At 37.6% G+C, this 72,089-nt stretch overlaps 3 protein-coding genes and 1 pseudogene across 4 annotated transcripts; 2 read left to right on the top strand and 2 right to left on the bottom strand.

Moving 5' to 3' along the window:
* The first annotated feature begins 839 nt into the window (after nt 1-839).
* Nucleotides 840-3,998, top strand: LOC142627061 (large ribosomal RNA subunit accumulation protein YCED homolog 2, chloroplastic). Its single transcript, XM_075800858.1, has 7 exons — nt 840-1,030; nt 1,642-1,824; nt 3,114-3,203; nt 3,334-3,422; nt 3,505-3,586; nt 3,668-3,713; nt 3,793-3,998. Exons 1-7 carry the CDS (start codon nt 899-901, stop codon nt 3,879-3,881), a joined length of 711 nt encoding a protein of 236 aa, XP_075656973.1. The 5' UTR covers nt 840-898; the 3' UTR covers nt 3,882-3,998.
* A 13,941-nt stretch (nt 3,999-17,939) lies between these two features.
* LOC142627576 (protein COFACTOR ASSEMBLY OF COMPLEX C SUBUNIT B CCB3, chloroplastic) lies at nt 17,940-19,588 on the top strand. Its single transcript, XM_075801449.1, has 3 exons — nt 17,940-18,093; nt 18,219-18,262; nt 18,946-19,588. Exons 1-3 carry the CDS (start codon nt 18,051-18,053, stop codon nt 19,483-19,485), a joined length of 627 nt encoding a protein of 208 aa, XP_075657564.1. The 5' UTR covers nt 17,940-18,050; the 3' UTR covers nt 19,486-19,588.
* An 18,917-nt stretch (nt 19,589-38,505) lies between these two features.
* On the bottom strand, nt 38,506-47,274 carry LOC142626738 (large ribosomal RNA subunit accumulation protein YCED homolog 1, chloroplastic). 2 transcript variants are annotated; one of them, XM_075800448.1, is made up of 3 exons: nt 47,155-47,274; nt 44,415-45,177; nt 38,506-38,946 (listed from the first exon to the last, which is right to left on the bottom strand). In XM_075800448.1, exons 2-3 carry the CDS (start codon nt 44,975-44,977, stop codon nt 38,544-38,546), a joined length of 966 nt encoding a protein of 321 aa, XP_075656563.1. In that variant the 5' UTR covers nt 44,978-45,177; nt 47,155-47,274; the 3' UTR covers nt 38,506-38,543. The 2 variants fall into 2 exon arrangements, with proteins under 2 accessions (XP_075656563.1, XP_075656562.1); XM_075800447.1 differs by having other exon boundaries at nt 47,050-47,190.
* An 8,434-nt stretch (nt 47,275-55,708) lies between these two features.
* On the bottom strand, nt 55,709-64,650 carry LOC142628805 (110 kDa U5 small nuclear ribonucleoprotein component CLO-like; annotated as a pseudogene).
* Between the last annotated feature and the right edge of the window lie 7,439 nt (nt 64,651-72,089).

Below are 72,089 nucleotides of genomic sequence, written 5' to 3'. Positions count from 1 at the left end.
GCACTGTGATCCAAAGAAAATTAGTAATGTTGTTGTAACCTGGGGATTAGATACTAATTTACAAATCTATATAGAAAGATCAATGCATCAACGTTATTTTTTCTCTATAGTCTTTCACTGATATTCTAAAACCCCATTTTCAAAATCTTAAATCATGAAAAATAGCAACCTCTAAGAGCATTCATATCTAGGAAGTACGGACACTTTATTTGGGGTGTCGTATCTATGTCAAATACTTGCACACTTGAGACACTTTTGCATGCGTGTCTTCTTAAAAAAAAAAATTGCAAAACATGACCAAGATATAAGAACCAAGGAATCGAATACCCTTTCACAAGACAAAGGGAGGATTCATGCTTTGAATAGTAATAATGAATTTGAAAATTAATAAATATCTATATTCTTGGTTTGTATTCTGATCCCTAAATATCATTTAATAGTCATGAATTTGCTTTATTATCCATTGTTAATCTCAATTTGATATATATTTAACATTATATGAAAAATAAATGTTTAATGATACATAAATAATATATTTAATAATTATTTAATAGACGTGTGTGAGTGCACCAACAGCACCACCCCACACTTATGCGTTGCAGAAATTAAGTCAGGTGTTAAGGTAGGAAGATAAAAAGGTGTTGGGAACAAATGTTAGTTAAAGAATTTTATTTTTCCAAAAACAATAAACTTAAAAAGAGTAACATTTATATTTTTAAAAACAAGTTTGAAAAAAATTATAATTTAGTAAAAGAAAAATGTCAACCATAGACCAAAAGCAAGATACGGAGGAAGGGAGAAAAAAATCCCACTTTATATGCCAATTATATGAAGATAAGGTTGTAGTCTCCAACTTATCACACACTTGGTTTTTAGAGAGAGAGAGAGAGAGAGAGAAATGGCAGAAGCTGGCCATCTGGTATCAGCAAGAAACGTCAGCCCAATTCCCAGTTCCTATCTAACTAAGGCAAAATCCTTCAAGTTTCAGTGCAGAATCAGAGCCGCTTCAAAAAGAAATGACTTCTCACTGGTATTGTGAACCCCCATTTGGGAGTTGATTTTACTTTTTCTTCTTCGAATGTACTCTCTGCAATCTGTTAAGATCTTGTATTTCTTCCCAGATAACCCATCTATGTGTGTGTTTTACAAGAATTTTTTACTATTACTACGTTGAAAGGCCAAATTTAACACCAAACAAGCAATTATTTTAGTATTAAATGCCAAAACATGGCTTCCCACTGGCTCACTTAAATATTAAAGCCAAACTACGTACAATCATGCTTGAGATGCCTTGCCTTGGAAACATTCTACACCTTTTCTTTAGCTGAATTTAGATGATCAAATAACTACGGAATCTATAAGTTTGGTCTCTCTTTTTTTTTTTTTTTAATTATTATTATTATCATTAGTAAAGATTAACTTATAGATTCTTATAGGTAAAGATAAACTTTTAGAATCTAGCATAAACTTTTAATACCTATGCATGCACAGCAAACACTCTGGTAGCTTTAGCTTATACCGTTCTTTTTGAATAACTATCTATTATAATGATAGGCAGCATTGATTGGTTCCTCTCATGATTATGAGTCATGACTAATGTTATTTGTACTGGATGTTTACAATTCGATATATCAAAAACAGATTAAAAAAAAAAGTATTAGGAATCCACGCCGAATGATCAAAATATCAACATCCGATGGGAGATGGCAGGGGGAATGGACCTGCGACTACCTTCTGTCTCTGAAGGACCTGCGGTTGCAAGATTTGGTGGAAGATGATCATAAAAAAGATGCACAAGTTTTTATCAACCTTACCATCCACAAGGTGACTCACACTCCTCTTTTTGACTTTTTTATTTTATTTTTAACAACTACTTTTTGGTTATGGATCATCTTAATGTAAGTTAGCTTGGCTGGATGGAGGAGGGGTAGAGGGAGAGAGATTAAGTTAAATTACCTTGTTTGGATGTTTTTAAGAGAGGAGAAGAGGGGTTCTAACTACTTTATTTCCTCATTTTTAAGGTCCATTTAAATTGAGGTGAGAGAGAGAGTAGAGTAGAGTAGATTTGACTCAAAATTAGCTCATTTTCAGCCAATTCTACCCTACTCCCCTCTACTTTCCCTCCTTCCCCCTCCATCCAAACAGACATTTAATTCCTCCAAATTGGAGAGATTTGGAAGGAGAGTAAAGCATAAAAATACTTGACCAAATGAATTACCAAATTTATCTTTACCATATTAACAAAATTACAAACTATGAAAAGACTAATTATTCCTCTCCTCCCTTAATTTTAAAAACATTTAAATAAGCTGAAAGATAACCATTCTCCTCTCCTCTACTCCCCTCTACTTTCCTCTACTCTCCTCTCCCTCCAAACTTCCAAACATAGCATAAGTGCTCCACATTTTTTAGAAAACAAGTCCTGCAGTATATATCCATTAGATAAGCTCTTAGGATAAACCTCTCTTTTTCTTTTCTTTTTTTCTTTTTTTTTCCCCTTGTAATAATTAATGCTTCTATGTTTATATGATGCCATTATTAACAAATACACCCTATCAAAAAAAAAAATATATCATTCACAACTACACTTTCTTTTTTCTACTTAATTTGAGAAAAGTATCTTCTTTTCTATTTTTTTTTTTTAAAAAAAAAAAAAAAATGAAGAGTACCAGTGAACCTTTCCTAGACCTTGCAGGAGTGGAATTTGGTGAGTTGGGCAAAACCTTTTTATCTTTGTTCATTTTTCGTACTATTATTATAATAGTTACTAAAACAAAAGAGATGGGGGAAATGACTGCTAATAAAATTATGATCCTTCAAGTAAATTATACATGGCAATAACAATTTCGAAGTTCAAAGCATAGTGTAGACACCCCCCTCTCACACATAGCATTATTAATAAGTTAGGGTCTTTAATGTGTTGTATGTTAAAATATCAATGGACTTTACCTGCTTTCCTTTTCTTTTTTTTTGGGGGGTGGGTGTTCAGCAACATCTACTTGTTAATACCCACACCAAAATTTTACTCAAATTTCTCGTTTGGGAGACGGGAATAAGTCCTATATTATGACAGTATGTATGAGTATCTAATTATTTCCCCTTTGTTTTGCTAGCACGCGAGCTTTGGTCTCTCAGTGGATGGAAGGATTCTTACATCCTTCACAAGAAAATGTAGTATCTGTGCCTCACCATACTGCAGAGAGGTAGTTATTCATTTTTCAAGAAAGATGATTTCAGTTTAATTTGGACAAATCTGTTTCCAGAAGGAACAATAAGCTATGAAATATTATGCAGCATTTGCATGACTAATTACTTTCGTACATGATGTAATAGATTGACACGACCTTCAATGTATGGGTTCTTCCTTCAAGCAGAGACAATGATGCAAATCAATTACCTGAAATCGGGGGCGATGATCCATCTTTAAGTCTCTAAACTCTCTCTCTCTTTCACTCTATCTATCTCTTTTACCTTACAAATGAACTTAACATGGTTGCCTTAGCAGGTGATATATGTTAAACCTGGATATGAAGCTGACCTTGATTCACTAGTACAAGACACAATCCGTCTTACCACCTCAGTAAAAGTACAACTTACTAACCAAGTTTTTTTTATTAGACGAATATCATTAGAAACCTTTGATAAATTCTTAAAATCTATGCTGCAGGATACTTGTTCGGAGTTGTGTGAGAAATCAAATCCTACATTGCAATGTAATCTTGTTTTCTTTTTGACAACATTAAACTAGCAATTAATGCAAGCAAGGCAATCACAAATGTACTGCCTTTGCAGATATTGGTGGACAAGATGCAGGTTCTAGCGATAAGAGGTGGTCTAGACTCTTGGAACTAAGGAATGCATATCGCGGTTTGCATCCATAGAGATCACCTTTAGACAATTTTATCATGTTTTAGAAGTGTATAATGCGAAGAATATTAGAGCAAGAGGGCTTCATATGCTAATGTTAAGTTGTAGTTTTTCAAGTTCTTTGTTGGCTTTATTCCGTGCCAATTTCTTTGTATTTTCATGCACATTTTTTTTATATATATTTTGTGAGTTTTATTTGTAATTTGATTGGGCTTAGAAATCACATGAAGAGTAGCTGTAAGTGCCACTTTGCGAGATGACTTGCAAGATACTCAGTCATGCGAATGGAGCATGTGAGGAACACGTGAGAAGATTCAAAATTCTATTAAGCAATTCGCGAGACAACTTGTCCTGCGAGTGGCTTGTCCTGTGTTTTCAACATATTCCAATGGCTTTGGTACGCTTTTCTCGGCGACATGTGCATGTGTGCGTTTGCATAAGGCAAATGGGTGTGTAAGACACGTGCAATACTATGGTTGAAGTGTGAGTGTGAGTATTTACACCTATATTCATTTTAAGGAGTTGGCACCAACCATTGGAATTCTAATGAGTAATTAGTCTCTTAAGTTTAATCAATTTTTTTTTTCATTATTTTAACTTAGAAAACCCTAAAGCTCCTAAGTTTAATTTGGAAATGAAATAAACATCTTGAATTAGAAATAAAAGATTTGGAAGTTTGTTTCCGTTTGGGGAATGTGTTAGGCACCCCATGACACCCATCCAAAAGGATAATACGTTATTTCAAATTTAATGTTAAATTTCACCATTTAAAATAACGACTAACATATTTGGCATTGGCTTTAAAAAAGAAAGAAAGGTATGCATGTACATCTAAGGCAAAGATAAAGACTATCCTAAGATGACATGTAAAGATGACATGCAATCCATCCTAGAATGACATGTGAGAAATAATGTAAAGGAATGACATGTAAACTACTCTATAATGATGTGTAAAAAGTACATGCAATATATCCTAGAATGACATGTGCAATCTAAATTATAATGGCATGTAAATGACCTATATAACATGTGTCAATGCCCGGTCCTCGAACGGCAGGAAAATCATCGGGCCTTCGTTCAACCACCCGCCGTGGCGATACTCCCGCGTGCACGGGGCCCGTTGGAGGCCCCTCTCGATAATTGTGTGGTTTGACTCTAGGAGTCTCGCGTAGAGCTTCGAGTGCCCTCACTCAGTGGAGGAAGGTTGGTCTACCTTTGAAGTTATGGCGGGAATCTTGGCCAAATTTTAGGTGATTACCAAAGGTAAGTGAAGTCACCACCAATCATTGGGCTTTTTTCTAAGGTGTGATTAGTCATCTGTTTCTAGTTGATTGTATTACCGATCCAAGGCTAAGAAAAATGTCATTTTTCCTAATCTAATGTGGATGGTAAAAAATCTTGATTCTTGAGTCCAAAAGTTTGGTTACGTGTGGGGAAGGTGTTAGGCACCCCACAACGCCTAACTAAGGACAGTCCTTTATTTTGATAAAACCTTAATTTTCGGAGATTGGCAGTAAAAAAAATGATTTTGGCATTGACTTTCGGGGCTTTGCATGCATATGGGGGCTTTGAGGTTTGGTTTTTGAATGGGTGTAGTCCTAATCGATGCTTTCCTAAGGCATTCAGGCAAATACTAGATTTCCACGGTGAAAATCCGGCAACATGTCACCTTACTTTCGCGGCGGAAATTAGGCATCGCTTTGCCTTAGATGACATGGACTGTGAAAATCACATCGGGAAGGGTGAGCAGGTATATATATATACATACATCATGCACAATGCTAGCATACAGAGTAGGAAAGTAAATGCCTGCATCCCTAGAGCATGGCCCAAAATATAGGTGTAGGAAAGTAAATAGGGGTCGCCGAAAAGGACAGGTATGCTATCTTCATTCTTTTTTCATTTAGATTCTTGTTATATGCATGTGCTAATGGATAGCTTCTGATTCTGAATGCAGGGGCCTGACAAGATCTGGGGTCGGGGTGCCTGGTCCACTTTTCTTCGACTGCTGTCTAATCCTAGGACCCACCAATGAGATGCAAACTTCTTGGGAAAGCAGGGGTTTGAGGACTTTTTAAGGATCCCTCTGTACACCATGAGGCATGGAATTGGGGAGGCTTTGGTGCAGCGGTTTCATGCCAAGACAGGCACCTTTCACCTTTCATCTCCCTCTTGACTGGACGGCCATCCTGGGCATTAGATTCGGTGGGTAGCCAATCCCGATTGATGACATGAGCTTTGAGATAGCTTGTGAGCTCTTGGGCATCCCTCTCCCATTGGTTGAGGACACGAGAGCATACTTTGGGCCCACCACGTCGCCACAGATCTGCACCTAGTGGCTGTAGGGTAGCATCCCCTAAGATGTAGCACCGACTGAAATTCATCTTTGGTGGTTCTTCCTGTATTTCCTCGGTAGTTGCTTCTTTGACAACAACTAGTCAGTACTATCATGCTAGCTGATGTGGGCCACGAGAGCAATCTTTGATGTTGGAAGATATGACTGGGGGTCTGTCATTTATAGCTTTTTCATCGCTTACCTGAGGAGCCTGAGCGGAATGATGACTCTTCAGCCCCCGCTAAAGATAAGTGTCTCTGATATTGTCATCCGCCTCTTAAGCCGCACCTCTAGGCCCCCGGATAAATCTCCTCCTCTCCAGAAAAATCAGCCTCTATATCGAAAAGGAGATCCTTAGTTGGCCTCTCTCCTCTAGGGGTCCCTCTCTCTGTAGCCAACGCGCGTCATGAGGAAGCCCCACAGGAAATAGGGCGGGACTCAGAGGATACATTAACTGTCTTGACCGAGCGCCGTCTCTTGGATCGGGTCTCCATAGGGACCCCGCCGGTGGGCCTGATGTCATCACCCCTGTGGTCGAAATTGCTCTGCAAAACTCGAGCCGCCTGCTCACCCGTAGAAACAGTCTCATCGCTCGAAGAAGAGTCCCCATGGGATGTAGCATGAATGGGGGCCCTCCCTCAGTCTCCTCTGGAACCCGTCCTCCGTGACATAATCTGCAAAACAACCAAAAATTCAGACACAAGTGGTAAGCCCATGAAACAAATGGAAATAAAGATGAACTAACACTGTTTCCTAAACATGTTGTGTAGGTTCATGACAAACATATGTTATCACATGAAAACAAACTTTTACAAGGGTTCTATAGTGGGTTATCACGGCCATGCCGTAAGCTCACATCTTATTTGGAGATTATTGCGGCCGCTTCGTACGTCTCTATAGTGGGTTATTGCGGTCGCGTAGTAAGCTCGCATCTTATTTGGAGGTTATCGCGACAGTGTCGTACGCCTCGCCATCACACTTATCAAGTTCCTAAAGAAGTTTCGAGTTCCTGATCTACAGTGGGTTATCACAGCCGCGCCATAAGCTCGCATCTTATTTAGAGGTTATTGCAACAATGTCGTACACCTCGCCATCATAGTTATCAAGTTCCTAAAGAAATTTCGAGTTCCTGATCTACAGTGGGTTATCACGACTGCGTCGTAAGCTCGCATCTTATTTGGAGGTTATCACGACAATGTCGTATGCCTCACCATCAGAATTATCAAGTTCCTAAAGAAATTCTGAGTTCCTGATCTACAGTGGGTTATCGCGGCCGCACCGTAAGCTCGCATCTAATTTGGAGGTTATTGTGACTGTGTAGTACGCCTCGCCATCACAGTTATCAAGTTCCTAAAGAAGTTCTGATCTCCTGATCTACAGTGGGTTATCACAACTGCGCTATAAGCTCGCATCTTATTTGGAGGTTATCGTGATAGTGTCGTACGCCTCGCCATCAGAATTATCAAGTTCCTAAAGAAGTTTCGAATTCCTGATCTACAGTGGGTTATCGCGACTGCATAGTAAGCTCGCATCTTATTTGGAGGTTATTGTGACGGTGTCATACGCCTCACCATCACAGTTATCAAGTTCCTAAAGAAGTTTCGAGTTCCTGATCTACAGTGGGTTATTGTGGCCGCGCCATAAGCTCGCATCTTATTTGGAGGTTATCGCGATAGTGTCGTATGCCTCACCATCACAGTTATCAAGTTCCTAAAGAAGTTCAAAATTCCTGATCTACAGTGGGTTATCGCGGCCGCACCATATCTCGCATTTTCTTTTCAGCATTTAAGTTTCCGCATATTTACACACCCATATAACACAGACAAAAAGCAATAATAATAATAATAATAATAATAATAATAATAATAATAATAATACAAAAAAAAAACATATTTATTTTCCTAAGATAGCATGGCATAAATCATGGCAAAAAATATATATATGCTTATGAAAATTCCAAAAATAAAATATGCATTAGCATGCATTTTTAGTAGTATTGCCACTAACATCTTGTAGAAAAGAAGAAGAGAAGGAGAAAAATAGACACTGACCTTAAGTGCAGAAAGACTAAAGCAGCAGATTGAAACTGAAAAGCCGAACCCGCCAAGTTCGCAAGTTGCTCCGAAGAACCCCTTTTTTAGAAGTGAGAAGTCGAGAAAGGAGTGAAATGAGCTAAAAGGAGGTTTATATAGTGTTTTGGGCGACCTGGGCTGCCCCATGCATCTTCTAGGGTTTCCGGGTCAGCCTGGTGCATCCTGAAGGGCCGTCAAGCAGTGTTGACCCGGGAAAAAAAAAAGCCTTTTTTCTCACCCAAAGCTCGGAGACAAGACCAGAAATGTTTTAGTAGCAATTGCAACAGATCGGTCCAATCAGGTAAAAATCCGATCTCAACTCGTGAGTAGTCTCCATACGCAATTTGGGGGCGACATAATCTAAAATCACGTTCTTTATCCGACACCTCTCATTACACTCAAGATGTCAGATAAAGAAGGGGAAGCTATTAATACTGTATTTTGTCCACCAACGATTTGCGTTCCAGACCCCTAAAAACCCAAAAGTATTAGTCTCTTCATGGGGCCATGAAAACATCCAGAATGACGTGGCGCAACCCGTTCGGACACCGAAGCACCCAAAGTGCATTTTCGGCTAAAATGATCAAAATGCCCCTGGTCAACCCTTGGTTGAACGAAAGTCAAACAAAGCCAAAATCCCCTCAAAATATCAATTTTCATAGTTTTACATCAAACCTGAGCTTCTTAGAGACTTTTGGCAAGTTTGACCCAGAGTTGACCCTTAGCTGGCCTAAAAACCCTAATTTTGATCCGGCCGTCAGAACGGGTTGAAACCAATACCATTGCAAAGATTATAAAATTCTCAGTCCAATGACTATTCATGGGTCAAAATCGAAGTTAGAACGGCTGAGATATCATGAAAACCGAGTTAACACACCGATCGATGCACCACTAACTTCCCAGTGCCATAACTTTTGATCTGACCGTTGGATTTTCGAGGTCCATACCTTTTTAGAAACGAGAAGTCAAGATCTTTTCAAGGATGTTAAGATCAACCCGATCAGAGACCATTTCAAGGTGGCCGCCCTTGAAGGGCCGCTAGCGGCCCTATAAGGGCCACTGCCTCAAAAAACGCACTGGGGCTATAAAAGGCCCTAGGCACCCCCCAGACACAAAAAAAAAAAAAAAAAAAAAAAAAAAAAGATTTTTCTGAGTTTTGTTCTTTGCCTAGACGCTGTCTGCATGTTTTTCTCTGTTCCAAATACAAAAAACACATCAAAGCCTCTTGGTTCTTCCTTCTTCACCAAAAATACTAGGTATTGTTCATATACCTAATCTTCTTCTCCTTGGTTCTACACTTTGGATTTGGGGTTTAGGGGTGTAGATATAGATTTTTAGCTACTATTCACACCCCTAACCCTCTAAATCTTTTTCTAGCATTTATCTTGCTCTTTTTGCCTTAATAACATGATTTGTTGCTTTATCTAGCATGTGTTCTTGCTTTATCTTGCTTTTAGCATGCTTTTTAGCTTATTTCCATATGCTTCCATGTTTGTTCATGTGCTAGTTGCCTTTTCTACATGTTTTATGCTTTATGCCATGCTTTAGATGCTTAGAACTTTTCTTTTCCGTGGTTTGTGGTTTAGATCTATATGCTCACGTGCTTGATATCATGTCTATGGTTATGCCTTACTTAGATCTACATGTGTCTATGCCTATATGTCTAGATTTATGTTTTCACATGCTTGTTTGCTTGGATTGTGTTCTTCCATGCTTAGATGTATATTCACATGCTCACATGCGCATTTCCATGCTTATATGTGTAGATCAGTGTGTTTACATGCTTATATCGATGTTCTCTACATGCTTTATGCCATCATCTATGTCCTTACGTGCTCCATGCCATGTTTATGTGCTTAGGCCTACACCTTGTTTGTTATGCCATGTGCTATTGTAACCCTTTTGTTCCTTTTATCACATTTTCTTGTGTTTTGGCTAATGGTTAGGACCTAATCTAGACCCTATGGTCTTTGTCATCGTCCATACACCAAGGCTCGCATCAAAGGGTTTGGATCATCCTATTTGCATGTCTATGCTTGCCTGCTTCTATGCTTTATGCTTGTGCTAGCCTTTCTTGTTCTAGGCTTTGACATGTTTGGCGCCCTCCGCGGGCTTGACCTTGTGTGGTTACTTCCGACGCCCATGAGACCTTGTTTGAATGTAACCATTTAGGAGGCATCTCCGGATGCCGGATTGCTCCGTGCGTACCCTTCCCTTTCACTCCATATGATGCTATACTTACCATGCTTGTTTATGCCACCCGTTGGCTTTCTATGCATCTTTACATGCTTACTTACATGTCCATGCATGAGTATAGCTTGCTAGTGTGTCATCCATGCTTCAACACTGAAGTTATGGACATTCAATCCAAACCTACATTTGTCTCTCACGGACACCACCTTTTGTTTGCTTTCTTGCTTGTTTTCATTCTTGTTTGTTTGCTTGTTTTTTTGTTTCTTTGCTCGCCATATCTATCATGCTTATCTGCTTTATGCCTCTTTCATATGCTCTTTGCATCTTTTCTTTCCATTGCTTGTCTGCTGGCTTCTTATCTTTGCCTTTGCATGTACATACATGGAGCAAGGACGCATGGAGCTAGTGCATGGTCTCCAAGGTGCAACAAAAAGGGTGCGGATGCAAGCATGTAATATGTGCCAAGTGGCTATGTTTAGTTCGTTTAGGGGTCTAGCCTCTCCCATTTGGTTATGTACTCTTTTAAACCCCCTTCCTTCCTCCCTTATTTCTCTCTTAGATGGGTTGTATTAGGTATATCATGCCATGTATCATTCTTCCTCATCTCTAGAGTATGGCGACCCCTGTTTACTTTCCAGCACCTATATTTTGGGCCATGCTCTAAGGATGTAGGAAACTTTCTTACTCTGTGTGCTTGCATTGTGCATGATATATGTATATATATACCTGCTCCCCCCCCCCCCTTTCGATGTGATTGTCATAGTCCATGTCATCTAAGGCAAAGTGATGCCTAATTTCAACCGTGAAAGTAAGGTGACATGTCGCTAGATTTTTGCCGTGGAAATCTAGTACTTTGCCCGAATGCCTTAGGAAAACATAGATTGGGACCACACCCATTCAAAAGCCAAACCTCAAAGCCCCCCATGCATGCAAAGGCCCGAAAACCAATGCCAAAATCATGTTTTTTTTACTACCAATCTCCGAAAATTAAGGTTTTATCAAAACAAAGGATTGTCCTTGGACAGACGTTGTGGGGTGCCTAACACCTTCCCCACACATAACCAAACTTCCGGACTTAAGAATCAAGATTTTTTGCCATCCACATTAGATTAGGAAATATGAAATTTTTCTTAGCCTAGGATTGCTAATAAAATCAACTAGAAACAGGTGACCAATCACACCTTAGAAAAACCCAATGATTGGTGGCGACTTCACTTACCTTTAGTAATCACCTAAAATTTGGCCAAGATTCCTGCCATACCTCCAAAGGTAGACCTACCTTCCTCCACCAAGAGAGAGAGAGAGCACCCAATGCTCCATGCGAAACCGCAAGCACCGCAATCATCATTCGAGAGGGGCCTCCAACGAGCTCCGTGCATGCGGGAGCGTCGCCACGGTGGGTGGTCAGCCGAAGGCCCGTCGGTTCTTTCCGTTCTAGGCTAGGCGTCGACAAAGAGTTCTAGATCAATTTATTTTCATGCAATTTTATCTTTGTAGAATGTAACAAGGATTCATAGAAGTGTATGTATTAGATTATATTTAAGACCAAAGTCATGTAATATTTAGTTACTTCACAAAGGTATCCAATTTCAGTTTATCTATACAAATGCACTTTTTAATTCTTTTGGTTTTCTTATTTTTCCAATTAAATAAGTGGTGACTCTATTGTGAAACTCTTGACCTAGAAGGGGTGATAACATTAGTAAAACCTCCACTCTTAAGAGGCAATTACAAGACTCCACCCATTCATGTGGCTTATGCGAAAACCTTTTAACTTGAAGGCTAGGCTGGTGGTGCAGTCTTTCACAAGATGAGGGAGAGAGACATAATTAAAGGGAGATAGAGTTAGGTCTAAGCATTTGTGCTTACTTATCAAAAAGAAAAGCATTTGCATTTGGCTTAGTTGGTTTATTATTACTTATACTATTGAAATTTGAGAAACCAATAATTGCATCAAACAAAGTTTCTCTCCAAATTAGTTTTTAGAGAAACCCTTCAAACAACTCATATATCTTTATATTGAGTGTGAATTTTGAAAATCTAACCATTGGTTGCATGTTCTTATTATATCCTTTATACTTACAAAATTTCAAGAAGATCGATGATCAATTACTATGTCATCAAACTATTGTTAAAATTTCAAGTTTTTGTGATCTAAAATTGTGTATAAAAATTGGTTTACTAATCAAATAGTAAATAACATTCGATTTGATATGCATGTTAAGAACATAAAGAATATGAATTTCAACGGTTAGATTTTCAAAATTCACACCCAAAAAAGATGTGGTGTAAAACCGAAGTTTTATACATTCAATCACAATATACCACATCATCTTATTACATAATAAGAAATAAACACAACCACACCCAACCAATTCTAATACCCATTTGAAAATCCAACCAAATTGAAAGTTTATTGAGATGCTATTAGGTGTGATAGGATGTATTCAATTTTAAGTAAAAAGTTTATGCAACAATCTCTTATTAGATGGTGTAAAAAATGGGTATTACTCCCCATCCTTACTGTATTTGAATTTTTTTTTAATGTTTATTAAAACAAATTTGTTATTATTTTATGAATTTTACTAACGTGTGCCCTAAAGGCACACAATAATATACCATTTTTGGAAAAAGTTTTATCAAGAATTGAAAATGTTTTACAACTTTTTCAATTTCCCATAAGATGTTTCCAAAAATGGATAGCTTAATGTGTGCCCTTAAGGCCTCGTTTGGGAGGAGGGAATGTAATAGAATGGAAAGGAATGAAAAGAATAATTTTAGAATATTCTTCCCTTCCCTTGTTTGGGAGTTTTAATGGAGGGAATGGAAAGTTCATTCCCTTATTTGAGAGTTTAAGTAGGAGGGAATGTAATGGATAGGAGGGAACACTCATTCCTCTATTCCTTTAAAACCTCAAATTTTCATTCCCCCCAAAATTGGGAGGAATTAATGGGAGGGAATGAAATTAGATTTAATGAATTTTTTACTAAAACTCTCAAAATACTCCTATATATTCAACTCTTTACTTTAAAATAGGGGTCTAATAGTAATATTATCATAAAATAATTTCATTCCGTTCTCTCCATGTTACTCCCAAACAAGATTACTTACATTCCGTTCATTTTCATTCATTTCCATTCCTTTATTTTAAAACATCCAATCAAGGTTACTTAATTCCATTCATTTCCCTTACTTAAATACATTCCATTCCATTTCATTCTTTTCCATTCTTTTATGATCATTTCATTCCATTCCATTCCCTTATGAACTCCGAAACGGAGCCTAAGGCACACATTAACCGGACCCTCAATTTATTAGCCATGTAAACTTTGGTGTAAATCATTTATAGTATGAGTTCGAATTTGATAAGGACATGGTGTAAACTCCATGGTTTACCCCTCTAATTATAGTGTGCCCAATCAGTATTTTGAAAAATAATTATCACACACAGTCACTGCTCATCCAAAACCCAAATGCTCTCACACCAAACAGCCACCAACCAATCTTCTTCAAATCCACCTCTCACTAGTTATTGCTACCTCTCACTAGTTATTACAGAGTTTAATCTCTTATGACATAAGCTTTTAATAGCAAATTAAATATAAGGGATAATTACAGTAAACCCATCTGTGGTTAGGCCCGTTTTCACTTTGCCTACCCTTGGTTCAATCATTTACACTTTGCCTACTTGAGGTAACTTCTATCATGGATCTGTTACCTATCTCTCCTTTTGCCGTTAGAAAAACATATTTTTAGGAAAAACACAAACATAAAAAAAAATCAAAAATTAAAAATTTTTAATTGCTTAAGAACTTTTATCAGAACAAAGTGAAGGCACACACATCAACTATGAAAGCTCGGATTTGTGTTAAAAACACAAGGGCTGTGTAGACCCCAAAGTAATAAATTACGGCTCGGTTGATATTACTCTAACTTAGACTAAGTGTGGAATAGAGTAAATGAAGCGCAATCAACTGATATTACTCTAGTGCATAAATATGAACAATAAACAATAAAAGTAAAGCACAAAAGTAAGGGAAGAGATATGCAAATACAAGATAACACGCCGATGTGTTATCGAAGAGGAAACCGAAAAACTCGGCAAAAAACCTCTCCGCCGCCCTCCAAACGGTAAATCACTAGACAATAAGTTGGGATACACGAATAATAAGAAACCCTCCAAGCCTAATCTACCCAATGTACCTAAGCCCTCCAAGCTACTACTCCAACAAGGCTTCTTAGAACCGTGTTTTGTCTAGCTTTTCGGATCCCGCAATACGCCCAATTGCTTCCGCCAAGCCTCATCGGCTTCTTTTGGCAAATGTCCAAAGCTTCCCAAGCTCCAAAACACTCTCTACACCTTGAAAATGTGTGGATTGTGTTTGGGTACAAATCTCCTCTCAATGTATAGCAATGGAGAGGGAAGGAGAAGAGGCTACAATGATTTCTCACTAAGGATAGGTGTCTCTCTAAAAGATAGGTGTGTGTGTGTGTTGTAAAAAACCTATCTAAGGTTTTTCTCTCTGAATAGTCTCTCATACTTTTGTGGGTAATGAGGATATATATAGTATGGGTGAAGGGTAAAAAAGTCATACTTAAAAAACTCTAGGCAGAGAGTTTCGCGAGTATCTCGCGAGAAGGCCTTACTCGCGAGACACTCGCGAAATCCTCCAGGCTGGCACGACTCTTCAGCTTCCAGCATGTACTTCTCACGTGGCTCTTTTGTGGGTTAGCTTCTAGTGAGACAGTCGCAAAATTTACTTATTCTTCATTTTATGCTCGATTCTTCACCAACTTAATTCTAAACCCAATACAATAAAATCTCACAAAATACAATAAAATCCCACAAAATACAATGAACAAATTAAAGCAAATACAACACTTTTTGTCATGGAATAAAGCCAACATAAAACACAGTTGTAAATCATAACTTTACAAACTTTGCGATAGTTCTAAAGTTCTAAAAAAGATAATCCATTATTCAAAAAAAAAAAAAAGATAATTAAAAACCCAACCGGTTTTAAAAACTACCAAATAAAAATCAATTTCATTTTCAAACCATCAAAAAATTCCAGAGAGTGAAGAAGCAAATCCACCACTAATCTCTAATCTTTGATCTGCCAACTCTTCTCTCCGTTGATCTCCCAAATTCAATCTCTGCCGATCTCCAGCTCCAATCTCCCAAATTAGATCTTTGACTTCAATCTCCGACTCCGATCTCCACTGATCTCTGTGGTTGTCGATCTATGTCGCCAAGCTTGCCCTTCGCCGAAGTTGACTTATTCTCCACAACAACTAAAGCAACAACCCATAAATCCACTCATTTCTTCTAAGATCAAGCTTCAAATGATACGTTGTTGACTGGGTAAATTGTGGGTTATTATCGATTTTGATACTTGATTTTTTGGATTTGATGATTCAAGTGTTTTGCTATTGTGGTTAAGATTCAGAGTGGGTTTGAAGTTGGAATTGGGGGTGGGTTTGCTACTGTGGTTAGGATTTAGAGTGGGTTTGAAGTTGGAATTGGAGGTCGATTTGAAGTTGGAAGGTTCCTTCCCTTTCTTTAATTGGTAGTGTTTGGTTGTGCAGAAAATGACTGAGAATTAGGAGAGGCACAAGCAGCACTTAGGGTCGCCACCACACCACCAAACTCATGGCTAATCTATCACAATCCAAACCCACGGCTAGATTTATCTTTACCTCATTCTTTGGTTGTTATTGCTTATCTCTATCTCACTCTCTTTTGTTAATAACGCTGTTGCTTGCTGGTTGTTTTGAGATTGTTGGTCTTCTTGTAAAAATTGGTTCACAATTTTAAGTTGTTATGAGATTGGTGATATTGATATAGATTAAAAGTGATTTCATTGAGCCCTTTGATTCCTGTGCTATTCCTTAAGCAATCAAAAACCCTAATTTTTTTATTTTTGTTATGTTTGTTTTTTGGGATAATTACAGTAAACTCATATGTGGTATGACCTATTTTCACTTTGCCTACCCGTGGTTCAATCATTTACACTTTACCCACCTGTGGTAACTTCCGTTAGGACTCTGTTACCCACCTTTCCCTTTGCCGTTAGAAAAACTTAAGAAAAAACAAACATAACAAAAATAAAAAATTTAGGGTTTTTGATTGCTGAAGAACTTCTACGAGAATAAATTAGAGGAATACAAATCAAATATAAATAATAAAAAAAATCCAATGACTTCCAAACCCATCTCCTTCATTTATTTATTATTTTTTCTCCCTCTTCATCTCTATCTCTCTGACTTCTCCCTCTCTTCAAACCCAACCCGCTCACAGCATCACCCACGATCCACCATCAACCAAAAACGACGCCGTTGTAGTCGGTGGCTGCAGTGAAAATTTCAATTTCAATTTCAATTTCTTTCCTTTCCGTTGAGTTCGAAGATTGTGTTGTGGGCAAGATGGCTTGGCGAGAGTGTGGCTAGGAGAGAGATGGGTCGGTGAGAAGGAACAAAGATGGCTGACCGAATAGAGAGCTTGGGTGAGCGTGAGCGGCTAGTTGAGGAATATGAATGAATCGGACCAATGTAGGACAATTTTCCTTTGTTTGTTTGGTCCAACAAGATAAAAGGAAACTAATTCCCAACCTTTCAATCAAACCCCTTTGTTTGCTATCTTATTTTCTTTGCTGTAGGTGTAGTGGGTCTGTGTTTGTGTTGCTAGGTGTGGTGGGTCTGGGTTTTGAAGAGGGGTTTGCTTTGGTTTTGGTTTGAGATTTGAGAGAGAACTAAGGTGAAGCTGTGTATGATTTTTGTGAATAACTGAAAGTGTCTGAAAGGATTTTTGTGAGATTAGAGTAGAGCACTTTCAAGTGTAGGATTTTTGTAAATGTTTGTTAGGATTTGTGCGAATATGAAAATTTTATTTGGATTGATTGGCTCAAGACTGTTCATACCAAGAGGAAGTGTGTTCTTGAACCCAAGCTACAAAACCCCCTCTTTGATCTTGTTTGTTTGAGTTTTTCTATTATTTTTTGTTTTTGGAGGAGAGGGACATAAAAGTGAAGATAAAATACATTTTTACCTTCGATTTTAACAGAGGTGGGTAACGGATGGGTAACGGATTGAAGTTCAGGTAGGTAAAGTGTAAATGATTAAATCACAGGTAGGTAAAGTAAAAACGGGTCATACCACAGGTGAGTTTACTGTAATTATCCCTTATTTTTTCTTAAAAATATGTTTTTCTAACGATAAAGGGAGGGGTGAGTAACAAATCTCTAATGGAAGTTACCTCAAATAGGCAAAGTATAAATGATTGAACTACGGGTAGGCAAAATGAAAACAAACTTAACCACATGTGTGTTTCCTGTAATCATCCCTAAATATAAAATAGACCAAATTAACCACGAGAACAAATTGTGACCAAAGTAAAAGCGACCCCAAAAAATGATAATTTCTTCTATATATAGATGCTAAGCGGGTCACATTTGTAAGGATTTGGAGCCGACCCAGCCAGCCCGATCCAATTATAAATTTGCTAATAGAGTGAGTCCCAAGTCCCAAACACACTGGAAAGATAACGTTCCCCCCACCTCTCTTTTTGTGGACGCTACACTACCATGGCGACCTGTTCTCACCTTCTCAACCACGTTCAAATCAAAGGTACAGTGCTTTTTTTTGTTGGGAATTACATCTCTAATGTTATAACAACTATTTCTTATAATCTTTTTCAAGTTGGGTTTTCATGTTACTTAGTTTCGGGTTGTGCTCTCAATTTTTTTTCGTAGGATGGCCTTCTCTGTTATCCAATCGAGGGCACTCCCATTTTTCTGTGAGTACCCAAATCTTTCTTTTTCAGTTCTCTTGAAAGGGGCTTGCTGAGAACAGTTTTTAAGATAGAGACATCTTTCAGTGTTTCCTTCTCATTTGTTTCTAAATTTGGCATATGTGTGTGTGTGTGTGTATTATCATAATGAATTCAAAAATCAACATGGGCTGTTTTGTGCGTGTCTGTTTTATCAGGATAGGGTACATTACACGAGCTATTTGCCTATCTTACAAATTTTCTGTTGTTAATGTTATTGACTCTGGTTTTGCATAAATCATAAGTTGTTTTGTTTGACACGCAGATGGTGATTGTTGTCACCATTTTGTTATATACTAAAATTATTGATTTTTGAGAGAAAAGATAGAAATTAAAATTATTGATCATATGACAAAATCTAGTCCACCCGTTTCAGAATAGATGGATAGTATTTTAGAGAGTCCATGGCTCCATGGTACCTAAGAAATTTAATTTCTAGAGGATCTTACTGGACTCTTTTTCTGCAAATTCATTTATTTGAAGAAATATTGATAATTAAGTTTACATATTTCTTACTATTTTTAATGAATTTCAATTAAGAAATTCTGATCCCAAAATATTTAAAATTAAGATCTCTGTCCTTTTCATGCTTGTTGGAATTATAGTCCTATCCACATTTGCCTCAACTATAACTTTTCACCTTATGGCAGGAAAGCTTTAGGCATCCAGCTAAAAGAAAGTCAAATCGGCGTTCCCAGCTTGCTCAATGCAGCTCATGTTTTACAGAAATCATAGCTTTCCCCAGCAATGAACTTCCACAATTAGAAGCATCTCTTTTAGGAGAGCCAATTGATGTACACGAAGTGGCAAAAATTCCCAGGATCAACATACTGGAGATATCACCAAATGCTGGTGTAGATTTTATGCAGAAATTGGTATTAGCTGATTTGGACCCTGCTTCAGCAAAACTTGCAATTGGGTTCCTAGGACCCTTTCTCTCAGCATTTGGTTTTCTGTTTATTTTGAGAATAGTAATGTCCTGGTACCCAAAACTTCCTGTGGGAAAGTTCCCATATGTAGTAGCTTATGCTCCCACTGAACCACTTCTCATCCCAACCCGTAAGTTGATTCCACCCCTTGGTGGAGTTGATGTAACTCCCGTGGTCTGGTTTGGATTGATTAGTTTCCTTAATGAAATATTAGTGGGCCCACAAGGGCTTCTTGTCCTTCTTTCTCAACAAGTTAGTTGATATACATCTAAAGGATGTTGGTATGAAGAATGATTATCTATTGAAACATTTTTCTCTGCTGTGATTCTTATATGGAAGAGTGATTAACCTTTTGGACTGCACAGCGTATTGAGGGTTTTGGTTTCTTATCCATTATATGTATTATGTATGGTGGTTTGCAATGTTTGAAGAAAATCAATAAACATCCTTTTCCGGGTCCTTTTTTCGGCTTGGGCTTGGGTTAAATACACTTAATTATTAGTTAATTTTTAAAAATTCAATATACATCTGGTAACAATTCTTTAAGAGATCTTAAAAGTGGAGGTGATATGGAATTTCTTCCTAGGATAGTTTGTCAAAGAATAGAGCATATCCTTCAAGTATACGGAGAATTGTTTTAATGGGTCCAAAGTGGTTCCACCATTCTATGAACTAAGAGTGAAAAATAAGACACAGATATCATAGTAAAAATAGAGGAACATAAAGCGTTGATAGTTTTTTTGTGTTGAAAATAAAAGAGCACTCAACCACTCTACTTTTATCCAAATAACTGATTGAAATGGTTGGGCCAATAACTTGTAGCTGAATGGTATTGTTTGGCCTCCTTTAGAGCATCAGCAACAGAAGGGCTAAATTCCAAATTTAAGCTTAAAGAATCCATCAGCCCAAAATGCTTCCTCCATTGGATGTTGTAAAAGGTAAGTATTGTAAAAAAAAATACAATTGTGCTACAGTGCGGTTCTAAATGTAGAACCGCACTGTAGCTCAATTGTAAAAGGAATATTAATATTTTATGCTTAAACTTTTCTCTCTCCACGGTCTCTCATCTCTCTCTCTCTCTCTTATTCTGACTCTCAGTTCCTCTCTCTATTTCTCACAACAGCTCCTCCCTCCTCACTCCCTCTCTCACATCTCTCTCGTTCGAAGCTTGCATCGGTACTGGATTTTAGATTTTGAAGGTTGGATCGGCATCGATCGGTGGGCTAGGTTTGGATCGGCGTCTCCGCGTGGGTCAACAAAATGTGGGAGATCGTGGCGGCTGGGTTTGGATCGGCGTCTCGGCGAGCTGGGCTGGGTTTGGTTAGCGATAGAGATCACGGTGGGTTAGTGTTGGGTCGCGTGGGTTGTGATCTGTGTGGGAGTGGGTTTTGGGTTGGTGGGTGGCGGTGGGTTGATTTCAGTAGGTGTGATTTTGGTGGGCTACGACATGGTCAATAGATGCAGCGGCATTGGTCTGGTGGTGCAACGACTTAGGCAGTAGATGCAGCGGCGTGGGTCTTGTGGTGTAGTGGCGTGGGTTGCTGTGTTTTTTTTCTTTGTTTGTGGTGTTGATGATCGGAGAGGGTGGTGTTGATGGTCTAGGTTTTTTTTTTTTTTTTTTTTTGTGTTGACGGTAGATTATGGGTTGCTGGTGGTGGTGGTGGTGGTGGTGTCAGGTGTGTGTGGTGCAGCGGTGGTGGTGATTATGGTTCTTGAGAAGAGAGAGAGAGAGAGAGAGAGAGAGAATAAATAATGTGTTGTATTGTAAATGATGGTGATTGTAGGATATATTATTTTATTGTGTAAAAATATTATTTTAATGAGTAGAATAGGAAAATAAAAGTTTGGATGCTGAAAATATTGTAAAATTATATTGTATAATTGATAAAGTGGCTTTTTGGATGGTAAAATAGAATAGAATTGGGATAAACCAATGCTGATGCTCTAACAAGGAGAACTAATGTTCAAAATCCTTCTCTCTCATTTGTTGTAAGAATTGAATTTGATAAATAAATTTTTTTATAAGAAAGAGTTCTACCAAATAAACGAGGTGTATACAGTGAGTACAACTATTTGAGTAGAAACCAATTTTATATTAACCGAAGTCCCTTTATTTTTTCAGGTTAGTCGAGGGGAACCTTAAGATATTTTTGTTAGCTCGAAGTGAATATCTAACTTCGAAGACTAGGGTTAGGGTTTGAAAATGCCTAACTTAATAAGACTTTTTGACAAATGTGCTAGTTAACCATAAGAATAAGAAAATTATAAATGACTAAATTGAGTTATTTGTCTAAGTTATCAAGCCTACTCGAAGTGAACTAATTCAAAGCGTATCATCTCGATGTAGAACTGTGTAAAGTAGATCATCTCGAAGTAAATGAAACTAGAAGAAGTCCTCACGAAGTACAGTGAATTGCAGGAAATGTAAATAATTCAAGCCTACTTGATTACTCTATCATCAAATTGATCTGAAATAAACATTAAATCACATCAAACTTCAATAAAGGGAATAAAGACTGCATCAAACTACTTAAATACTTGATTGAACAACATAAGTACAAAGGAAATAAATTTACAAGCAAAAACTCTTCTACAAGCCTAGAGGACTACTTGACTTGACTACAAACTACTTGATTCTCTAATAATCTAACACAAATAATCTTAGAAGTGCTTTGGTTGTGCTCAAAATCCTTTTTTTATAACGAGGCCAGTATTTATGCTTGAGGGTTTGACATTTATGTTTGATCCTTGTAGAGATATGTAATTCTTTTATGAATCTTTTATGCCAAGTGTCTTGTTGTTGGTAAGACTCAGTAACCTCTTTAACTGCTTAAGGCAACTATCATCTTGCTCCTAATATTCACCCCAGCCCACGTTTGATACCCAATGGTAACGGCTCAAGGTAACCACTAAAGTAACCGCGCGAGATAACTACTATGTTACTTTAGATTAATTCCACTTGTAATATTTTTTAGGCTAAAAATGATTCCATTTATGACTTGACACTTGTAATAGTTTTTTTCCTATTCGTATATTGGAAAGCATATTTTGAAGAGAGAGTGATTTGTTGTCATGTACATAAGAGAGAAAAAAAAAAATCAATTTTACTGGTCTGAGGTTCCAAAGAAGAACGAAGGAGGAGGACGATGAGAGAGAGCGAGAGAGAGAGGAGGTGTCGTGTATGTGTGTATGTGTGAGAGAGAGAAATCCTTAACGTCGGGTTAATAGCAATTCTCTCTTAAAATTAGTCATGTGCGTTGCACATGACCCTTGCACATGTTTATTTTTTACATATGTTTTGGCTTTTAAACGTAAAATAGTTGATGAATCTAATTGTTATTGTTTATTTGGAGCTAGTAAAACATTTACATTTGGAGATTGTAATGGTGGCTATTGTTATATATGTTCTTTCATGGGTCTCTTGAAAATGCTATGTATATGTGGTGGAAGAAATTCATAAAGTGCTAGAATCTCTTATGGTAAAGGAGAAGCTTTGAATGACATGATTATAAATTCAAGTCCATGTCTTGTAAACTAAATTGTTGAAAAACTTTGGAAGTAGAATACATTATTTGTGAGGTTACTTAGGCTTGCCTAATTAATTTCTTATCTAGCGATTTATAATTCGTAGCTAGGGGCAATGTCAAGCTTTATGCTTATCGTGATAGATTTGTTTGGTAGTGTTTAGGTTTTAGCTAATCTCCTTTGAAGCTTTGGAAATAGGCTTTTTTGCGGGTTGCAAGATAAGTAGCCTTTTAATGGGATTTTTTTGGAAAACTACAATGTTGCATAAACGTTGTTTTTGGGTTATACACATTTTGGAAAATTATTTGTGGAACTATATTTTCCTAAAAAGAGTCATGTTGTAACCCAACTATATATGATTATATATGAAACATTTTTAATATTGCATATGGGGAAATGCATGAATATTTGGCATAGAAAAGAAAAGCATCTTTGAACTCCTTTGATAATGGATTTCATGGTCTATGGTATTATTTAAAAATACTAAAGATGTTTTATCTTAACTTGTACTATTAGGGAAATTTATGCAAATATTTATGACAAGAAATGGTTTTGGAGACTTTGAGAATATTGTAGATATTTTGTTATTGAAATATTTTATGAAACTACTTCGAAGTGAACTGAGTGTTTTGAATATATTAACCTGTGAGCCTTCGATGTGGTTTTGCCCTTGCCATGACATTGGTGATTACCTCGTATGTGTGACATGTGATTATCCCATCTATGTGACGACCCCGTCTGTGTGATGACCCCGTCTATGTGACGACCTTGTCATGTGGTCTTGGGTGAGGTTTCTAGTTTTGAAATGGTATTGGGTATTTTATGGCTCACATTGACTAATAAATAGTTTCATTGTTATTTTGGGAAGTTAGGTGCTACATTCTTTCTATCATTCTTGTCATGTTGTTAATGAAATTGATTTTGCATAAATTAAATGGAATTCCAAATTATGCATGTTTTGTTAACTATTCTTCATTATGAAACTTGCATTTTCTCCACCCCCATTAATTATGTTACTTACTGGGCTCTGTCTCATTCCATTCTTTCACCAAACTTTTTAGAACAGGCACTGATCTTTTCAAATTGGTTTTTGTGGCTAACAGTAGTTAGGAAACTACCAATGGAGGCTGGACTTTTATGATGGTGATCCTTAGGTGATGTACATCCTAGAGGAGACTTGAATCACTCTTTTGTAAAAAATAGTGGTGATGAATTTTATCCTTGAAGTTCAATGTGTAATTATAATTATTCAAACCTCCATTCTTTTGTGGCCAATAATCCTTGTAATTATCATAGAGCTCTGACTTATTTGGGGAGCACATTTAAATGAAAGTGTTATTAAAATTACTTGATGCTAGTGGAAATTTTTTGGATTGAATTGCCAAAATATATATAGGTACTTTTGGGTTGTAGTTTTCTTATGCTTTGGACCCTTTTGGGTCAGGGGTGTGACAATAATAAATAAAAGACTTAAAGTAGATGCAATAAAGGAAATAAGGCACTTATTTAAGTGTGTGTATATATGTACACACACACTTTTATATAACCATAGATAGATGGATATTCTAAATTTAAAAACAAAGAGTTTAATGGCATAAAGCAATATATATGTAAATAAAAGACAACTGTAGACACCTCATTTTGTACCCCTTATGATTCAAGCCCCTATTCCCCAATAATGATATCACTAGAAAGGCCCACGACTAGCCTAGGGCCTAACTATAAAAAGCCTTTAACTTGGAGGATGTTTTGGTCAAATAAAAACATACAGGAACCCTAAGTATGCCTGCGCATGTGTAAAGCATGTGTATGCATACTTAGACCATTCGTGCTTGCATGTAAAGTTACAGAATGCCTTGTAAGGAAATTTTTAATAGTAAAAAGTGTGTAGAGCTAAACCCAGGTCAGTTGGGAAGAGCCTTGCACCCTTCTCCGATCACTATAAAAAGTCATCACGGCCCTTTTCACAAAACACATCAAATTCACTAGAAAATAATTAATCAATGAGGGAGTTTTTATTCTAAAACAACCTCTAGTTTAAGTTTTCTTGGTTGGGACCTCTTCTAGTCCAGTCCTTCTAGTTAAAGTTTACTAACCTTCTAGTTTTTGTGTCTTTCAAATTGACTGAGGAAAGCAATCGAAATCAAGCACTAAGAGCTCTTTGTTTAAGGTACATAGTTTGCCTTTTCTTCTATTTTCTTTCTTGTTTTTAATGATTTAATATCTTTTTTTTATAAATTAAGTTTATTGCTTTCATATTTAGAAGCATGCTAAGTTAGATTAGGTTTAGATTAGATGTTGTGGTTTGACTACTTACTTGCTGTGCTTTTAGGAAAGGATGCACGCGCATGCTTATGCATGCATACGCACCTTTATGAACATGCATGCACCCACATATTCAAGTCTAGAAACCTAGATTTGCTCGCATGTTCTTGTTTTACTTAGTTTAATGCTTATTTAGGATTTGTTTAACCTAGTTTTCACATGTTTTAATTGGAAAACAGTAATATAACATGTTTACGTGCTTTGATCGTTAGATTAGAGATTAGGGTTTATGTGTATAATGAATAATATGAACACGCATAAGAACATGAACATGCATATGATGTGATAGGCCAAAGATGTATTGACCCTTTGTGATGAATTACGTTGATTAATTAGCCAAGTTATTAATTAATCAAATTAACATGTAAAGCGTGGTAGCACAAACAAATCACCAATTAAACTAAGTATGCAGCGGAAAATAAATGACATGGTGATTTGTTTACGAATGGGGAAAACCTACATGGCAAAAACTCCACCGGGTAATTTTAAGGTCACCATTCCTGAAATTTCACTATTATCACAACAAGCGGTTACAAGTAAAGGAATCCCAAGTACCTTACCAACCTATAATTGATCCCTTACCCCAATACCCAATTGGACTTGTTTTGTAGTGACAATTTCTCCTTTCAATGCACGGCTCCCAAGTACGTGACTAACCAATTTGATGCGCGGATCCCAGTACGCGGCTTACTCCTTTGCACGAATCCCAGTACGTGACTAACTCTACAGCAACCCTTTGATTGTTGTAGTTGATTTGCAACAGCTTCACATAGAAACACCAATAAGATCAATGTTGGTGCAAGAGACTTTGCTTGGTTACAAAACCCAAAGGCGTACAAGAAACGCAGCAAGAACTCTTTCTTCTGTAGGAGGAGGCTAGGGTTTCAAAAAGAAAACCTTATGAAGCTCTCTAGGGTTAGATTTTTCTTTTTCCACCTCCTTTAAATAGGAGCTTTAATGGATTCTCCTATTCCAAATAGATTTACACAAACCTTGGGCTTTCCTAGTCCAATAAAAATTATACAAACCCATAAACAAATAGCCTTTTAGAGTAAAAACGTTGCTGGCTATAAACTGAATCCCGTAAGCTCGATCGATCGGGACATCTGTCAAGCTTTAATGAATCTCAATAGATCGAGCTTCTGTCGAGGAGGTATCAAGACCTGCAGTTTGCACTTTTCTTGAGCAGTTCTTGAGTAATCGTCATATCTTCAATTTAACCACTTGTAATGATCATCTTGAACCTACTTAGATTTACCCAAATGCAAGTAAAGTGTGTTTTGTCAAAGGATATGCCAATTACATAAAAATATGTCCCCAACAATCTCCCCATTTGGTAATCCATGACAAAACCACAAGAATACATTGAATGTCCTAAAATACATTCTACTCAAGATTACAGAATAAATAAGCCTAGTCTAAAAGATCTGAACCTTGGAAGTTGCTGCAAGAAGAAGGTTCGGAATCTTGACTTGGCTTTAACTTGTCTTTCTTGAAAGGCACTAAACAAAACACATCAAGGTACCATGTGGAAGACAATGACAAGCTAAATAAACAAGAAACATGTGTATAAAAAGATAAAAGAAACAACACATGTGAGATGAAGAGTAAAACACATACATCATCACATATACCACTTGATAAGCATCATGTATGTAAAAATGGTTACAAAACCAAAAGATACACAACACAAAAATATATCAATATCAATGTGTATCAAACTAACTCTCCCCCTAAGTTAGTTACATAAAAAACTTTCTTCCTCTTAACATGAAGTTCTCCCCCTAAGTCTATTACTCCCCTTGAAGAATGACATTCAATTCTCAAATTTCTCCCCCTTTTTGACACGATTGTCAACGGGCATAAAAAGCCAAAAGACTTGATCGGAGAAAGATAGAAAATAGATAAAGAGGGAACGAGGAGAACAAGGAACCATAGACTTGCAAGAAAAAGAAAAACAAGATGCTATGGAAACAAAGGAAAAAATGCAAAACAAAGAAAAATGAAATGCATGCAAGGGTATCTCGATCGATCGAGAGGTGTCGAGAATCTATCAAGAAGAAGCCAACCTCGATGGATCGAGAAGCTATCAAGATTCTATCGAGGAGACAGGAGATATCTCAATCGATCCACCTAGCTATCGAGAGGTGTCGAGATTACAATAAGATGCAACTGAAGAGCTCGACAGATAAGCCAAGTATCGAGAGGTGTCGAGAAGGTGTCGAGATGGCTTAAAAATAGTTTTCAAAAAGGAGAAAAACATAGATATGAATGCAATCAAACATGCAACTCAGCCAAAGATCCAACCAACATTTTAACCTCTCAAAAAAAATTAAACATTTAGCACCCAAAAACTCACACACACACACACACACTAAACAAGTCTAACCAATTTTATATCTCAAAAACAAGTTAAGACAGTTTAGTGAGCATACATCAACACATGTAAACCTTGTGATGGTCAAATCACATTGTACCTACACATGTATCAAAAATAGCAAAGAATATTGCGTGTTGTGTGTGAAAACATCGCAAGATTGCATAAGTGTCTCTAAGATATGATGATTTTAGATATGAGAAAATCACTTTAAATCACACACAATCATAACTGTTTGATGGGGACTATCACCTTTGAGGTACATCCTATAACTCCCACATCTCCTAGAAAACACGCTTGCAATCATATTTAAAGTATTTTTTATTTTTTTGCTTTTATTTTCTTTGCATATTTTCTTTTTATTAAGCAAACCATGTATGAGTATATAAAAGAGTGAAAAGAAATACTCAATTATGTTAAGCTTTTGACATTGCACTTTTACTATGCCGAAGTATACAGATGTCATTGACATTGCACTTTTACTATGCTGAAGCATATAGATGTCATATCATGATTGGCGGGTAACAGTGGTGAGATGGTTATTTATGCCTTTCTCTTAGAATTTTCTAGTCCTACCCGTCAAAAAGAGTGATACGAGTGTTAAGTATAAGAGATCACTTAACCTTACTCATCACAAACTAAGAGTCACAAAACTTACTTGCTTAGTTGTGCATAGAGAATGCTCATCTAAGTTACAAGAGATACAAAGTTTAGAAAACTCTATTTCAATGGCCATTTTAAGGTTCACAAGAACCGATGTACACAAACACACACTGTTTTTGTATTTTTTTTCTCAATATTTATTATTATTATTATTATTATTATTATTTTGAAAATAAAACAAAATAAAAACTAAACAACTAAACAAAAACAGACAAACAACATGAAAGCATGAAAGAAAAATGCAAATGCATGAAGGCATGATAGAAAGGTGCAGATGCATGAAAGCATGATTTCAAAAGAAGATAAGAAATCAAGCAAAGAGAGTCCTACTGTAGATAGAAAGAATTAAAGCAGAGGACAAACAGAAAAGACAATTAAGTCTTAGGATCCTTCCTCACCCACATAGCACGGGTCTTTGGCCGTGAAGATGAAAAGACACGTGTCCTAGTATGACTACTAAAGGACATAGAGAAATTAGAATTCCCCTAAAATTGAGTTAAAAAGCTCAAAACTTTTAATAACTCACCAAGAATAGGTACAGAGCCTTTAGACAAAGGATGAGACCTATTGGACACTCGCTTATGAGGAAACAACTTGAAACAATTAGGCCGAGTGTGACCGGAAGCACCACAATGGTGACAAACATGAGTAGTTTTAGAGCTACTTGGCTTCCTAGAAGGAGGTCTAACCTTAGAGGTTGACCAAGACCTCAACTTCGGACAATTTGGCCTAATATGACAATGATGACAAGTGGGAACAAATTCAGAATTTTTATTCAACTTGGGAGGAGTTTTAGACATAGGTTTAGAAACTTCAGTGTTAACATCAGATTATTTACCTTTGTCTATCTTAGCAATATTAGCCTTCAACTCTTCATTATTCCTTTTAAATTGGAGAATATAAAAATCTTTTTCTTTTGAGTTAGGCTCAACAACAAGTTTGGCACTAGTTAAATTTTCAACTTCAGTTTTAAATTCAACTAGTTGCTCTTCCAAACTCTTAATTTTGTCCGCCTGAGATGAAATTTGATTTTTAAAATTCTCATTCAAATTATTGGCTTCATCCAATTTTGCAATCAAATCATCTTTTTCAAGCTTGACCTTTTTAAATTTAGCTTTTAATTTTGTAGAACATTCAAGAGATTTCATACAAAAATTATAAAGCTTACAATAGGCATCTTGAATATCATCATCATCATTCAACACAAGATCATGCAAATCAAAACAATCAAGAGTTTCTATGACAACAGAGGTCAATGGATCACATAGCAAAGATTAACCCTAATCAGAGTGTGCCTGCTCTGATACCACTTGATAGGTCAAAAATGTATTGACCCCTTATGATGAATTAAGTTGATTAATTAGCCAAGTTATTAATTAATCAAATTAACATGTAAAGCGTGGTAGCACAAACAAATCACCAATTAAACTAAGTATGCAGCGGAAAATAAATGACACGATGATTTGTTTACAAATAGGGAAAACCTACACGGCAAAAACCCCACCAGGTGATTTTAAGGTCACCACTCCCGAAATTTCACTATTATCACAACAAGCGGTTACAAGTAAAGGAATCTCAAGTACCTTACCAACCTACAGTTGAACCCTTACCCCAATATCCAATTGGACTTGTTCTGTAGTGGCAATTTCTCCTTTCAATGCACGGCTCCCAAGTACGTGACTAACCAATTTGATGCGCAGATCCCAGTACGCGGCTTACTCCTTTGCACGAATCCCAGTACGTGACTAACTCCACAGCAACCCTTTGATTATTGTAGTTGATTTGCAATAGTTTCACATAGAAACACCAATAAGATCTTTAATGTTGGTGCAAAAGACTTTGCATGGTTACAAAACCCAAAGGCGTACAAGAAATGCAACAAGAACTCTTTCTTCTATAGGAGGAGGTTAGGGTTTCAAAAAGAAAACTTTATGAAGCTCTCTAGGGTTAGGTTTTTCTTTTTCCACCTCCTTCAAATAGGAGCTTTAATGGATTCTCCTATTCCAAATAGATTTACACAAACCTTGGGCTTTCCTAGTCCAATAATAATTATACAAACCCATAAACAAATAGCCTTTTAGAGTAAAAATGTTGCTGGCTATAAACTGAATCCTGTAAGCTCGATCGATTGGGACATCTGTCGAGCTTTAATGAATCTCGATAGATCGAGCTTCTGTCGAGGAGGTATCGAGACCTGCAGTTTGCACTTTTCTTGAGCAGTTCTTGAGTAATCTTCATGTCTTCAATTTAACCACTTGTAATGATCACCTTGAACCTACTTAAATTTACCCAACTACAAGTAAAGTGCGTTTTGTCCAAGAATATGCCAATTACATAAAAATATGTCCCCAACATGATGCATAGGTTCTATAGTGCTATGGTGCAATGAGGTAAGTAAAGGTAAGACATGCATTATCACGTGAACATGCATACTTCTTTGATGATGAACATGATATGTTTGATGAATAAGATGAATTTGTTGATGAACATGATGAATATGCTTGATTAATGCCATGTGTACATAATGATATGCTTGCTACCTTGTTGATGCTATTACCATGTGACATGTATAATATCTTGATGATGATATGACGAAATGGATGATAGCATGTGATGATATGTGTTTATGTTAATGTGTGTGTATGCTTAGATAAATGTTAGGCATATGTATGTGTTGATATTACATGTGCTAGATGAATGCTAGGATAATGTGTATGAGATGCCATTTGATATGATATGATATGATTTGATATGTCATGTTTAGATGAATGGTAGGTTGTGTGCTAGATACATGATATGATAGAGGATAAACCAAGAGTGTGTTGTGTATATAGGATAGACTATTAAAGGACCCTTTGATGGAATCAAGATGTGGAATACAATGAGTGAAAGCTGACCCACAGGTCTTGTGGGGTTGGGTGCCTGACACTTTCCCATTTCCATACCTAAACTATAGACACGTGCTCTGGTAAGATCGATCCTTCCACAAGCAGCACTTATACATATGGTTCCTAGACCTAATCTAGGTGGCGACTTCATTTTACGTACCCTCTACCTTAGTCCACTCAGCTGAGGCGTTCTCTCCACGACAAGCCACGTTGTGGGCACTTACGCCCACAATAAGACAAGTATTTAAAAGAAATATTTAAATTGGAGGGTCTAGGTCTTTCTTGAATAAACTTTTATATCTATAGGAAATAAATAAACAGTTGTCCAATTTAAGGGAAAAAAATACACCTCCATTCATCATATTGGTTTGGGATATAAATAGAGTAGGAAGATCAATCTTGAACAAACCCTACACCCATGGAAAATCAATAAGTGATTGTGCAATTTAAGGGGAAAAGTACTCCTTCCCTCACCACATTGATTAAGGTTGTACAAAATGAGCAAGATTGAAGGATGGTTTTTCTTAAATCCATGAGATTCAGTATACAAATGTGGAAAAGAAGGTGTATACCCTCACACATATTATATACCCATAAATATTGTTAATACTACATTTTGTCTAGCCTCCATTTGCATGCAAAAATACCAATTTAAGCCATGAAAAGCCAAAATTTGTGTTTTTAAACATGGAAAAATAAGGAATTACGTGAAATAATTATATTTATCCCAATATAATGTTGGATAAATCCTTTTGATGATACAAGAGTTTAAAATCTCAAATTTTCCATCTTTGGCTAAGTTTAACCATCGTTGACTAACCCTAAACGGGACTAGACAAAGTTTGACCAAAACTTCAACCTTTCAATCAAGATAAATTTGTGTCCATCTTAAATATCATGAAATACCCTTTAAAACAACAACTCACAAGCCCAAATCAAGGTTAAAATGTATGAAATATCTTGAAAACATCAAAACCCGGAATAAAATACTTACTAATTCTTTTTCAAATTAAAAAGCCATTTTTTTGGTGTTTTTGCGAAATAAACTGTACAAATTCAACCACAACGAATGCAAAAGGCCTAAACAAACTTGAAGTATGATGAATTATCTACGCTTCAAAAAAGTTCTTGACAAAATCACTTCCAGATTAAGAAGAATTAATTTTTCAAGACAAACACTACACAATGTTCTACACTATGTCACCTCCCTCCTATGTGCAATATATTAGCGACCATAGCTCCAAATTGAATGAGGACAAAACCTATAGAAACTAGACATCTAGACCTTTCGACAATATTCGGTTTGAAGAAATCTAATTCCTAGAAGACCTCCAAACAACTGCATAAAAACAGGGTCAGGAAGGGGCAAAACTAGAAAAGGAAGAATGAAGGAAAATGAGGAATTATAGCCTTGATTAGCTGGCCAAAATGTTGGTTCAAGCCCTAAAAAGCAAAAACCATGCTTTGAAAACATAAGAAAATGAGGTTACATGGAAAAAAAAAAACTTTTTTATTCCGATTGGGCCTTGGATTAATCATTTTAATAATTCAACAGTTCAAAATCACAAGCTTGCCTTTTTTGGCTAAGTTTGACCAACATTGACTAACCCTAACTGGGATTAGTCAAAATGTTGACTTTTTGATCTGACCATCCGATCGAAGTAAATTTGTATCCATCTTAAAGTTCATGAAATTCCCTTCGAAAAGATAGATCACGAGCCAAAATAGGAACTATAATGGATGAAATATCAAGAAAAAAAAAACCCTGATTAAAAGTATTATTTTTCAGGTAAAAGTGATGTTTTTAAAAGCATTTTCAAGGAATAAACTGTACCAATCTAGCCATAACCAGTGCCTACTACCTATTGAAGCATGATGAGTTAGCTACCTTCCATAAAAAGGGTTTGATGATATCTTCTCTGGATTAAGAAGAATTAATTTCTCTAGAAAAGTGCTACAGAAATTTCTGCACCACATCACCTCCCTTACGAGTGTGATATCTCAACAATCGTAACTCCAAATTGTATGAGGCTAGAACCTATAGACATAGAGAACTTTCCTTGGGACACCAAGTTTGAAGAAATAAAAGCTCCAAAAGACCACTATGTAGGTATAGTTTTTCTCACATGCCACATGTCCAAATTTTATTTAACCACTTGCCAAAAATACCTACTTAAGTCCCAAAAATTATTTTGGGTCCCCACAAATATTCCCTATATTATTACCGAAATTGGGCCTCAAAATTAAGCCAAATCTATATAAGGCCAAAGCCATTTATCTTTTGGCGAAACCCAAAAAAAAAAAATACTGACAAATACATCATATCCAAAATCAATTTACCTTGTTAGCAAAACCCAAAAATCTCAACAAACACATTAAAGCCCAATACTACATGGCACCATTAAAAGTCCATTTCTACATGGACTAACATGGCAACTACTACAAAATCTCAAGCCTACACCTAGCAATCACTACAAAAGCTCAAACTTACACCTAGCAACAACTACTATCAAAGCTCAGGTCTACACATGGAAACATTTTATTAAAAGCCCAATTACTATTTTTGGCAAAAATTTTTATTGAAAGCCCAAGTATTATTTTAGCAAAAATTCATTTCAAAAGAGCTCAAAAATTATTTGGCAAAAATATTATATCTTACTCAAAGCCCAAAGCTAATAGTCTTTGGCAAAATTGATTCTCCCAACAAATACATAAGCCCATGACAATTACGAACCATGGAAATTCTTTATATCATATTATAAAACCATATACTTTATGTAACACTATTCATTTTTCTAATACCCACGGCAAATATACATCAAGCCCATGAAGAAATATGAATATGTGTTACTAATACTTAAACTCATAGAAATTACACTCAAAACTTATGGCAATTACATGTATTTTACAAACCCATGGAAAACATTTATAAATTACATTATCAAAATAATTATTCTATAATTACATTACAATAATAAAATCCCATGTATATTACGAACTCATGGCAAAACTATTCATTATGTAGAGCCCAAAGAGCCATATCCAAGGTGCAAGCCGATAATAGAATCTCAAGGACAAAGCCCAACTGAAACAATCCAACCGACATGTCAAAATCCAGAAAACCAGTCAGCAAATGGAGCCCAAACATGTAACTAAGACAACTTGGCAGATTACTCATTTAGGGGCTGTTTGGATCATCAATTTTCATAACTCATAACTTTGTTTTCATAACTCATAACTCAAAAATGGTGGGACCCATAGCAAGAAGTCCGTTTGGGAGCACCATAACTCTGTTTCTATCACTCAATCCTCTGATTTTTGAGTTATGAGTTATGGAAACTGAAAACACATTTTGGCTGTTTTCAGTTTCCATAACTCATAACTCAATAGCATTTCCATAAATATACACACATGGGGGACCCACTAGTCATAACTCAGCTGCACCTTTTGACCAACTGACTTTTTTTTTCTTCACTGGGTTTGGTCTTCACTCTTCACTTCTTCTTCTTTTCTTCTTTTTTCACTAGGTTTAGTCTTCACTCTTCAGTTTTTTTTTTTTTTTTTCACTAGGTTCGGTCTTCACTCTTCAGTTCTTCATTTTTTCCCCTTCTTCTTTCACTGGGTTCGGGTTTTTGGGTTTCTTTTTTTTTTTTTCACTAGGTTCAGGTGATCTGGGTACTAGGAAAAAAAAGCTGCACCGAGTGACAGGTATGGGACCCAAAAACAGTGTGAAAAATATTGAGTGATGGGAAGTGAGTGATGGTGCCAAACGGGTGTGGTATTTTAAAGTGATGAGTGATAAGTGACGAGTGATGAGTGACGGAAATTGAGTGACGAAAAAAAGCATCTAAACGGCCCCTTAGTTTCAACCTAACCGGATGACAGCTGGAACTCATAACAGTGACAATTCAGCCCATTAAATAAGTTCTAAGGACACGTGTCAAGCTGGGATTAAAACTTTCCTTGGAAGCTGATACATACGGAATATGACAGTACCTAAGGGATGTAAAAGGCTGAAGTCAGCTCACTATCTCCTTCAGCTCCAAGTTTCGGTCAAGGAATAAAGGAAGCTATAACCAAACCTCAAAGAGTTTCAAAAATTCTCAACTAAACAACTCATTCTCTTACTAAGAATACTTATATTATTTGGTTTAGAAACCAAGCACATGAACCCTAATGAGAAAACTTAGGAAAATGTGGTTTAGAAGGCGTCATGGAACAAAGTTTCCAATAAGGAGTTTTCAATAATTGACACCTAGCTTAAAGTGACATAATCAATCCTCGGAGCTTTGATCCTAATAGCAACTAACAAAGATCAATAGCCTTAATGCATACTCTAATCTTATTGCCTGAGGATAATCTCCAAAATCCCAACATTAAAACCAAGATCAGTTGGATTGCAGCATCCAACTACTGTTACACAAGGCAAAAATTCATAAAAGTTGAACAGATCATCTTTAACCAAATCTTAGGATAAATCTTCTGGAGATTTATTGCTGATTAGGACTAATTTTGTCTGATAGTTTTTGCTAATCACTCCTCTAAACTCAGCTATAAATAAAGCCATTTACTAACACACCAAGAGACCAAGAGACCAAGAGATACACCAATACCCACTAATCTCTCATACATTTCTTACCTAACATCTTGCTCTTTAGCTCATAAATCAACTTCTTAGTTCTTTAACGAGCTTCTGAGTTTTTAAGTTTTTAGTTCTTAACTCAGCAAATAAGCCTCTTATCTCTTAGTTCATAAATATCTCTCATACATTTACCCATAAATACTCATCTCCCCTCCAACAGAAAAATCCTAGCAATATAAGGGTGTGTTTGTTTGGGGTGAAAACAAGGAGGATAGAAAATAGGGTGGAAAATGACGTTTTCCACTATTTGGTTGAGAGGGGAAGGGGGAGAGAAAAGTGGTGGGGCCCACAAGTTATCTCTCCACCCCCTTCAAAATACAATCTCTTCAAATTGAAAATAAAATTGGAGTGAAAAGTGAGAAATTTTTTTTGACAAAACTGCCCCCTCTTTTCTATTTCTTTTTTCTTTCTTTCTTTTGACTTTTCCACCGTCGGTTTTTTTTTTTTTTCTCTTTTGACTTTTCCACTGTAACGTTGGTTTTTTTTTTTTTTTTCTCTTTTGACTTTCCACTGTAACTTTAGTTTTTTTTTTTTTTTGCTTTTTCTTTTTTCTTTCTTTTTTTTTGGTTCGGTGGTGGGTTCTTCTTTTCTTTCTTTTTTTCTCTTAATTTTTATTTTTATTATTTTTTAAGAAAACAGTTTTGGATGATTTATTATGCTATTTTTTTGAAATGTCCACTTTCATATATACATAATTTTTTTTAAAAGTATAATGTATTACTTTCTCTTTTATTTAAAAGGAACATAATGGTAAATTTATACAAACCTTATTTTCAACCAAACCAAAAAGTTTTCCATCCCTCTACTTTTCCACCCTCTCAACCAAACACAACTGAGGAAAACTAAAAACTTTTCTATCCTCCCTCTATTTTCTATTCTCTCACTTTTCCATCCTCCCAACCAAACAGACCCTAAATGTCTACCAAAAATAGCTAGACATTCTCTCTTTTCCACTTTTACTTACCCATAGTCCCAAAATAACTTTCATTGCTTACTATATATACAACTATCATCATGAACATGACATGACATAAAAGTGATCTTGCTACAGTCTCTCTCTCTCTCTCTCTCTCTCTCTCTCTCTCTCTCTCTCTCTCTCTCTCTCTCTCTCTCTCTCTATACTAAGTTTTCCTCATGTATTTGTTATAATTACAAAAATGGAGCCTATAATTTTTGTCTATAGATTTTTTATTGAGGGCTATAACATATTTGTAACCATGGAATTTTTTCCACACGTTAGTTTAGTGGAGGATTCTCTTTCATTAGACCCTTCTAATGGTGATCTGACCGACCTAATTGGGGTCTCAGATTTATCAACAAACCACTAACCGAAGAGATTGATTAAATTGGTGGATCAAGCCTTCAATAGGTGACATTCAGTTGGCATCATAAAGGTGAAAATCTAGTAAGATCTCACTAGACCCAACGGAAATCTCGTTGGATCTAGCTGAGATCTCACCAAATATGGCTGGTACAACCAGTTGGTTCAGGTTTCTTGAATTTTGGGGGAAGAGACTCGCAACCAACCCGCCAAGCATTGGAGTGTAGTCGGATCGAGCGACAGTTGACTCAGGTCCAATTGGATTTTTGGTTGAGTTGGATAGCCCTAGGCTTAGGTTTTTTTTTTTTTTGGTTCCTAAGACACATCTCCCAAGCCATAGTACAATGTAAGAATAAATGGTTCGCGTCCTCCTTGTATTTTTTGTACATGAATGTTAGAGGGCAAAACAAGCTAATGGGGCTACTCTAGAGTGCAACTGCCAATCAGCAGTTCATTGTGCATCATAAGTGCCAATTAGCACTGGCTTGCCCAACGGGGTCCATTTTTCTAAGCAGCTCAAATTGTAGCTAATTCAAGTGTTAAAGAGACGGTTAATTAGCATAATCTTGAAGTTCTTAAACACTGAACCCAAAACACTAAAGACCTAAACCCACACTTGGTCACCTTTCAAAGAATACCCACTCCGTAATAATTAGATCTATCTTCTTTAAATTATCAATTGTCAAAATCCTCCTCAATGCAACACAGCACCCAAAGAAAGAAAGCCAAAATATCATTTTGGGTCCCCATCAATTCGATTCTTACATTTTGGTAGTAGTATATTTGGTCTCTGTTATTTTTAATTTGTAGTCAATTCTTGTTAGTAAGTTGACGGTCGAAACCAAATTGCCACAAGTTGAAAATAACATAAACCAAATTATGTGCTACCAAAATATATTGACCAAATTAACAATGAACATGAACTAAAATGGTCCAAAAAAAGAAACATCCAGTGAAACATAAACTTTCCATTTGCTTTCGCCACAAAAAGTTTACACTCCACCTCCCTCCTCAATTAGACGTAACTCGTTACTTGGAAACCTTTGTTTAGTGAAGAAAGACGAAACCAGCGTCTGAGTAACTCAACATTCCCAGACCAAATCTCTGTTGCATACAGACGTTGAGATTGAATTTTATATATGCACACACATGAAATGGTTGGGAAAATGTTTTGGGAGCATAGGATCCTACCCCAAGGAAGTTGGCTAGAGGATCAGCGAATATAGCAATTTGATGTGTACTTATGGACTCGATGTCATGAATGAATTTTGCAAAATCAGTTAAAATTTGTTTAGTGTTTCTTGCAAGACACTTTGCAAGATGGGGGGCTGCCAGTTACACAGCTTGAGCTTAACTGGAGGTTTAACCTAAAGTTAAAAAGTTTAAATCTTGCTTGGCATAATCAGTACTCAACTACTGTTGGAGGGCTCAACTTTCAAATAACAATATGGAATAAATACCCTAATCACTAATTTTTCACTGAAATGTCGGGTAATACTTTAAACCATAATTATGTAAGAAGAAAACCCGAGACAATAAATGAAGTTCTAATGGGACTCTATATTATTTAATATGACATTATTTACGCTGCATTTGCTTTTTTAAATTTCCAAGAGGACCACTCTTCACTTCCTGTTTGTTACAATTACAACTACTAGTGTTTAAATTTGTACCACAGTTAAGACACAAACCTTTGCATCTCGGATCACAAATTGCATTAATGGTAATTTCCACATGCAACATGTCCCTTATGTTCTTTGAAATGTCAATTTCTTTTTCCTCAGGAGGAAAATACAGCCAGTCATCCAAATCGATCGAGGCTTCATCCTCTTCCTCTCCTTCCTCACTTCCAGAAAATGTTTTGGCTTTTCCATCTCCAAAGATCACTCCCATGGTGATAATCTCTGGTTCTTCAATGGGTTCTTCAGTTAGTAATAGTGAGAAGTTGGAGAATACACACTCAGCAGCAGGCTCACCACACCTTCAACAAGAAATTAACAAAGAATCAAATTATATGAAACAGAAATAAATAAATGACAGCATCATAGATGCAAGTGGAATGGGCCCAAAAGGCAAATGCATGCAGATTTTGTTTTTAGGTGACCTAAAAAGTCATGTCAGACACTACATGAAAAGAAATAATTCCATTTGTTTCTCAAAGCATTTGTTCATACCTTAAGATAGAGTTTCCAACCATCCAAATTCATAAAGGTTTAAGTAAGAAAAGCACTAGAGAAAAGGATACAGAAGATTGAAATATTACCACCTTCTTTTTCTTTTTTTTCAAAAAATCCCAATATCTGTAGCACATTTGCAACAAAATATAAATATACACAATTCACTTTTTCTCATTTGTTTCTTTTTTTAACTTTCTTTCTGTTACAGTTTGCTTGTTTGGCAACAGATGGTCGTTTTAAAAAAAAAATACAAGTGCGTCCATTCCATCGATTTTGTCACCTAGCACCAAAGCACACAAGAACTCATGCATTGGTTACAGTAGTAAGACCAAACCAAACTATAATAGTCAGCGCAGATTTCATTTGGTAGTTTGAATGATTCTTGGTTTGTGATTTTATTTAGAACTGACCAGGTCAGTTCTGATATAGCCGTAAATGGTAAGTGCTCACATAACCCAAACCACCCTAAGAACTCACCACCATTGTATTTCACTGATAAAAAAAACAAAAAGAATACCGTGCTTTCACATTTCTAAGATTGTGCCACAATTAATCTGCTTATAACTTTTAGCAATGACATGATGTAACCTTTTAGGTTATTGTAATTTAAAAGATAGGCATGCACAAGCCTGATCTAAAATTCTAAAGTGGGGCAGCATGAGTCACATTATTCTTTAGCATGTGGGGGAACTAAGTACTCTCCAATTCGAGCATATGAACGCAGTGTCATAACCCCTTGGAAGAAACCAAGTATCATAGTATCTTTGGCACGAAGAATAGCCATCAAAGCCATATATGGCTGTTCCACAATATTCATGGCAATGAATATACCAATTTCCTTTACAAAGAGAGTGTAAATGGAGTAAAAGAAAAGAATGGATTGCAGCAATTCGGACCTTGACGTTACAACTCCTAGATAATACATTTCAAAGAACATATTTTCACCTTGAGAATATTGAAAAAAAAAGGATGTAAAATCATGGACAAACCATATCAAGTATTTATGAATCTTATCAACTTCAGTCATGTGATCCCTCGTGTCAAAACTTCATGCAATTCGATCTGCATAGGTTCAGTTATCCTGTTTTTTTTTTTCCTTTTTTACTGACAAGGGTATTCAAAGCTCTTCAAGCACCTGACTATTCTCCTGAATGGGTGTGGTATCCCCGTCCCACAAATACTAAGAATAGGAAGGAATTCTTTGGGGGTGGCCATAAATCCTGGCTAGAGATTTCAAATCCAAAACCTCATAGATCTGATGAAACTATAGGAACCACAAAGCCAACCCCTTGGGGTTACTTATCCTAGTTTTAATTAGTTCTGTCTAATTCTCTCAAGTGGCTATGTATGAATTTCTTACTTTTTCTCTTAAAGGCACATATGAACTTGCAGATTAAATACATCTGGTAGCAACTTTTGAAGATCATGGATATGTTTGGAAGGAGGAATGTCTTCATAAGACACTATAGTAATTCCGATAACATGCATGGCAATCAAGAGACATTTTTCCCCTTCAACAATTGGTCAAACATCAAAGGCAGTGGCATAGATGATAAATCAAGAATTAATTGCCTTTCCAAAAATGTTTTAAGAAAAAACAAGTTGGAGCAAGATGTTTTGGCTACCTCCTAGATAACACATTCCCGAAAATTACATCGCAAAAAATGGGGAAAGAAAAGTGATTATCTAAACCTTGACTTTATAATTTGTTGTTTCGGTAAAAAAGTGTTTAGGGTATTTGTTAAGTTAATTACCCTAACACATAAATATTATTTATATATAGGGTGATTACAATAATATTACTCTATTGCTCTTAGCTTAATACTCACACATAACAGGTCCCCTCAAGCTGGAATGTATATATCATCAATCCTAGCTTGTTCCATGATAAATCCAAATGTGTTTTACATAAAGCTTTGGTAAATCTGTAGAAGTATATGAGGTAGATAATAAACCACTTTTTACTCTCTCCCAAACAATGTTAAAATCTATTTCTATATGCTTAGTTCGCTCGTGGAACACAAGATTGGAGGCAATATGAATTGCTGCTTGATTGTGGCAATACATAGACATAGGCATCTTCACATCAAGCCTTTATTCCTCAAGTAAATGCTTAATCCACATAAGCTTGCGTGATGTGTGTATCATGCTTGCACTGGATTTGAAAATAATATTTTGTTTCTTACTTTTCCAAGTAATAAAGTTTCCTCTGAGAAAAGTGCAATATCTAGTAAGGGATCTTTTGTCTGAGGGTTCATTTGGTTGAAGAGATGGAAAAGTAGGAGGATAGAATAAATTTTAATTTCCTCTGTGTGTTTGGTTGGGAGGATGGAAAAGTAGAGTGGAAAACTCTTTTGTTTGGTTGAGAAGAAAAATAAAAGGATGGAAAATATAGTTTGTATAAATTTACTCCATTGTCCCTATCACATAATATAAGAAATAATTTTTTATAATCATCAAATAATATATATATATATATATATATATTAATATTATTAAAGGTGAAAGCCACCATTTGATTTTTTTTTTTTTTTTTTTAAAAAGCCACCGTTGATTAAAACAAAACAAAACAAACCCCACTTTTTGATTAAAAAGACACGTTAACAAAATAGGGGGAAAAAATACCAACGTTTAAATAGAAAAAAACAAAACCCACTAAATTGACACACTGCTTGATTCAAAAAAAAAAAGACATTAACGTGGAGGGAAGGGGATTGTTTTGGTATTTTCTCAATACCCTTCTCCTTTCCCATTTTCTCTCCCCAAATTGGAGATATAGATTTTGGTGGGCTTGGGGAGAAGATACCTAAGCCCCACCAAAATCCCTCCCCCCTTCCCCTCTCAACCAAACAACCCTCTCCCATTTTCTCTCCTATTTTCTTCTCCCCCTTTTCCGTCCTCTCTAAAATCACCCCAACCAAATGGGGCCTGAAGATGATCCGTCCCTATCTGAATCCCTAAATGCTTCTACCCATAAGTGACCATTAGTTTTATACAAAAGACCAATGCCTGAATGTGCTTTAAGATGCCTCACCATCCAAATAATTGCATCTCAATGTGGAAGATGCAGAGCTACCATGTCCTGTCTCACAACACTAATTAAAAATGATATATCTAAGCAAAGCGAGTGATTGTGAGATAATTCAATTTGCCAACCAGACAACAATATCTCTCAAGATTAAATGATAGCTCCCCTTGATCCACATACAATTCACCATTAGATCCATAGAATTCCTACTGGTTTAGATCCTAACAAGCCAATTTCTTTCAAAATATCCAACACATACTTTCTTTGTGATAAAATGATGCCCTCTTTAGATCATGCAACCCCAATTCCCAAACAGAGGATTGAGTCACTAAAAAACCAAAGACACAAGAGGATCAAGTTAAATTACAGCAAATCAAATTGGTACCCAAGAGTGGAGATCCGGCGGCACCCAAGGGTTGGGGTTACAGCAAGAAGCTCCATTGGGCTGCTGTGCATCACTGGATAAAAACCAACTAGACTCGGGAGGGAATCGCAGACAAGCAACGGCAGCACAATGTCGCGATGACCACGAACAGTCGCCAGAGCTAGTCAACTCCTCCAGCCAGGGAATCGTGGTTGGTGATGGGCAACAATGAGAGTTGAGTGAACGGCGAGAAACAACAGCAGTTGTGGTCGCTGGAGACTAAAGTTTGGTGGGCTGTGGTCACCAAGGTCACTAGCACAAAATAGGCTATGATACCATGTTGTTTTGATAAAAAAGTGTTTATGGTATTTGTTAAGTTAATTTTAACCTAACACAGGACAGAGCCAGAACTTTGAGTTAAGAGGTGCGGTTTTAATATTGGCTGTGTGCAGCAATTTCAACCTTTGACGCTGCTACTACTTAGCTGCTGAGATTTTTTTTTATTTTTTATGTGTTGGTAAGAACGAAATTAATTTTGTTTAGAATTTTTTAAAGGGCAGGGTTGTTTATTTTAAATAAAATTGGTTAATTGAGCTTAATTTTTTATATTTTTAGTTTTACTATTTGTAATTTTTGTTGTTGAGCTTTTTATTTTTTGGCTTGTATGTTTTGTTTTAGATTTTAGATCTATAAATTTTTTTTTATAGTCACTAAAATGAGGAAAATACTAGCGCTACAAACTTTTTTTATAAATTATTGATGTGATAAGTAGTTACTAGTAGGTAAAATAATGATGTGAGTGGTGGGCCCATGTGCGAACCAATAAGAATTTGCTACCAAAACAGTTTGTAAAAATGTTGTAAAAAAGTTTGAGTATAGCATTACTCTTAAAAGAATCAATGATATTGTTTTAGGGAAAAAATGTAATTTTATAGAACAAAATTGCCAAAATTAATACACATATAATAATATATTTTTAAAAAAATTGGGGGGCCATTGCCCCCCTAGTCCAAAGGTAGCTACATCTCTACTAACACATAAATATTAGTATTTATAACTAGAGTGATTACAATAATATTACTCTTTTTCCCCTAGCTTAATACTCACTCATAACATAATTCTTCCCATTATAGATCAAATCTGACAGAATTTCCTGAAACACTATAAACCTAACTTCAAAAGTAATATGGAATTTTAAATTACATTTTAAGCAAAAGTGATTCCAGAGAATATGTGCCTTGGATAGGTATGTCAGAAAAAGAAAAGAAATGCAGACGTCAACTGGAAATCATTTCTCTTGATTTTGAAGACACCCAATATACATATTGGTTTAGGCTTCATAAGATTAGAATGACAACAGTAAGAAAATTATCATTTAAACTTTTGTTGAGAATTCATCAAAAAGCAAACCTTCACTTGCAGCTATTACAGATATGATTACATAGACGTATTCCAAAAAAATATGTGATATTATATCAAAAGAACAAATTACTGGTTTTATGGACATAGAATTCCTAGTCTCTTAATCATCCAAAACTTCATTTTATGATTACCAGAAGATAGAAATAAAACAAAGCTCAGTAATCAAGCAATGAGAGTTACTGAAGCAGTAAACAGGTAAGTAATTCAAGACATCTCTAGAGTATGTTCTAGAGCAACACATAAATATGCAATGAAACAACCAGTAAGCCTAGTAGGTACATGAATGTATTTCAGAACATGACCAATTTAATCATGTTGATCAGAAACAGAGAGAAATAGAGTTCATTTAATGGGAGCACATTAGAGTGAAATATAAAAGAAAAAGATCTCAATATAAGCTGGCAAACATGTAAAATGAACCACTGAGATAAGCAATTGAATTTAATAGATTAGAATACCTATTGCAGCCAAGGGTAAGGACAGTTTTAATGATCCCATCAAGCCTCAACTTTTGCTTCTTCCTTGATATGTCAATGGAGATCAGAACAGGTGTTCCATCTGGATAATCTTTTACAGCTTTTGTAACCCGTAAACCCATAACTGAAGCCCTAGACTTGGAGATTTTAGTCGAATGCTCTCCTAATCCAAGCCTCTCTAAGGTTGTGCAGTACTCCACATGCGAAATCAAAGGGTTTCTCTTGTAAATAACTGCCCCTTCCCATGGTGACCCCATGTCTTCAATCCCTTCTAGTCCTTGGTCCCCCCAATCAAAAGATGCAGATTTTTCTTCAGTCGACTGATTATTAGTATTTATGCAATCTCTTGTGGAAGACATTAAAGTACCATGTGGTTTGCCTCTGACAAATGAATGTTTGTTTTCAGTGAAACTCAAAAGAACTTTGTCATGAACAAGGGGGAAGCATGGATTTATAGAAGAATCTCCCTTGGATTTCAAACTATAACTCTTCAGGCGGTAGCAACAAGAGGGAAGTACAGACATGGAGGGGAGTCTAAGTGACATTTAGTTGAGATATTTTGGTATGGGAAATTTTTTGGAATATAAGAGTTTATAAGGCTTTCAGATAATTGGCCATGGTGTCAAATTCTGGATGTAAGGATAGTTGGGACCGGTAGCAATGTGGCTATATAGTTATGGTTGATGTGGCTATATGGTTATGGTTGAGTGAGCAAACTCAGCAAGGAAATAGCAGCAACCAAATTCTGCAAGACCATTGAAAGCAGTTCAGACAAAACAATTGAAGATGTATTATATTGCAAAATTAAAGTACATGCTACAAAATATAGAAACATTAGGGGGGTGTTTGGTAATGTTGTTCTAGTAACGTTGTTTGTAATTTTTGGAAATATGTGTGGGTGAAAAAATGTGTAGAAATACGTGTAATATTATTTAAATACTAAAAATTGTTGTTCTAGTTACACTACCAAACAGCCCCCAGAATACTTCTAACTTGAAGAAGAAGAAAAATATTAAGTTAATAAGGGACAATTTTGGTGTTCTTGGCAGAAAATGCAAGTGAGGAGAGAGTACCGTAACATGACCACATGCAATAAAAGATGGCCTAAAAAAATGGATATTTTTAAAACCATGCACCATATCAATCAAGAATCAACTGAATATTATTAAAGACAAATGAAAATGAATGGTACTTGATATAGTTAACATCTCACTGGCATTCTATATAGCATGTCATAGTGTAATCCATTAGAAACTCAAACATTCATCCAATTTATCTCAATTAGAGCAGCAAAGATTGGTAACATAGATAAGAAAAGATTCTTATACCTGTATTCTGGGGAAATAAGACCTCCCTCGAACAAAGAGATTTTTTGGAATTCAGAAGCAGTATAATCAATAAATTAGTAACAGGTCACCAAATTCCTCTTTCTTTCTTTCTTTTCCTTAAGTTTTTTTTAACTATTTAAGTTTTTCCTCTTACAGGTTCACTGGAATACACAATGCAGTTATCCAATTCATCTCAATTAGAGCAGCGATGAGAGCCGACAAAACTTAGAAATAGTGGACAGGATTTTACTAGGGTGAGTAAAACAAGGCTAGAAAGGTCTGTTGATTTGACTTTTTCTTTTTCTTTTTTAATAGGTAGATAAAGGGGGGAGGGGGAGTTGGGATTCGAATCACAAACGTCAGGCACCACAAAGAATACCATCATTGCTTAGCTATCACTTGAACTCCAATTTTTTTTTTCCCATTTTTTGATAATTCAATAGTTACATTAAAGAGGGAAGGAGGATTCAAACCCTAGTTCTCCATATAAAGGAGAGCATGTAATGCCCTTGAGCTACAAGGCTCTTGGCACTATTGATCTGACTTGAGTCTCAACAAAGCAAATAATTGGGTTTATGGGCTTTCAGTTCCCAGCAAATTGGGCCAATAATGCCAACCAAGATTGATGGCTCTAGAGAAAAATTCATTGATAATATCCACTGGGGCTTAATAGAATGTGAGAATTAAGAACGACTTTTTTTTTCATTGACATTATAGTACTATAGGATAGGCAATTATAGCAATGAAGTTGTTTTAGTAGAAACTGAATTTGCTATGAACTCACAAAACTTGGGTTTATAAATGTTAGCCAACCATTCAACTATTCACAATGATGTGCCTGCCATGCTGCCTATTAAGTCCGTGCATGTAGTTTGCTACAATCTTATTGTAAGTTTTAGAAAGTGGATAAATGGTGGCCAAATGTGATTATAACTTGATAACATTGACCATAAGCTAATTAAGTGTATTGAATTTCTAGGTCAGGCATTTCCACAAACACTTTGCGTACAGATAATTCGACAAGATAAACTTAAGCATGACCCATTATTTTATGGGTCATGAGTGAACTTAGACTAAATTTGGCGGATATGGGTTTTGAATTTCAGACACAATAACTTAGAAAGAAAAAAAAAATGACATGTGTAGAATCATCAATCTTATAAGTAAGTAGATGCCGCGTAACTAAAGAACGGGAAAAGCAAACAGTAGCAGAAAAAACAGAGTCAACACTATATCAGTTATTATCAACCGAAAGTCATTAGGAAGGAAAGGAAGCTGGGGGTACTTACAGTGCGAATAATATTTTCTCTACGAGTAGAAACAGTATAAAACAAAATTTGTGTGTGAGAGAGAGAGAGAGAGAGAGAGAGAGAGATGAGGTCTGCGCGTGTGACCTGTTGATGTGTGAAGAAGATAAAGATAAGCTGCTCAGAGGAATGTCATCTGGGTGCTTCCCAGCCACAATAACAGTAATGAACCTTCATTGGACCAAATTTGCCAAATAAAACAAATTTAGTTATTCAGGGGTCCGTTTAGATCTACTTATTTTGTTGGAATTGAAGTTTTTTTGTTGAAATTTTTGTAAATAAAGGTAAATATTAGTTGAAATAATACAGTAAGTGATGTGGACACAAAATACAAGCCCCCAATTATACATATAAATAGGAAGAAAAGCAAAAAGAAGACGGTCCAACCTGTGACATTATGGATAGAGCTTGTCAACTATTGGGCTTAAGATTAAGCATGTCCGAGCATTTAATAATTAGGGTTTCTTTATGCATTTTGTTGTTAGCTATTTAAACACTTTTTCTGATTATTGTAAGACAGCTTTTGAGAATTATTAAAAAAAAACGTTTGTTTTCTTTTACACTTGTGCCGACTCCAGTTTGCTTGGTGTTGACTCCAAGCAACTCTTAGGTGCTAATTCCTAGGGTTTATCTCGTTATTTTTCTATTCTATTGGAAACTTGTGGTTGTCCTACGTCAGTTTTGGTATCAGAGCAAACTTTCGGTCCATACCACACAAACGTAGCCAACCACTTCAAAGCAAAACCATCAAAAGAGCAAGCCAACCATGACAGTACTTTTCAAGTTTTTGCCCCATGAGATCTTGAACAAGCCCAAACCAGCCCCTGCAATCTGCATCTACCCCCAAGCCCCACATGAGTTTCTCAAGCCAACAGAGAAGCCAGCAATGCCTCCCAAGCCGGTGACCACCATCCGTGCCCGCCTCTGATCACAGAACCCACAGCCAAAAAAAAAAAAAAAAAGAAGAAGAAGAAGAGAGCAGGCGACCCATCAACCACTAGTCGCCGAAACCCACAAAATCAGTGTCCACCGCCCCAAAACCCAACAGCCACCAGTATCCACCGTTGCTAAAGACGTCGACCGCCGCCACTGAGGACGCCGACCCACTCCGATGCCAAGACCCGAGGCAGCAGCCGCCACTCCTCCACAATTCAAGCCGCCACTGTCTTCCACATCTTCGCGCCGCCATCCTCGTTGATCCCTAGCACCGCATGTCCATCGCCGAACCATTTTTTTTCCAGTTTCAATATTATATGTTGTCTTTTTAGTTTCTGTGGTTTTCTTTTTAGTCTATAGTTTAAGTTTCTTTTAAGGCCTTTCGTTGCACTTCTTTTTTTGTCTCTAGTTTCTTAAGTCAGCAATATATTTTATTATTTTGCAAATATATATATATATATATATCGTTACTGTGACCAAAAAAAAAGAAAAAAAAGAAAGAGAGTATCATTACTGTGACAGCCTATTGCTTGTGTTGGGCTTGAATTATTATCCACAGGTCCACTCCAGATCCACTCACTTAAGGAGCCAGACCCGTGACTATCTAGCGCAATAAGTTGGCCACTTACTTGGGTACAATTCTTACTCTATTTTTGGTAGATTCAATTTTGTCTCATAAAAAATATTATCTTTATATTTTTTTATGTGCATATCCCATCATATTCCATTGGCCTACCCATTTTGTGCTCAAGTTAGCTGTTTTATTATTTGTGTTTTCTTTCAATACCCACTCTAAAATTTCAAAAAAAAAAAAAAGGCATAATCCAATATCTTTGAAATATCTAATCCTTATTATTAATTGTGGAGCTTATTAGAATGTGACTTTTATTTGGGCTATCTCTCAATATTGTGTACACTGTCACTACTTGACTGTAATTTATTCCTTTGATTCATTGATCTAGTCTCTACATGCACTCTTGTTTGACCTTAATTTTACATTGAGAATTGATTACTTGAATTTTTGGGAATCTCAACTGCATTCATAAATATAGTGTTGCATGCATCTACATATTGGTCGCATCATGTCAAACCCTGAACATCAATCCACTTTCGAGTCTAGTCCCTCTTTAAAGCAAACTATAGGAGACCTAGCAAAAAGTGTCCATGATTTACTGGTTAGGGTAGAGCGAATTGAAGCATCTCAAAGAGAGACCATTAACCATGAAGGAGATAACATGCTTAGGCAAAATAATCACGGTTACTTTAACAAGGCTCTAAACTTTGAACATGATCACTATAATCACAATGGCCTTAGGGATTATGATGATAGGATGTCTAAGGAAAAGATAGAAGCACCCACCTTTGATGGCTACCTAGACCCATGGGTTTTCACTGATTGGTTACGACAAATGGAGAAATTCTTTGACTATTACCATTGGGCTGAGAATAAGAAAGTGAGGTATACCAGGACGAAGTTAATTGGGAGAGCCGACCTTTTCTGGGAGGACCTTGAGGAAACCCTTAGGCATCGAGATGAGCCCCCCATTACTGATTGGATTGAGATGAAGGATGCACTCTCGAGGAATTATCTTCCTCCAACTTATAGGAGCTCCCTCCTTGAGGAATGGGATCGCCTAAAATAAGGCACTGCTCCTGTGACCGAATACATAGAGAAATTCAAGGAATTCAACAGGCGAATTTGAATAGTTGAGGAAGAGGTTGTCACACTCACTAGGTTCAAGAAAGGTTTAAATGCTAACCTACTAGGCGAGATTATCACCCGCGGAGTCATTACCTTAGGAGAAGCATATGACCTTGCTAGGAATTGTGAGTTAGCATCCAAATCTATCTTTTGGCAAAGTTCTGAACTTCGGAGCGTTCCTACCAACCCTCAACCTTTTGGTAGCAAATCTAGACTTGCCTTACCCCCTAAGATCAACCCCAATAGCATCCCAATAGAAAAAGAGGACAAGGGAAAAGCTGTGATCAATGAGCCCTCAAGATTAGGCTCTTACCTCCAATGCTTCAAGTCCAATGGGATTGGACATGTCGCAGCTAGATGTCCCTCTAGGACTCTTGTCATTCAAGAGGATGATGAAAAGGTAGAAAATGTTGTGGAGCTAGTGTATGATCCAAATGTTAAAGAAATCCAAGATGTTGAGGCCGGATGGGAAGATGACCCTAGCTACCTCGCATGCATTAGAGCCATCTCTCCCCAGGTTGATGATTCCAAGGTTGTCTTTGGTGTCCCTAAAGTGAATGTGGTAAGGTGTGCTTTGGCAGAACAGAGAGACACTGATGATTGGCGAAGGAATGCCATCTTCCAAACTTACACTAAGTGTGGAGACAAAACTTGCAAGGTTATTATAGATAGTGGGAGTTGCATTAATGCAATGTCTTCTAACGTTGTTTCATGCCAGGCTTGAAATTAATTCCACACCCTAACCCATATAAAGTTTCTTGGGTGGATACTTCCTCCATAGCCATAAAAGAAAGGTGTGTTATCCCACTTCAATTCTTTACCTATAAGGCTGAAATATAGTGTGACGTAATTCCCGTGGATGTAGGGCATATTATCTTAGGTAGACCTTGGCTTTATGATTTGGATGTCACCCTTCATGGGCACTCCAATTCTTGCTCATTTATGTTTAAAGGTAAGAAGATTGTGTTCAATCCTTTGAAACCCAAGCCAATCGACATGAGCAAAAAGCCAGAAGCACAAAAGGTGAAAGGCTTGAACATCATAAGCCCAAAGGCATTTGAAAGGGTAGCAGTTCAAGAATCCATTGTGTTTGTCTTAGTTGCCAAGGAACTTCACGGAGAGACTCGTGAGGAGCAACCTAAAGAAGTGAGGTTTGTGCTCCAGGAATTTAAGGATGTTTTCCCTGAGGAACTCCCCAATCATTTACCGCCCATGCGTGACATACAACACGCCATAGACTTTGTGCCCAGAGCGACCCTACCTAACTTGCCTCACTATAGGATGAGCCCTGCAGAACATGCCGAGTTACAAAGGCAAGTAGAAGAACTACTTAGGAAGGGTTTTTTTCGTGAAAGCATGAGTCCTTATGCAGTCCCTGCACTCTTAACTCCAAAGAAAGATGAGACTTGGAGGATGTGTGTTGATAGTCGTGCCATCAACAAGATCACTGTGAAGTATCATTTTCCTATCCCTCGGTTGGATGACATGTTAGATACGATGGCTGGAGCAACGATCTTCTCCAAGATAAACTTGAAAAGTGGCTATCATCAAATTAGGGTTCATCCTGGTGATGAGTGGAAAACTGCCTTCAAGACGAAAGATGGTTTATATGAGTGGATGGTCATGCCTTTTGGATTGTCCAATGCTCCTAGTACCTTTATGAGGGTGATGACTCAAGTGCTCAAGCCTTTTATGGGGAAATTCTTGGTTGTGTACTTTGATGACATCCTCATCTATAGTAAGTCTAGGGAGCAACACTTAGATCACCTAACTCAAGTTTGTACAACCCTTAGAAATGAAAGTTTATATGGTAACCTCAAGAAGTGCTCTTTCTTTACCGATAAAGTTGTCTTCCTAGGTTTCATAGTATCCTCAGAAGGAGTTTCTGCCGACCCCCAAAAGGTTCAAGCAATTATGGATTGGCCCAAGCCCAATAATATCCATGAAATTCGAAGCTTTCATAGGCTCGCTTCCTTTTATCGCCGATTCATCAAAGGGTTCAGTACCATTATGTCCCCCATTACTGACTGCATGAAACAAGGAGAGTTTATTTGGACAAAAGCTGCTACTAAGACTTTCAATGAAGTAAAACAAAAAATGACTGAGGAACCTGTCATGCGTCTCCCTGATTTTAACAAGCCTTTTGAAGTGGAATGTGATGCCTCAAGTATTGGTATAGGGGGAGTACTTAGTCAAGAGTGCCACCCAATTACTTATTTTAGTGAGAAGTTGAATGATGCTAAGCAAAAGTACTCCACATATGACAAAGAATTTTATGCCATTGTTCTAGCTCTTTGGCATTACCTGTTATCTCGAGAGTTTATTATCTACTCTGATCATGAAGCTTTGCGTTATCTCCATTCCCAAAAGAAGCTGAATTTAAGCATGGTAGTTGGGTTGAATTTCTGCAACGTTACTACTTTGTGGTGAAACATAGGGCGGGAGTTGAGAATAAGGCTGCTGATGCACTAAGTCGAAGGGTGTCTTTGCTATCAATCATGAGTATTAAGGTTACTGGGTTTGAACGACTCAAGGATGACTATGAGTCATGCCCAGATTTTGGGGAGCTCTACACTAGCCTAAGTAATGCCTCACGACCAATTCTGGATGATTATACCCTTCAAGATGGTTACTTGTTCAAAGCCAACAAGTTATGTATCCCTCGGTCATCAATGAGAGATTTCCTAGTTTGGGAGATACATGCGGGAGGCCTTGCAAGTCATTTTGGCAGAGACAAAATAGTTGAGGTAGTAGAACATCAATTCTATTGGCCTAGTCTTAAGAGGGGCGTTGCCAAGATAGTTGGTCAGTGTCGTACATGTCAACTAGCCAAACATTGGAAACAAAACACTAGCCTGTACACGCCTCTACCTGTGCCAGATCGCCCGTGGTAGGATGTGAGTATGGACTTTGTGTTAGGTTTGCCCGCACCTTTAGGAAGCATGATTCTATTCTAGTAGTTGTTGATTGCTTCTCTAAGATGGCTCGTTTCCTACCGTGTTCTAAGACCTCTGATGCTTCTAAGATTGCCAAGCTCTACTTTGATGAGATTGTCAAACTTTATGGTCTTCCCAAAACCATAGTGTCTGATAGGGATGTTCGCTTCATGAGTTATTTTTGGAAGACCTTGTGGCATTTAGTAGGCACCAAATTGAAATTTTTCACGACATTTCATCCTCAAACTGATGGTCAAACTAAGGTAGTTAATCGTAGTCTAGGCAACCTCCTTCGATGTCTAGTGGGTGAAGCCAATCAAAATTGGAATTCAATTCTTCCTATAGCCCAACTTGCATATAATAGTTCTATCAATAGGTTTATAGGCGCTAGTCCTTTTGAAGTTGTGTATGGATATACACCTAGGAAGCCCTTAGATCTTTTACCCATGTCCCCATATGTTAGGATTTCTGAATCTGCTGAGGCATTTGGACGACATATTCATGATTTGCATAATGAGATTCGCAAAAAAATTCAGGTAAGTAATTCTCAATATAAAATTCATGTCGACACTCATCGGCGTCGCGCAGAGTTTCAGGTAGGGGATTATGTCATGATTCAGATCCGACCTGAACGGTTTCCCTCTAGGACCGTTAAGAAATTGCAGGCTCATAGTGCCGATCCATTCAAGGTATTGAAACGAATGGGCCCAAATGCATATGTCATTGACCTTCCTCATGATTATGGTATTAGCTCCTTCTTTAATATTGAGGATCTAGTTGTTTATAAAAGCCCTACAGCTATTCCTGATACCCCTTTTGATGAGCCTTTGCTTAATCCTATTGATGCCCCTATTCCTACCCCTTTACCCTTAAATCTGCCCTATGCACATAAATAATCTATTGATGCTATTTTAGATGAGCAAGTTGTTTCTACCAGGGATGGAGGAGTTCACCGTTTCCTAGTTCGGTGGCGAGGGCGACCAGATTCTGATTGCACATGGATTACTAGGGATGAGCTACAGCAACTAAATCCTGACTTACTGGAGTACTATCAGAGCTCTTCAGATTTCCACTCAACAGGGTCGAGTTCTTCTCACCCGGGGGAAGTTGGTGTGGACATAACATACAAGCCCCCAATTATACGGAAGTATGGGAGGAAGAGCAAAAAGAAGACGGCCCAACCTGTGGCCTTATGGATAGAGCCTGTCAGTTATTGGGCTTGAGATTAAGTAAGCCCGAGCATTTAATAATTAGGGTTTCTTTATGCATTCTGTTGTTAGCTATTTAAACACTTTTTCTGATTATTATAAGACAGCTTTTGAGAATTATTAAAAAAAACGTGTGTTTTCTTTTACACTGGTGCCAACTCCAATTTGCTTGGTGCTGACTCCAAGCAACTCTAAGGTGCTGACTCCTAGGGTTTATCTTGTTATTTTTCTATTCTATTGCAATACTGTAGTTGTTCTACGTCAGTAAGACTTATGAATAGTAGTAAAAATAAGCTGAATAATAAAATAAGTTAGTAAAAAATAAGTTAGCCAAATAGACAAACGTAGCATGTGCTATATAAATAAATAACTTTGTCAAGTTTTTTTTTTTTTGGCTAAAATTCTGCTATTTGGAATTTTTGGCCCCTTCGTTGCCTTATTTGAAGTAGGCCAATCTTTTTTCTTTTTTTTCTTTTTCTTTTTTCTTTTCTTTTTTTTTTTTTTTTTTTTTTTTTGGATGAATCAAGACTTTATTAAACAACAACTAAACAAAACAACAAGCTTCCTTCCTGGTAACATCATCAAAACAGGAAGGACAACTACCCAACACAAAAGAACCAAAAACTTTACAATTGAGAGACTACTTAACTAAGGTGTGGGCAGCAAAATTAGCCTGCCTAGGAATCCAAAAAACTGAAAAATTAGAATGAGAAGCCAACAAATTCTGAATATCAAAACAAAAGGATCTAATTCTCCAAGGGGGGGCTGACTTGGATTGATCAGATCATCATGACAAACCGTAGAATCGGGCTCAATAGAAATAGGTACAGCCTCCATACTCTCTACCAATAACAAAGCCCATTTAATAGCTTCAGCCTCAACCTGGAAAGGGAGCGTGGCGTTCACTTTTTGGGAGCAAGCAAACACCAACTCCCCTCTCTACTCTCTCACCACCGTAGCTATTGCAGAATTTGGGCCAACTGCAGCATCCACATTGATTTTAATAGAATAACGAGCTGGAGGCGACCAAGATTGGACAGAAGGCGTAGAAACAAGAGGGCTACCTGCAAAGACTCTTATTCTTTTGTGATCAGTCCATAGTCTAAGGATATTAGCTTCTAAAACATCAAACTCAAGCAACATACCTTTAAAATGAATTTTGTTTCTCAACTTCCAAACTACATCACAGAGAATAGCACCAAAGAGCAGAAAATCCTTTTTTTTTTGTTCTAAGGATAGATCCTCCTCAAAAGGGGGGGGGGGGGGGGGGGGATAAAAGTTGAATGAAGTCAAGATCAGTGGAAAGACTCAATACTTCCATTCTCAACCTCCATTGACTCTTAAACCAAATAGCTTTAGTAACTAGACAAAAGGCAAAAAGATGGACTGAAGATTCTGACTATAAATAACAAAGTGGGCACCTTGTGTCACCACCATGAATAAATCTGCTTAAACTTTCATTTGTTGGCAAACATCCAGTCACTATTCTCCAAACAAGCATCTTAAGCCTATCATGCAAATTAGATTTCCAAATACAACTACACAAATCCAATATGCAAATTTAACCTTAAACTTACCAGATTGGATTGGAGTCCAAATCCAATTGTCTTTGGAACAATCAAGAGAGATAGGGATCTTAAGAATAGGCTCAATGGTTGCAATCTCAAACCATGTCATTAATTTATTAATGTCCCAGCTCATATGATCAGAATTAAGAAGTTGAGAAACCAATAAAACTTCATCTGAATTCACTCCATCTTTGGGCTTGGGAATAAAATTTGGAAGGCCTGGAACCCAAGGGTCTTCCCAAATCCTGATAGAATTGTCACTCCCCACTAAAATACAAACTGCCTTTGCAATCAGTTGCTTAGAGCCTACAAGAATTTTCAAAACAGGATAGGTATTGGTGGGAGCTTGATGCCTTAGCCAATTTTTCCTAACCTTGTATATACCTCTCAACACTTCTAACACACAAAAAATTCCTTTCAACCAACGTCCACCATGCTAGTTTGGAAAGAAGGGCTTGATTGAATTCCCAGAATTTCCTAAAACCAACCCCCTTTCTTTTAGAGATCTACAAAAAGAAGACCAAGCTTTAGGAGTCCAAAATGAGCCTACCTCCATTTTAGGGTTCCACCAAAACCTACAGACAACTACATCTAACTGATCGCATAAATTCTTTGGGAATTGCAAAGAAGCCATGGTGTAAGTTGGAATGGACTGAGCCACAGATTTGATTAAGGTTGCTCTACTTGCCCAAGAAAGGTTTTTGCTCTTCCAGCCACTGAGCTTGTTCTCCAACTTATCTTTAACGAATTTGAGAGCATGAGACCTGCTCTTGGACAAAAACAATGGAACACCCAAGTAAGAGGTGTTTTGGGGAAGAGCATTAGGCACCAGGTACATTTAATCTGATTGAGAAATTGTCTACCAACCCCTTTAGAAGGGAAGACACCAAATTTCTCCACACTAATACTTTGCCCCAACCAGGAACAATACTTTTCCAAACAATTTTTTAGGGTGACAGGCTCGGCAGTCTTTGTCTTACAAAAAAGAATAACATCATCAGCATAACAAAGTTTAGAAATAGGAGGGGCTAAGCTAGAAACTTTGAATGCTGAATGCTGAAAGATTATTACGAATTTACGACTTACTTCTCTATTTACCAGCCTCATAAGAATTTCACTACCAATGATGAAAAGATAGGGTGAGAGAGAATCTTCTTGCCTGAGGCCACTGGAGGGAATAAAGCTTGGACAAATGCCTCCATTTAACAGCAAGGAGTATTGAACAATGGAGATACGCTGATAAATAAGGTTAGTGAACTTCTCATAGAAACTAAATGCTTTGAGGACCCGAATAAGAAAATTCCACTCCATCCTATCATAAGCCTTCTGAAAATCAAGCTTGACACACACAAAACCTTTCTTCTTCCCGGAGTGTTTGAAGCTATGCACAATCTCCTACAACAAGCACCACGTTATCATTGATCCACCTATTAGGGATGAAGGCCACTTAAGCTAGATCCATCTTATCTAAAAGCAGTCTGAGTCTATTCACAAGGATTTATAAATTACCTTATAGCAGACATTGCACAGGCCTATAGGGCGAAATTGATTGAAATTGCAAGCACCACTCTTCTTGGGGATGAGGGATATATAGGTTTGATTAAAACTCTTTAAACAACCATCCATTACGAGAGAGAGAGAGAGAGAGAGAGAGAGAGAGAGAAAAAAAACTCTGCATAGCCTTAACTACTTGATCTTCAACAATGTCCCAATAATGCTTATAAAATAAAGCTGGAAAGCCATCAGATCAGGAGCCTTTAATGATTTCATCCCAAAAACAGCTTTCTTAATTTCTTCTCTAGAAGGAATTCTACATAGCTCTAAATTCTCTTCATCTGTTATGCAAGGCTCAATAAGGTTTTCTATATTGTGGGGAATTTAAGGCTCACTCAATTGATATAGAGTTTTGAATTTTTCTGCAAAATAATTCTGAATGTCCTCCCTATCATTAATCCATGAACCATCTTCCAGTTTAATCTCTAATATCCGGTTTCTTTTCCTTCTAACAAGGGTGAGAGATGAAAGAATCTCGTATTCCTATCACCCTCCCTCAACCACAACTCCCTAGATTTTTGGTGCCACTTCAAATCTTCCCTAGCTAAACAATCATCCAACTCTAAATTTAGAGAAGCCTCTATCTCCAAATTTTCTTTGGTGGAGGGTTTCTACTGTATTTTAGCAACATTGGCGTGAAGGACTTCAATTCTTTCTCAAACGATACTGAATACATTTTTATTCCATTTTCTCAAATCATTTTCCATCTCTTAACAATTTTCTAATAAGCTTAAACCCATGAGATCCCTCAACTTGCACTTGCCAAGCTTTGTTGACCACGTCTCTACTCCTTTCATCTTTTGTCCACATTGCTTCAAATCGAGAGGGAAGAACAAAATTTCTTGGCTCAAAGTGAGTGTCAAGCAGAATCGGGGTTGTGATCTAAGTTGGAGTTGCACACGTGTTTAACCCCAGCTTTGGGAAAGAGAAGCTGTCATTCACGGTCACAAAGGCACTGATCTAGTCGCTCCTTGAGGGGGAATGTGCAGATTAGCGGTGTGGATGGCATGAATATAGTAAGTTAGGCATGGTTTGAAACTATGTAGGAAAATAGCAACTCGAGTTTTTGAAACTCGAGATTTACATAATAAATCGAGTTTCAAAAACTCGCTTTATGCTCGCTTTGGGCTTGCTGAGGTGGAGAAAATGCCACCTGGATCTCGAGTTTGTAAAACTCGTTTTAAGTCTGCCTAAACTCGAGTTTTATAAACTCGAGTTTGACTATATTTTATTTTAAGTTATGTAGTTTATACGCATAGAACTCGAGTCTTAGAGACTCGAGTTTTAGGCAGTAACTCGAGTCTTATAGACTCGATTTTCTCTGGGCATGTTTATTTAAAACACAGCCCGTGGCATTTAACTCTCTCACATTCTCCACTCTCACTGCTGAACTGTGAGAAAACCTAAAATCTAAGCCTAAGTAACTCTCAATCTCTCACCATCACTAACTCTCACTCACACATAAATCTCTCACACCATAACTCTCTCACACCACTCACTCTCACAAAACCACATTCTTCACTCTCCTTTGCTTTCTTCCTCTCAAAGAATTCATATCTAAGGTAAGGGTTTGCATAATTTGATTGTCATTGTAGTTGAGTATGTTGTCTATGGGTGTGGGTTAAAGAGTTTTACCATTTATTTTGTAGATAGTTAACATAACTTAGTTAATTTATCAATATTGTGAATTATAGAACTTTGTTTTGTTAGTGTTAATTTTTTGAGTATTTATTTGTATAGTTTTTGTTATCAAAATTTTATTCATCATTTTATTTTTATCATGATCTTACAAATTTCTTTGACTTTATTTATCATTGGTTTGGGTATGAAATGGGTAGTGAATGAATGTAATGAATGGGAATGGGTATGTAATTATCAAAATTTTATTCATCATTTCTAGGCTTTTATTTTTATCATGATCTTTCAAGTTTTTTTGACTTTATTTATCATTGGTTTGGGTATGAAATGGGTAGTGAATGAATGTAGTGAATGGGTATGTAATCATGCTCCTCTACCCACCTAGTTCTTTCGAGAACCCTTTTAGGCATTATAGGTCACCACACAATGGAGTAATAGATAATTCCGTCTCTCCATCCACTAGGATTAGAAGGTTTTACGTCTTGGCCTTTAGATATTAATGGGCACTCTATAACTCCGGCTTGAATATGTTCATTGGTAAGATTGCATTACTTTTTTCCCTCACTTTACGACTATGTGATTTAACTAACATAGGACTTGACTTGAACGGAGTTCACAATGATACGATATTGTTATAATCATATACCCTGGTGGTCCACTTAAGAAGCCCAATGCCAACAAGGGATTGCCATTTGAGGGGCCGGGTAAGAAAACCTATTCTGCCGAAGTTGATCGTAGGTTGAAAACCCTTGATGAATTGAAGATATTTGTCATGGAAGAGTTGGGTAAGAATCCCGATGCGTACAACATGCAAATTACTTATCGTATGCCAAATGAAATCATGAAGCACCGGATTAATTACAAGTATATGCGATAGAAAAAGACAAACATGTGAAGATCATGTTTGACAAGTTGGAGAGTATAGGCTGAAGTAAGTAACATTGAGTTGTACATACGGTTGGAGCCGCGTGCGGGGATGGCAAGAGGATATCCAACAAACAACTAGAAGCTTACAAGTTGCGCTTCCGGATGCTCAATATGAGTATTCTACACATGTAGAGGATGATGATGTTCATGCCGATGGAGATGATGATGATGATGACGACGACGACTATGTTGATGAGACTACTGCCGTTAACAATGATGATGACGACGATGATGACGACGACGACTATGTTGATGAGACTACTGTCGTTAACAATGATGATGACGATGATGATGATGATGATGATGATGATGATGACGACTATGTTGATGAGAATCTTGCCATTAACGGTGAAGATTTTGCCGATAAAGATGACTATGAAGACATGATTGAGAGAGGGGACTTTCGGGACTTTGAGAGGGACATTGATGACGATGAGACATTGGACGGTGGTGAACCTGATGCAGACAATGTTATTAGTGTCCAAAACATTACAAACACAATCCCTGCCTACGCACCTCCTGCGTTGTCATTCTCTGCAAATACTTGGGAAAATATGGTTGATCCTTCGCATATTGAGATGCCATTTGTGTCTACTTGGAGAGAGGGGATGAATTTGTGCAAAAGGTTGACTTTTACCAGTAAAGTGGAGGTGAAGCGCGTATTAACAATTTGTGCCCTCAAGGAAAACAAACACTTTAAGATCACTAGGTCGACGAGGAAAAATTTTTGTGCGAAATGCGTGCATGAGTCGTGCAAGTGGTATGTCTACGCTTATGAAGCCCCGAGCTCCAAAATCTATGGATGGTCACCGTGTATGTGGGTCCTCACACGTGTATACCGGCGGGGTGCGAAATGATGGTAGAATGATGAGTTGTAATTTTATTGCGAAATCCATAACAAGTTACTTGAGGATCACACCACTCAAATTAAGCATCTCGGATCTCCGATAGAGGCGAAATATAATGGCCATAAGCCTTCTTACTACAAGGTATGGGATGCGAAACAAAAGGCGATTGCAAGCTTATGTTTAGAGATTGGGGAAGAATCTTACCAAATCTTTCGCAAAAGTTGCTAATGGCGTATATTGATCGGGACCCGACTACCCGGTTTTGCTATCGTGTCACACCCACCGATGAAGATCACACCGTATTGTTGCATTATGTGTTTTGGTCTTTCGGTCCATGCATATCGGGATTCAAATACCGCAAGCCGGTTATCGATATTGATGGGACCCATCTGTATGGTAAATATCGGGGAAAGTTGTTGGTCGCAATGGCAACCGATGCTAACAACAAGGTATTCCCTCTCGCCTTTCTTGTTGTGGATTGTGAGTCGGGGGTCCGGTTGGAGGTGGTTTTTACGATGCCTCGGAGAAACGATTGGCCACTTGATACCCGACGACGGCATTTGCACATAATTTCGACCGACATCTCGGTATCAAAACGCCATTGCAAACCGGCCTAGAAGGGATGATGGAAAAGCAAGGGTATTTCATAGATATTGTCTTCGACATGTTGCTAGCAACTTCAACACCCATTTTCAGAACTCGACTCTAAAGTAGGCGGCGTTGAAAGCGGGATATGCTAGTCAAGTAGTTAAATTTGCTACCATAATGGACTCCATTAAGCGGGTGGAAATTGAGGCCATTAGGAAGAAGAAGAAGGTGACGGGGAGGGATGGTAAGGAAAAGAATCAAGATTATCTTCCATACACATACCTAATGAGCGAGGATGTGGACATGTGGACCCGGTCATACGATGGTGGGAGACGTTTTGGAGCAATGACAACCAATATATCGAGTGTTTCAATGGTGTCTTTGAAAGGTGCACGGGGCCTTCCTATTGCCGCGTTGGTTGAGTTCACTTGGAGCAAACTTGTTCAATATTTCCACGACCGGCGCAAAGAATACCATTATGAGTTGTCGAGAGGGTAAGAAATGGAGTGAATATGCCTTATCCACGTGGGATGGAAATAAGCGTAAATCCGAGAAACACTATCTCAAGCCATTTAGCAATGAAGAGCTGATATTTCAAGTAGTTACCCAACTCAACGTGTGTAGCGCGCGGAGGGGAAACCACAAGATTACGAAGTTCGGTTACGGGAAAAAACATGCGGTTGTGGGAAATGGCAAAATATAGGGATCCGTGTTCACATGCAATTAGAGTATGTGACTATTTACATATTGATTCGACCACGTATATTCACCCATGTTATGGTTTGAACCATGCCCTTAACACTTATGAGCATGCATTTGTGGTTCCTAAGTCACGGTCATTATGGGAGGGATCCCATGGGGCCAAAGTGGTTTCCTAATCCCGGCATTGTTGCGGGCCAAAGGTCGGGGTGAAGTCACGAATAAGAAATGAGATGGATGGAGTGAGGAATAAGGATCGAAGAACCGGGATGGCGGAGGGAGGACGCAGATTTGATAGAGAGTCAGCGAAGCGAGACATGTCCGTGTCATGCTTCGGAGCATAATCGAAAAATGTCCGCGATCCGCGGTGCTTCCACAAGCGGCCATGTTCCACACTAGGTAGGTTGGCAAAAATTTATGCATCGGTTAAATAATTGTTGTTCATTCGATGTTTACCTAATGTTTACTATCTTGTCTCCTAACGTAAATACTCTACGTTTTTCAGGCATCCTTCCATGGACGACGTTGTATTGGCTCTATGTGAACTTTTTGATTGTTGTTGAATGTACTTGTAATTCTCTATCCAATGTACCTCTATGAAGATTGTGATTTGAGTAGTATGGTTAGAATTGCAAATTAAGCGTGGTTGGACATGTTTAGAATGGTGATATATTGAGAATGACTTTTGTTGTGATTTGAGTGCATTTACATTGTAAAACAATGCCTGAAACAGAGCATTTTCTCGCCGGGAAAAAAAAAATTTGCCCGGTAAAAATCGAGTTTTAGACACTCGAGTTCCTTGGGAAAAAAAATTTTCAGTGAAAATCGAGTTTTAGAAACTCGAGTTCCTGGGCAAATTTTTTTGAAACAGGCATGCCTCTCGCCTCTCGCCCGAAACGAGCATGCCGTTGGGAAAAAATTTGCCCTGAAAATCGAGTTTTAGAAACTCGAGTTCCAATCGGGCAAATTTTTTTTGAAACAGGCATGCCTCTCTGCCTCGCCCGAAATGGAGAGCAGTTGGGGAAAAAATATTTGCCCAGTGGAACTCGAGTCTCTAAAACTCGAGTTCCTTTGGTTACGAGCTCCTTTAATACTGGAGTTATAATGGAAAAGTAGCAAAGGCCTGACATTCAATTTATAAGCCGCATTGGGAAGAGTCACACCAAGTTCGACAAGAGTAGCTTCCACACTCTTTTTATGTTCACCAATCACTTGGCTATATATTTTGTAAAGGGGTTCAAGCACAAATTGGACAAATGATCTTTCCCCTCCACCAGCAGGGGTTTCTTCCTAAAAACCACGGCATCCGGATGATAATACATATCTCCCCAAAGCCGAGACGCAAACTTATCGGCATCGAAATGGGATCCCATGGAGTTTGACATATAGTTTAGCAAATGATTGCAAAGTGAAGGACCATCTGTTGTACCACTTTGCAGCGAAACAAACATTTCCAGCGAGTGGATCTATAACCGGGACATTCCCGGCGTTAGAAGCGACGCGGCTATGTTGGTATTAATGACTTCCGAGTATGCCTTAGCTTATGGTAAGCATCCTTTGGGGGCGACTTAAGTTACGTTATCGGCTGTCAACCTAGAACAAATTTTTTGATGTAAGAACTCAAAGGAGTAATGGAAGTTCATTACTCAATTATAAAATGACTAATACACAACAGATAGGCACTCAAAGAGAGAGGGAGCGAGAGAGTTACCTTGTTGATTACAACTACAATAGGTAGGCGATCTTGGATTGCATGGCGTATAGCCCTCTCTGTATTTACCTGTATGTCACATAATATTATTAAGATCAATATCAAACAGTCGCATCATGTTCACACATGTTATACTACAGATGAGATAGTAATTAAGAGTGGCTATCATTTTAACAAATCAATCTCGAAGGCAACTGATGTAAATGGATCAAAAGATGATTGAGCTAAACATGGCACATTGGTTTGTCCCTCCAATGAACTGCAGTGCACAAAACTAACTTTCCTAATCTCCTGTCTAGGCAGATGCCCTTGAAGGTAACCTACCATCTAAGGTTTCAAAATTCATGCTACTTATCTTCAGTCTTTCATGGATGTCAAGCACAAGCAGAGTCTTAGAATTTTGTTTTAGAGCCAAAAAAAACTCATAAATTAATCCACAAAGGTACAGGGACTACAGGCTATACCAAAGCCTAAAATAGTTAGAAGAGAAAAATTAAAAACTATGGACCTTTCAGATAAAAGAAGAAATTATTTACCATTACTCCTTCGGCGATCCACAATCAATACAAAGACCGTCGGCAAGTCCGAGAGCAGCAGTCATTTCATCGGAGAAATTAACATGCCCGGGGGTGTCCATGATGTTACAAAGGTACGATTTTGAATTGCTATCTTCAAGAACAAGAGAAATTGGAATTGCCTTAATTGATATCCTACTCTCTTGCTCATCAATCCTTGTATCCGTGTACCTCACATGCCTCTCACTATTTGTATCAAATGTGGACATATGGTGGGTTTGCTCAATCAACATATCCATGAAGACAGCTTTTCCCATGTTGAAGGTGCCCACAAGGGGCAACATTTTGAACCCAGTGGGATTCGACATAAGACCAACAAGGAATGGGGTTGGGACATACATTGAAGAATCCTTCACCCCAACCTCAAACTTGATATTCCTAACGAGTTTGACTATCGGTTGCTCCAATGGTTGCTCATCTTCATCCATCACCAATGTTTCAACGTCTTCACCATAAACCTCTTCGACGGTTGGGTAGTACTTTTTGTCCTCGGCAAGGACAATACGGTTATCCATATCAACATCATTGGAGGCCGTTATCCACCCATTTGAAGCGGCGCATCCTCACCATTCTGATGCCTCCTCTTCGCAGGGCTCCGTTCCGTAAGATCTTCATCTTCATCCTCTCGTCACTGTCGGACTCAATTTCGGGTCCAATATAGTTCCCGAACTCGTCATATAAACTATCATCCATGTTTTCCTTCTTCTTTTTTTCCAAATCTGCCATGTAGCATAAGCAATTAGAGTTCCTTTCAAACAACAAAGTTCGGGATAGTGAAATTCAATTCTCACTGTGCTTCGCTATTAGTTTACTCAACTTATCGAAACATAAAGTGGGTTTTTTATGCACAAAATCTGCACTGTACATTTATTTATTTTCATTTTCATTTGCATCCATACAAAATCTTGGATCGGGGAAATAAAAACGGAGTCACCTATTTAATTTAATGGTTAATGGGTACCCAACCCAATCCATTTATTCTAGGTGAGACTCGAGTCACCCATCCATTTAGCCCATTACCCATATAAATATACATATATGTAAAGGGCTAAGTATTGAAATGGCCACTCAAGGGCCTTGACCCATAAACTACAATTCATTTTGACCACTTCAATTACTACTTGTGACGTATTTGTTCTAAGACAAATAATGAGTCTAAGCGTGAGACCAACATTGAAATTGAGTTATGGGCCGGAGGAATACGAATAGACTTTTGCTTTAAAAAAAAACCACCACCAATATAACATTCGAGACTATAATTCCACGTCATGGCAAAATAGATTCATGTTGCCGGCCATATCAAGTCGCGTTTACATCTGGACAATAAGACATGATGGAATAAGAATGTGCAGTGAATAATTTTCACTTTGAATAAAACCAGAAGTCACAAAAAGAAGGTTCTACAAATCCATAATCAGGACTAATATGAATTCTACTTATGGGCCTTAAAAGGGTGTAGCAAAAATTGAAAATTAAAAAGAAGTGGCCAAACCAAATCCATAAAGCAAATCAGCCATTTAGGAACCAAGAACTATTTCAGACTAAAACAATATCTCACTAATCAATGTTTTGCATAAGAAAATTAATTCATTAGCCACAAAGGAGCCTGGAACTTCATAGTGCATATAGATAAACAACCAGTAGTTGATACAAGAAGTGATTTAAATGAAACAAAAAGCGCCCATTTTCCCACATCGATTCAAAGTTCCTATTAAAAGCTTTCAATATTAGATACAAATCAAAGCAAGCCCAAAGAAAAACCATTCCAAAAAGATCACATTAGACATTACCTCTGTAACAAACCTCTTTTTCAAGGTTCACCAATTTTGCGTTTTTTAACTCTCGTGTAATGTTTGGGCGGGGGAGGAGGCTGCGGGGCATCATCCTTAGGCTCATCATCGTGCTACAAAGACATTAGATGCATACAGTCAATATTTGGTGTAATGATAAGATAAAATGAACTGCAAAATAGGCCTATACATCGTAATTAATGGTATCGTACCATAGAGCTGCCTTTGTGTCCTATTTTGTGTCCACCTGTCCCACAAGTGGGAGCTCTTCTAGCACGTTGCGGTCGACCTCGTGGGGGTGAGTGGCTGATGAAGGGGATGCTCGTCCGGTACATCGCATCGAGCCGAGAAGAGTGTCAATCCCAACTGCAGGTCCTAGAGGGTCAGATGAGGATGAGGTAGGTGGGTAATGATGCTCTGTGTACAGGCTAGGAGTGGGGATCATTGTCATGGGTTCAGTACGGGGTGGGTCTATGGGCAAAATGGGTGCAGAGGAGCTAGTGGATGGGTTTGAAGGTGTCTCGGGGTGCATAGGAGGGGTCGGCGAGAATGAATACCGAGATCGAAAGCGGGCTGTGAAGGTGGGGTGGGTGAAGGGACCTCGGGCGAGGAGATGCATCTACCATGGGTGGAGGGACCTCGAGCTGGAGAGATGCGTGCGGGATGGGTGCGGTATCTCGGGACTACTTACAACCCGAGCGGTTGTTGCACACCGACCACGGCCACCTGCCGCACTTGTCCTTCGGCTTGTCAGAAGAGGCCGACCATGGCCCCTAGTTGCGCTTGTGCTTGGGCTTGCCGAGCAGCCCCACGGCCCCTAGCCGCGTAGCACGGGTCGGTGTACGTACGAGTGCTGCGCTTGTGCTTGGGATTGCAATATCTGGCCGATTCGCCCTCATGCCCATTGTTTGCCTCTCCATTTGGTGCGGGACCACCACCAAGCCCAGCCAAATCATTTAGGACGCGTCGGACATGGTTATGGGCTCGGCCGCCTACGAGGAAGCATCTCAACAAGCCGCTAAATGGCTTTCAATGCGAAAACCGAGAAAGAACCGGTACAATTAGATTTGAGACATTTACGTATCAATTGTAGAATGGATAATATAGTATAGTACTTATTAATCTACCCAAATACTCAACTAAGATATATCTAATTAGAACACATTACCGCTATATCTAATTTTGCGGCCGTTGCGGTCGACATACTTTCGAGTGACTAGGACAGTACCACGGTAATAGTCATGATCGCGAGGCATCTCACCCGGTCGAGGAGGTGCATGGCAAAGTCGTTGTTGTCTCGCATCCCATGTAAGGATATACCGTCCATGCTCCTCCCTCCAATTCTTCTCCACCTTCCCACGCAAGTCTATTCTATGCGGTCTTTCATCGTACACAACATGGTCGGGCCGCTCTTGCGCCAACCCAAACCGACGAAGGACACGATCTCGGGTGGTGTATCTCTACTATGCAAAAACACACAAGTGGCGCCCTTGCGGGTCCACGTATCCCTCCCCGCAACGCAAAAGTCGGGAAGGTGGCCGAAGTCCTCGTATGGCCGCCACACAATCTACAATAGAAACAAAAAACAATTATCATAACATCAAGTTTATTAAAACAAAAATTAACATAACCAAACAGAATTTTTGTTTGCCATACTTAGGTCCCATTTGAATTCTAACTAATTGCTCGCGATAGTGGATCAAGGCCATGCCGGATGGCCTACTCTTCGAGCTTGGCACCCGCACCCACCTACTGAGTTAGAAGCGAATAACATAAGATAAGATAATACCCATGTTATAGTTACTAAGAAGAGTACATTGCACACACCTGATATTAGAAAAATACTTACTTAAATGCAAGTGGAGCATATGGCCACGGGCCATAATCACATCGGTTGGGGCTCTATCCTCGGGCACAAGAATGGCAACCTTGCCCATGCCCAATACCGGACCAATGTGCACGCCCCACCAATGCGATGCCCCTTTCTCGCTTGCCCGACACAACTCTCTCGTACAACTGTGCCAAGCAACCACTACCCCAACTATACCGTGGCGGATCACGAAGGTCATGTGAACGCCAAGAACATCAAATGCACCCTATCTCCCGACTTGTCCATGAAAAGCTTATCCCCTAGCAGCGCTAAAATATAGCACCGAGCATGCGGGTGTATCGCATCTCCATTGCGTCATGAGGCGCGGGTACGCAAATGGCGTGAAACAAGGCGGCCGATGAGAATTCTTTTGCCCCACCAAAGTTTTGTTGTCATTCGCCGTAGTAAAACCAAGCAACTCCATGCACAGATCTCGCCAATCCCCATCCACCACAGCAGTCGGCCCAACCAAGACCTCACCGTCTATAGGAAGTCCGAAAATGACCTCCACATCTTGTAGGGTGATTGACATCTCACCATGTGGAAGATGGAATGTATGCGTCTCCGGCCGCCATCGCTCAACTAGGGCTGAAATTAGGCAATGATCTATCTCTCTGGAAGGGGCCCTAAACAATCCTTCCAGCCTTAGCAACTTGATAATGTCAATCACCCGATTATCTTCCATCTGAATGCTTGCCATCTCCTTAGTGTGACCACGGCACGTAAGTGGGCCCGGGTCCTGCAAAATCCATAAAAATTATAGCGGTTATTACAACTACAAATTGTGTTTTGAAAGAACTTGCTAACTAAAAGTCAAAGACAACGTAAAAATTAAAGCGATTGTTAGAACTAGATATTTCACCTCGCCATTCCAAATGTCCTCTGATCGATGATATCGTTGTCGCGTCAACAATGACTCGTCAAGTGGACCGGGGTGCAAGACACGTGGCTCGTCATCAATCCGAGGCTCCATACGCAAACATTCGCATACTCAACTGTGAGATCATTAATAGTGTGGGGGCACGAATCTTTAGCGAACAAGAGTATAAAGTTGATTTGGAAGAACCATTACTACTCTCTTAAAATCAATTAATGTACATGTGGTTTGTAAAATGTATAAATGTTTTAGTAACTCAACATAATGAAGTGATTCCATGGTATATAAAAACAAATATGAATATGTATAAGCAATTCTATCATGTATACGATTTGTCTCCCCCTTCCCCCCCTCCCCCCCTTATGCTATTTATGATTGACTAGAGCTACCACACATTTAGATTTTCCTCAATTTTTCACATTTTTAAAATTGTGTGGAAAGGAAAAAAAAGAAAATAGAAAAAAGAAATCAATATATGTTTTGGGGAGGAAAAATTTGTAATGGTTGCTTCTCATATACGAGTTTAGTGATTATCAAAATATAAATCATTATAGCTTTGCTTAATAGAGTTCTTATGTGATAAAATGGAAGAAAAAGCTTTTATAAATTGCTCATTAACTTCTCCAAAAAAGCAAAATAATGTTAGCTTTCATATAAAATAATCAAGATTCATTTTCACGTTCTAATAAAAATTATACTTTCTCCAATTTTTTATCGTTTTTTGCTTTGATGCATATCTCACTATATTATAACATATTAAAAATATCTTGCCATATATAATAAATTAAAAGTAAAATGCAATATGTTTCCTTGCAAAAAAAAAAAAAAAAAAAACCTTACAAAAAATCAAGATGTAGAATTCTTTACTTACATAATATATATTATATATTCCAATATAATCACATTATTTTGAGATGGGTTTAAGACTATTACTTTTAAGTCTCAACTACTATTCTCAGTTTTCACTTAACAAAAAAAAAATTTATGTCAAACTTTTTTGCGCATTGAGCCAGTTTGTGACTAGTGATGTTAATATTAGGCTTATTAGCATCATTCTTCGCGGTTAGTTCCCTATTGTTTCACTGTTAACATCAGCTCCTATTTAGTTTAGGTATTCATATGAATCTTCACACAAAGATAGAGAAAACAAGACACAAGAATGAAGGTTTATAATATGCTCTAGCCCATGTGTCAGAAAAGATACAAATAAAGGTACGGCATTGTAAGTGAAGAAAAATTTCCTAGACAACTAAAGCTTGATCAGATTCATTATCTGAAGTTCTGAACTATACGATGTCAACAATAGGATTTCCTGAAACAACCTGTAAACAAATCGACAAGATAATTGGGGACTTTTGGTGGGGAATAAAGAAGACATAAGAGGATTCTACATAAAGGTTGGGATAGCATTTTCAAGCCTAAACTTGTTATGGGACTTAGACATATGGAGCACATCAACAGAACAATGATAGAAAATTTGAATGGAGCATACTGACAAAGATAGAAATGGGGTAAGAACTATAACCTTAATGTTGGAGTAGGAGTGGATGTTTTTGGAGCTCCTCGTGGATTCTTTACATACCTGGATATAAACTGCCTCAACCTTAACACGAGCCAGGGCGATTAAGTGGGTGTTTGAGCTCATCTTGACAAAACCATGAAGATGGAATAGACAAAGTGTACTAGCTACTTGAATCGGTAACTACAAAAAAACATGCCGAAGATTACGCTAACTCAAGCACTACAAGACCCCTAATTAGAGTGGAGACTTCTCAACAAGAACTGTATATCGGACTGGCCAACACAACTATTGAGAGTGGTCCTATGCCTAAAGTAAAATGGAATAAGTCGTGGAGACTCAAAATTCATGACAATTAAAAGTCATTGGAAAAATCCCATAACAATAAGTGATGCTAAACACGATATTTTCAATGGAAGACCTAAAAGCATGATGTGTAATGCACAGAGTCCATAGAGCACCTATTCTCAAAGTGCCTAGTGACTCGGAATTTGTGGTCACCCCCAACGACCTTTTAGAATTGAAGAGCTCAACCTGTCATCTATGGAGGAATGGATCCGAATAACCTGTCATCTATGGAGGAATGGATCCAAATACACTTCAAAGGTATACCGTGACGTCTTGGCTGAAAAATAGCCACGCACGTCCTAAATGATAATGAATAAAAATAACCACAAAACCAGGAAATCCCAGACAAACATCTGATTAAAAAAAAAAAAAAATCCCCTAATGTGTCCAAAAAAGAACAAAGAAAAAACCAATGTATAGAGGAGACATAAACAAAACCACAATCAGAGTCATTTACAGAGCTAATTAGCAAAAAATTAAAATAAAATCTGAACATAATAGATAATTTATATCCATCAAACACCCAACTCCGTCTACATAGCAGAGCTTAAACATATTGCCAATAAAAATACGAAAACCAATCTCATATAAATCCAACCAAAACCCAGAAAAAAATCAGCCAAATAAAACAGAAATTAACCATCAATTCCCCATATGATCAAACAAAACCACCAACATTAGACAGGAAATCAACCTTCACCAATTAAAATAAGAGAAACCCAGATCACATTTCTTCACAATTGAACACCCAAAACAAAAAAGGAACAAAATTTCAACAAAAAACCGAAAAACCCACCTGGCGATTGAGCTCAAACACTTGGCAAAACCCAGATGGAATAATTATTTAAAAAGCTCAGAAACATACCGCAAACTTCCGTTGAAGGATCGCCTGAAGCCGGTTGTGAGGAAAGAGGAGACCGTTTGAGGGTGAGGGTGATTTCCGTTGAACGCCGAGGGGTTGAGGGTGACTGCTTTGGGTGTTTGAGGGAGAGTGTTTGAATTTTTAGTGAGAGTGTTTCAGAGAGAGCGTTTGAGAGATTGAGAGAGTGTGAGTGTTTGAGTGAGGTTGAGAGAGTGTGATTGTTTCAGCGGGGGGTTTGAAAATGGCCGTGTAGATTTCGAGTCTTATAAACTCGATTTCTACGTGGCTACACGTGGAAAGTTTGTCCACGTAATGGTATTGCCGACCACTGCAAATCGAGTTTTAAAAGCTCGATTTTTTCATGGATCTCGAGTTTATAAAACTCGATATGCTAGTTTCCTACATTCTTACAAACAGTGACAACTAACGAAAATGTTAGATATCTAATGGTAAATGGCAACAAAGACCCGCTCCTTGATATTGGCCAAACCTTCCCTTTTATTTGACCAAGTGAAGGATGGGCCATTTAAAAAAAAAAAAATAGTACTTCTACGCTTGATTTGGATTGAAGTAAAATTGCGGTGTTTTTTGTTTGTCTTTATGAAAGCTAATATTTTGTCTTCCATAGAATTTTAAAGCTAATATTTTATAAGGTAGTTAAACATGTCGGGCACTTGTCATTTAGATTACTAACAGAAATAGACAATGGGGCAATATAAAAATGGAACTAAACGTAAATTGTCAAAACCAAATTTCAAAAATTAAAGTACCAAAGTAAAAGTAACACCAAACGTAAGTACCAAAAATGTATTTTTGTCCTTAATTTTCTAGAACTTCCGCTATATTGATTTTTAAGCAACCCTAAT

Source organism: Castanea sativa, chromosome 3 (assembly GCF_040712315.1).
Source record: "Castanea sativa cultivar Marrone di Chiusa Pesio chromosome 3, ASM4071231v1".
In the NCBI taxonomy this organism is placed as follows: domain Eukaryota; kingdom Viridiplantae; phylum Streptophyta; class Magnoliopsida; order Fagales; family Fagaceae; genus Castanea; species Castanea sativa.
The sequence above is the reverse complement of the archived record's forward strand: the minus strand, read 5'-3'. Positions and strand labels throughout refer to the sequence as shown.

What these genes read in the sequence shown, in the direction of transcription:
- LOC142627576 (XM_075801449.1), top strand. Translation starts at nt 18,051, where the DNA reads ATGGCGACCTGTTCTCACCTTCTCAACCACGTTCAAATCAAAG. An exon ending in CAACCACGTTCAAATCAAAG is followed by an intron (nt 18,094 to 18,218) that starts GTACAGTGCTTT and finishes TTTTTTTCGTAG; the next exon opens with GATGGCCTTCTCTGTTATCC. An exon ending in GAGGGCACTCCCATTTTTCT is followed by an intron (nt 18,263 to 18,945) that starts GTGAGTACCCAA and finishes ACCTTATGGCAG; the next exon opens with GAAAGCTTTAGGCATCCAGC.
- LOC142626738 (XM_075800448.1), bottom strand. Translation starts at nt 44,977, where the DNA reads ATGTCACTTAGACTCCCCTCCATGTCTGTACTTCCCTCTTGTTGCTAC. An exon ending in CTTACCCTTGGCTGCAATAG is followed by an intron (nt 38,947 to 44,414) that starts GTATTCTAATCT and finishes TTCTTGTTGAAG; the next exon opens with GTGTGGTGAGCCTGCTGCTG.
- LOC142627061 (XM_075800858.1), top strand. Translation starts at nt 899, where the DNA reads ATGGCAGAAGCTGGCCATCTGGTATCAGCAAGAAACGTCAGCCCAATT. An exon ending in TCAACCTTACCATCCACAAG is followed by an intron (nt 1,825 to 3,113) that starts GTGACTCACACT and finishes TTGTTTTGCTAG; the next exon opens with CACGCGAGCTTTGGTCTCTC. An exon ending in ATCGGGGGCGATGATCCATC is followed by an intron (nt 3,423 to 3,504) that starts TTTAAGTCTCTA and finishes GTTGCCTTAGCA; the next exon opens with GGTGATATATGTTAAACCTG.